Raw genomic sequence first — 68,407 nt, 5'->3', positions numbered from 1 at the left:
CCCACGCCGTCGCCGATCCCTGTGTGACGCCGCCGCTGCTCTCCTCGCCTATAAAAGGAGCGAGGCCGTGATGAGCTCCATCATCAGCCCAAGCACACCGAGCCGTTTCACTTCGCTAGCTAAACCACTTCTCACGAGCCCAGTTCACTCACGAGACGAAGCCCCAACAGTTGAGCCTCTTCCTCGAGCTGTTCCACGCCAAGGTGAGATGGCAGGCAGCTCCCCGGTCGTTACCTCCGCAATACTAATAAAGGCCCAAAACACCCACCAGGCCGTGAGCACCTAATCCAAATCGTTCTATATAAACACCAACCAATGCTGTAAACCCAATATCTCCTTCTGTAAGCATTTAGGCCCTCAAGGTATGTTTCGGTGATTAATGACAACCATTATTGTGACTAATGAGTTTGTGCAGCTTAATAGATCATTATCGCTCATTTGGTCATATGTCAAAAGAGGCCCCAAATTTTCGTTATTCAAAAAGGCGATCTCGGCATTCAACTCAATTATATATCAAGACTAAGGATCTTTCTAGTCCTAAGTGTCATAAGGTTGAGAAGGACACTTAGGTTAGTATAGGTTTTATAGTTTTGTAGTGATCGCACTATTAAGAGGGGTTAAGGCTAAGTAACTTGAGCATGGACATGGTCATTTGAAAATGGATGCACACAATGGTCACTCAGGTTTCTAGAAGTTCAAATAAGTGGTTCTCAACTCATATCTCAATAATATTTGGATTTCATTCAAGACTCAAATCAGAAAAAGGCAAAATCAGAAAAATCCTTAACACCGGTTTAACCGACGATCTCAATTTTCTATACGTCGGTTAAACGAAGTCAGCAGAGTCTGGACAAGTCAATACACCGGTTAAACCGACGTGTTTGAATTTAACGTCGGTGCATTAGTCCAGAGTTAGTTTTTCCAGGGTATTTCAAGCTCTATACACCGGTTAAACCGACGACATGTTTGAGTTAACGTCGGTGCAGTTGTCCAGAGACTTGGTTTTTCAGTTGATCAGTGGACAACTACACTCACCGGTTAAACCGATGATGCGTCGGTTAATCTGCCCAAGTTGTAACGGCTAGTTTTCAGAAGGGGCAGTTTACATTCATCGGTTAAACCGACGATGACTATTGGAGGTACGTCGGATTAACCGGCGCTATGCAGTTTTTCTGGCAGCTTTTTCTCCAACGGCTCTATTCGTGTGAGCTGCCTATATATACCCCTCCAATGGGTCATTTTGCCACTCTTGACACCAGGCAACATCAAAACACTCATACTATAGTCAAGAGCCACTTTGAGCTTCATCATTTCACATACTTGTTCATTCAATCAATCAAGAAGCAAGATTAAGGACTTGAGTAGAGAGAAGCTTGTGTGCATCCGTTCTTGGTGATCGGTTCTTGCTCAAGTGGAGGCCTTAGCTTGTTACTCTTGGTGATTGGCATCACCTAGGCGATCTTGGTGATCGAGGTGTTTCTCGCGGAGCTTACCAAGGATTGTGGGAGCCTGGAGAAGAAGATTGTACGTGGCTTGATCTCCACCACGCCGGGATGGTGAACGGAGACTCTTAGTGAGCGCCCTCGTCTCGGTGACTTGGGAGGCGACAAGACTCTTTGTGAGTGTCACAACGTGGATTAGGGGTGTGTGCCAACACATCGATACCACGGAAAAAAATCCGGTCATCTCTTGTCCACTCTCTTTATTCAAGCATTTTCTTTCATGCAATTTATCCATGTGCTTGATTTAGAGATTATAGCTTTGCTCTACCTTGCTAGGCTTTACTTCTCTTTTTATCTCTCTTAGCTTGTGTAGGTAGCTTAGTTATCCGGTTGGTGAATTGGTGCCTTACTAGCATTGCATAGGTTAAGGTTGCTTTACTTTGTTTTAGAATTTGAAAAAGGCCCAATTCACCCCTCTTCTTGGTCCATCGATCCTTACAATTGGTATCAGAGCCTCGTTGCTCATTTAGGATCATTAGGCTTCACCGTCTAGAGCTATGGCCAAGATGGGTGGTTCACCGCCTCACTTCGAGGGCAAGAACTTTGCTTATTGGAAAGTTCGCATGGCCGCATACCTTGATGCGATTGCCCCCGAAGTGTGGTCGGCAACTAAGACCGGGTTCATCGGAACTCCCATCAACGAACAATTAAAATGGAATGGCAAGGCTAGAAATGCAATTTTCGAAGCCATTAGTGAGGAAGTCTTTGCTAGAGTTAATGGCATGGACTTAGCAAGTGATATTTGGAAGGAGCTCATTGAAATTCATGAAGGTTCCACTGAAGTTCGTGAGCAAAAATATCACTTGTTTAGAGCTAAGTATGATTCTTTTAAAATGCTAGCTCATGAAAATTGCAATGATATGTATTCTCGCTTGAATGTCATTGTCAAGGACATTAATGCACTTGAAATATCCAAAATTGACAGTGCCTCCATCAATCGCAAGATTCTCATGCTCCTCCCGAAGCCCAAGTATAACATTATCAATGCTATGCTTCAAAAGGAGAATCTTGACACAATGGAAGTGGGAGAACTTGTGGGGGAAATTCGCGCTCATGAAATAAGTATTCTTGGTATGTCCGAAGAGCCAACTTCAAGCAAATCAATTGCTCTAAAGACCAAGACAAACAAATCCCGCAAGCTCAAGATGATCAAGCAAGATTCAAGCTCAAGCAATGAAGAAGATGATCATCATGAAAGCTCATCCGATGTTGAAGATGATGGAGAACTTGCTCTCATGATGAGAAAGTTCACACGCTTGAATGACAAGATCAATAAGAAAGGTTTCAACTTTGACTCTAAAAAGGGAATGTTCCGGCCAATGGATGTCAAGAACGAAATTTGCTACAATTGTGGAGAAAAAGGTCACATCCGTCCAAATTGCCCCAAGCCGGACAAAAGAAATAAGGATAACAAGAGCAAGCATCGCCATAATTCAAGCGATGATGAAGAAGAAGAAAGGGAGAACAAAAATAAGAGATTTGGGAAGAAGAAGACCCATGACAAAAAGACTAAGCTCTTCCCAAAGAAGAAAGGGCACACCAAGAAAAGCTTCTTGGTGGAAAAACAAGAGTGGATGACCGATGTCTCATCAAACGAAGATTCAAGTGATGAAGAAGACATCGTCACCATCGCCCTCACCAATGAAGAACCACCACTACCTCCGCCTCCTATGTGCCTCATGGCAAAAGGTAACACCAAGGTATGTGAGGTAGATAGTGAAGATGATAGTGATGAAGAGTTTGATCCTAATGAATTCACTAACCTCATTAATGAGTATACATCCTTCATCAAGAGGGAAAAGGGCAAAGTCAAAATTCTTGAGAGCACTCATGCCAAGTTAGAGCTTGCCCATTCCGACTTGCTTGGTAAGTACAATGACTTGCTCAAAAAGCACAATGAGTCACTTGTACTTGCTAAGCAAGTTGAAGAGAGCCATAAAAAGCTCAAACAAGAGCATAGAGAGTTGGCTCACAAATATCAAGAACTTGAATTTGCCTATGAAGCAATTGACCCAAGTCTTGAGAAATTTGCTCATGAAACTTTTGAAATGGTCAACGCTTCTACTTCATGTGATGACCTACTCATTAATGCTAATGCCACTAATATTGTGCCCGAGCTTGCTCCTTCTAGGGAAAAGGAATTGATGGATCAAGTGGCAAGCCTCAAGAGTAGTGTGGAGAAACTCTCAAGAGGAGAATACATCCACAAGGAGATTCTCTTCAACAATGCCCGTGACTATGGGAAGAGAGGTCTTGGTTCATTTCCGGAGCCAAATATAGCTACTACTCCTTCTCCGGAGATCAAGATTAGCTTCATCAAGGAAGTTGGTTCATATTGCCAACATTGCCAAGTCACTGGGCACCACACTAGGGAGTGCACTTTACCATCACGTCCTCTTCCTAATTTACCCAAAAATTACTCATCAATGTTTCAAAATAACCATTTCCTCTTGAGTAAAGTGAAGGGCAAGTTGAAGGCCAAGTTCATTGGCAAAATTGCTAAGGAGTCAAAGAAGAAGCTCCCCAAGCAACTTTGGGTCCCAAAAGCTCTTGTCACACATGTGCAAGGCCCAAAACTTGTTTGGGTTCCTAAAACTCAAAAGTAAATTCTCATGTGTGTAGGTGAACTACAAAGCCGGTGGAAAACATTAGGTAGTTGATAGCGGTTGCTCTCAACACATGACCGGCAATGATAGCATGTTCACCTCTCTTGAAGACCCCGGTGATCATGAACATGTCACCTATGGTGATAACTCAAGGAGGAAAGTCTTAGATTTTGGAAGAATAGCAATTTCAAAAGATTTATCTATTTCAAATGTCTTGTTTGTAGAAGCACTTAGTTTTAATCTTATTTCTATTGCTCAATTATGTGATCTTGGACTAACGTGTGCCTTTGACAAGAATGGTATTGTAGTAACTCATGAAAAAGATAAGTCATTTGTATTCACGGGGTTTAGGCATGGCAACATCTATTTAGTGGATTTCTCTTCAAAGCAAACAAGCACCATGACATGCCTCTTCACCAAGTCGTCTCTTGGGTGGCTTTAGCATAGAAGAATTGCTCATATTGGCATGAGAAATCTCAAGAAAGCCCACAAGAGAGGGATGATCACCGGCGTGAAGGACGTCACTTTTGACAAGAACAAGTTATGCAAAGCATGTCAAGCTGGGAAGCAAGTTACAACACATCATCCCATCAAGACGATGTTGTCTACCTCCAAGCCGCTCGAGCTACTACACATGGATCTCTTTGGCCCAACTACATACAAGAGCATTGGTGGTAACCTCTATTGCCGAGTAATAGTTGATGATTTTTCACGCTACACTTGGGTCATGTTTCTAGGCGATAAGGGTGAAACTCCGGAGATCTTCAAGACATTTGCAAGAAAAGCTCCAAGGGAGTACAACTCCCCAATTGTGAAGATCCGGAGTGACAACGGCACCGAGTTCAAGAACATGAAGATTGAAGAATGGTGCGATGAAGAGGGAGTCAAGCATGAGTTTTCCGCCACCTACACGCCTCAACAAAATGGAGTGGTGGAAAGAAAGAACAAGACTCTCATTACCCTAACAAGAGCAATGTTGGATGATTATGGCACGTCCGAGAAGTTTTGGGCGGAAGCAATCAACACGGCGTGTCATGCATCCAACCGAGTGTATCCTCACTGACTCCTCAAGAAAACTCCATATGAGCTCATCACCGGGAGGAAATCAAATATATCCTACTTTCGAGTCTTTGGTTGCAAATGCTTCATCTATAAGAAGAAAAGGCTCGGTAAGTTTGAGAGTAGATGTGATGAAGGTTTCTTTTTTGGTTATGCATCAAACTCCAAAACATATAGAGTATTCAATCAAATCTCCGGGTTAGTTGAAGAAACATGTGATGTGGAGTTTGATGAATCTAATGGCTCCCAAGAGGAGGTTGTTGGCTTTGAAAATGTAGGTGATGAAGAGATTGATGAAGCTTTGAAGAATATGTCCATTGGGGATATCAAGCCGGAAGAGGTGCATGAAGGCAATGATCAAGGGGGAGGATCTTCCTCATCTACACCAAGCACCTCCACGGCACCCCAAGTGGATGAAGATCAAGAAAAAGATGATCCACTACCTCAAGAAAATGTGTCAACGCCAACACCCCAAGTCCAAGAATAAGAAGAGCAAAATGGTCCACCACAAGCACAAGTCACCCATGATCCACCCCAATAAGCATCCACGCAAGTACCGCTAGTGAAGCATGGTCGTATCTCCAAGGATTATCCAATTGGTCAAATCATTGGTAGTCCTTCCAAAGGAGTAAGAACTCGCTCTAAGCATGCTTCATTTTGCGAACATCACTCGTTTGTTTCTTGTATTGAACCCACTAGCATAGAGGAAGCGCTTGAGAACTCGGATTGGGTGATGGCCATGCAAGAAGAATTGAACAATTTCACCCGCAATGAAGTTTGGGTCCTCGAAGCTCCTCCGAAAGACAAGAACATCATCGGCACAAAGTGGGTCTTTTGAAACAAGCAAGATGAACATGGGGTGGTGGTACGCAACAAAACAAGATTTGTGGCAAAAGGGTTTTCTCAAGTCGAAGGTTTGGATTTTGGTGAATCTTTTGCTCCGGTCGCAAGACTTGAAGCTATCCGCATCCTTCTTGCTTACTCTTCACATCATAACATTAAGTTATATCAAATGGATGTGAAAAGTGCATTCTTAAATGGCTTTATTAACGAACTTGTTTATGTTGAGCAACCTCCCGGGTTTGAAGATCCGAGGAATCCTAACCATGTTTATAGGTTGCACAAGGCACTCTATGGGCTCAAACAAGCTCCAAGGGCTTGGTATGAGAGGCTTCGTGACTTCCTAATCATGCAAGGCTTCAAGATCGGGAGGGTGGACACCACTTTGTTCACAAAAAATGTCAACGGGGATCTTTTCATTTGTCAAATTTATGTTGACGATATTATCTTTGGCTCAACTAATGATTTATTAAGCCATGAGTTTGCTACCATGATGTCTAGGGAATTCGAGATGTCCATGATTGGCGAATTGACCTTCTTCCTTAGTTTTCAAGTCAAACAAATGAAGGAAGAGACATTCATCTATCAAGAAAAGTATACTAAAGATATCTTGAAGAAGTTCAAGATGGATGAGTGCAAGCCAATCAAGACACCCATGGCAACCAATGGGCATCTCGACTTGGATGTGGACGGTAAACCGGTTGATCAATCTCTCTATCGTTCTATGATAGGGTCTTTGCTTTACCTTACCGCATTTAGGCCCGATATAATGTTTAGTGTGTGCTTGTGTGCCCGCTTTCAAGCTAACCCAAAGGAATCACACCTTTCGGCTGTGAATAGGATCCTTCGGTATCTCAAGCACACTCCTAGCATAGGCTTGTGGTACCCCAAAGGCGCTAGCTTAGATCTATTGGGATATTCGGATTCTGATTTTGCCGGAAGCCGAGTGGATCGCAAGAGTAACTCCGGGGGTTGCCACTTGCTTGGGCGTTCTCTAGTTTCTTGGTTGAGTAAAAAGCAAAATTCCGTGGCTTTGTCCACCGCGGAAGCGGAATATATAGCGGCCGGTGCATGTTGTGCCCAAATCCTATATATGAAGCAAACCCTTTTGGACTTTGGTGTGAAACTAGATATGATACCACTCCTTTGTGACAATGAAAGTGCCGTAAAAATTGCCAAGAATCCGGTTCAACACTCTTGCACAAAGCACATTGATATTCGCCATCACTTCTTGCGTGATCACGAAGCCAAGGGGGACATTTCCCTTCAAGGTGTGAGATCTGAGGAGCAATTGGCGGATATTTTCACAAAATCTTTAGACGAGAGTACTTTTGTTAGGCTAAGGAATGAGCTTAATGTGTTAGATGCGGCAAACGTCATGTAAGTTGCCATGTCATATAGAAAAATGCATACATATAGGACACTTATCTAACCATGGTAAGATAGTGATGAGCAAGGGTGTAGCTAGAGGTGGTGGTCCACTTGTTTTTCTCTAGGCTTGTAGAAAGGCTCATCATGAAGAAGCTTCCCGTGGGCTCAAACTTGACAAGTAGAATTTAAATTCTTGCTATGCATTTCTTGTCATATAGATGTGCACTTCATGTTTACCTTACTTTCGCATGTGGTTGTAGCTTGCATTATCATTGCATGCGTAAGGGTCACAAAGGAGATCACTTGATGAAAATGAGACTTGTTTCATATACAAGATCTTAATTCATGAAAAGTGAAAAGAGTAAAGTGTAAGGTGCGCTATTGTCTAGTGAGCAATGTCATGATGAGTTTGAAGCTTTCCTTCTTCAATATTCCTATAACATGGCTCATACATTTTATTTGGCGTTTTGTCTCTCTTGCGGCTTTTCCTTGTTTTGAAAAGAAAAATTATCTAAGCCAGTAAGCTATCCTATTTGCTTTGAGGGGTAAAGTCGCCTATGCAAGTCCATTAACTTGAGTTTATTTGAATTTTTATAAGTTTATTGGACTTAGCATAGAAAAATGAGCTGAGTGAGGGTTTTTGGCTTCACCGGTTAAACCGACGCTCAATGGATCTCTACCCATCGGTTTAACCGGCGTTACTAAGTTTCAGTTTCAGCTCAGTCAATCCAGGAATTCAACCGGTGTATACAAATTACGGAGCATCGGATCAACCGGTGAACGTATCACAGATCTGACCCAGTAATCAACCGGCATTTGTGTCGTTCAACCGGCGAGTTCATTTATCGGAGCATCAGTTCAACCGGCGTTCAGATGCAGATTTGGTGGAGTCTCTGGTAAACTACACCGACGCAATCAACCGGCGTTCGAACCCTAAGCGTCGGATCAACCGACGATAAGAAAATCCGCGGGGTCCACCTGTCATATATCTCTCTTGCCCCCGCACCGCCGCTACCGTCCTCCGACTCTCCGCCTTCTACCACCCGCGCGCCTTCTGCACAACCACCACCGTCGCCACCTCGCCGCCGCCTGCGCTCCCTCTACATCGCCACCGCGCCGCCGCCACCCGCGCGCCATGCCGCCGCCCGCGCGCCACTGCGCCGCCCGCGCGCCAACGCGCCACCGCCACCGCCTTCTGCGCCGCCCGCACGCCACTGCGCCGCCCACGCGCAACCACCGCCGCCGCCTTTTGCCGCCCTGCACCCACAGCCGTCGCCTGCGCTCCACCATTGCCATCACCAAAATCCTTATCGCGCATCCACGCCCTAGCTCGCAGCGCCGCATCCCTGTCATTCGCTGTTGTCGGGATGGGTCGTGAGAAAAGGAAGGGAAAGGAGATTGTGATCGAGGAACCCGCTCGCAAGCGGACTCGTGCAGCGAGAGAGGCCGAGAGGGCCGAGATGGTGGCCAAGGCTGCCGAGGAGCAGGCATCAGGCCGTGCTTGCCCGTTCGCGATCAGGGATACACCAGCCAAGGGCAGGGGCAGAGGTCGAGGTACGGGCAGAGTCAGAGGTGCCAGGGCCACCAGAGCCACGACTGCGGCAGCAGCAGCAGAGTCAGATCGGTCACTTTTAGCTGCAGAGTCAGATTCAGATACAGAGGCAGAGCAGTCTGAGCAGTCACAGGGGCAGGGCACACAGGAGTCACCGACTCTACGACGTTCTGGCCGCACTCGGCAGACGTCCCCAGCAGGAGACACTTCGCCAGTGACCGAGCGTCGCACTGGACCGAGGACGCGAGGAGGTCACCAGCCACAGGAGCCTCGCAGGTCCGCAGCAGCAGCAGCTCGTCGAGCCGAGGCCCTAGCGGCCGAGCGCGCAGTGTTCCGCATGGACACTGTTGTGCGTCTGGAGCCAGGTGTGCTACTCCAGAACTTGACCAAGGCCAATGCAGCGAAGGTCAAGAGGCTCAGGTGGAGTGTTCAGGAGGAGAACTGGTTCCCCGTGACACGTGACAGCAGAGTCGACCGTAGGTTCTGGACACTTTTTCAGGCCAGTTTCTACGAGACCTACCAGAGGCGGGGCCACAAGATCTTCCCGCACAGAGTACTTGACTGGGTGTCTCTGAGGACAGCCGCAGGGGGAGCAGACGTCAGAGAGCACTTCGCTCACTTCAGGGGCCTGCCCAGGTTACTTCAGATTGAGCGGAACAGATACATCGAGGACTGGGTTAGAGTTTTCTATGCCACAGCTTGGATAGCCCCAGAGCGCAGAGCAGTACACTTTATGTTTGGAGGCCAGGTCTTTGGTCTGTCCAGGGCGACATTAGCAGGGATTCTCGGAGTTGACTTGGTCGATGTCTCTCTGCAAGAGATGGTTTACGGAGATGCAGATCCACCGCGCAGAGCCATGATTGGCGGGATTGCACCTTCTCACGAGGCGATCTCTCAGTGTTTCCGCCAGCCGTTCCCTGCCTCCTACGCCAGAGTTCCCAGCCTGCTGACCCCAGAGGCATACGCAGTACATATGGCACTCCGGAGGACTTTGCTACCGAGGAGTGGCTACCCAGAGGGGTTTACAGGACTGCAGCAGCTCCTGCTTCTACACATCCTCACTCACGAGCCGTTTGACATAGTTGACTTTATCTTGGCTGAGATCGAGGATGTTATCACTGACGGGATGGGTGTTGTGCGACAGTTTCCATATGCTCACTGGATCAGCTACATCTGTTCTATGATCGTGCCAGCTGAGTCACCCGTCAGTGCAGTCTACCGTCAGGACGAGGTTCCCTGGTTCCCAGTCTACCGTCCGACAGCACCACAGGACCGGAGGAGAGGCAGACAGGCCGATAGAGCTGCCATGGCACAGTTGTCACCCGAGGCACAGGCTCGTGTGGCACAGGAGGACGAGGCACTGCTAGCCGCCGAGGCACAGCTTCCCGGAGGAGAGGATGAGATACACTGGTCCGACCTTGAGTCAGACTCCTCCGAGGACGAGGAGTACTTCCCTGCACCAGCCCCAGCTAGTCATGACCATGAGGCAGGGGGGTCCAGAGAGCCAGCCCCAGAGTCAGCCGCTGCTGCTACAGTTTCTGACTCCCAGGTGTCTCAGCCGTCTGAGCTCACCGCACTTCTACAGCAGCTCGTGACTCAGCAGAGAGAGGACCGTCTTGCACAGGAGGAGGCCAGGAGAGCCCATGAGGCTCAGCTTGCAGCTATACAGAGAGAGGCCGCCCGAGAGCGGGCTGCGACCGAGGAGCGTTTTGTCGGGCTTATTGATAGAGTATCTCAGAGGACAGACGCTCAGTTCCAGCAGATGCAGCAGGGCATGATGGCGATGTTCGGGATGATCTCACAGCTTTACTCTCACACCGGACTCACCCCGCAGCAGCCAGGACAGCCAGGCCTTCAGGGTGTTGGAGCACCTCCGCTTGCCGTTACACCAGCTCCAGCCCCTACTGCTCCAGCTACCTCAGCGACCCCGGAGACCATGTTCTCGATGTCCGCACTACTTGGGTCTGCGGGTCGTCCATTTTTCTCACCACTGCCAGTGACTTCACTCTTCCAGGAGTCTCCTTCAGCAGTGCAGACAGTCGCCCTCCCAGTCGTTCCACAGCCACTACCTTCAGGGGGAGGTGGAGAGGGTTCCTTACTTCAGCAGACGACACAGCCGGCAGCTTCAGCACTTACTACTTCAGATATTGACACATCTTCTGCTGAGCCGGTTACTACTTCCACGGACCCTCTTCCAGGCAGTGCCAGCACGAGAGCCTCGACGACAGCTACACCTCCAGTTAGTTCAGCTCCAGCAGGCAGTTCTGACCAGCAGCTCCCATCCGTCATCGAGGATCCACCGTCCGACGACTACGACGACGATGACCCGGACCATTTTCTCGCCATACCGCGATAGCCGGATCAGTAGCTCGCCTTTTTTATGTGCTTTGATGCCAAAGGGGGAGAGGGAGTTGGTGTCAGGGGGAGGGTAGAGTTAGAGAGAGCTCATAGTGATCAGGACTTTGATGTTTTATATCACATTTGATGTTAGGTCATGGATATGTACATTTGTCGCTTGAGTATGCTGTGTTTTGAGACATATCTATGGATTTCGTTTGAGCCGTTGAGTTCTTTGGTTCTCTCTTTCCGAGTTTGCTTGTGTTTATTCTTGCCTTATCTTTCTCGCTCTCTCGTTATTTATGTTTGTGTTGTCATCAATCACCAAAAAGGGGGAGATTGTAAGCATCTAGGCCCTCAAGGTATGTTTCGGTGATTAATGACAACCATTATTGTGACTAATGAGTTTGTGCAGCTTAATAGATCATTATCGCTCATTTGGTCATATGTCAAAAGAGGCCCCAAATTTTCGTTATTCAAAAAGGCGATCTCGGCATTCAACTCAATTATATATCAAGACTAAGGATCTTTCTAGTCCTAAGTGTCATAAGGTTGAGAAGGACACTTAGGTTAGTATAGGTTTTATAGTTTTGTAGTGATCGCACTATTAAGAGGGGTTAAGGCTAAGTAACTTGAGCATGGACATGGTCATTTGAAAATGGATGCACACAATGGTCACTCAGGTTTCTAGAAGTTCAAATAAGTGGTTCTCAACTCATATCTCAATAATATTTGGATTTCATTCAAGACTCAAATCAGAAAAAGGCAAAATCAGAAAAATCCTTAACACCGGTTTAACCGACGATCTCAATTTTCTATACGTCGGTTAAACGAAGTCAGCAGAGTCTGGACAAGTCAATACACCGGTTAAACCGACGTGTTTGAATTTAACGTCGGTGCATTAGTCCAGAGTTGGTTTTTCCAGGGTATTTCAAGCTCTATACACCGGTTAAACCGACGACATGTTTGAGTTAACGTCGGTGCAGTTGTCCAGAGACTTGGTTTTTCAGTTGATCAGTGGACAACTACACTCACCGGTTAAACCGATGATGCGTCTGTGATCTCCTTTTCGAGTCGAACACTGTAAGTTTGCTACTCTCCATAGAAATTACGAGCAAAATCGACTTAACAAGTATTTAGGAAAAGAAAAGAGTTACGAGTCGATCAAGACTTACTCGAAGTTGTAGGGTAGAAATATATAGGGTTTGTAATTTTGCTTATCGAGGGCATTGAACATGTTAACACACGTTGCCTGATATCTCAACCGTATATTGTCCTCGTTGACAACCATGGGATTCATGAAGCCCACCCGATGTTACCATCCTTCAGTTCGGCATCTTTGAAGCTCCGTACTACACGATACAATATAAATTAGATAGTACATAAAGAATATTGCGCTGGTTAATAAATTGTATTAATCTGGAGATTAGTTGATACTTACAGGATCTAGATGGTGATGAGAGACATGTCGAGAGCATCTCGATGGTATATTGCATGCACATCTTCGAAGTTCACCCAGAAGTCATCCTCCCCAGTGAAGAAATCGTGTCGTAATACTTAACTTTAAATATTGCTTCGGGTCGTTTTCCTTCGACATTCGCAGGTACCATCTATGGAATCTATGCATCTGCATGTCTAGATTGATCTCCTTATCTTCGGTGATAAAAGATTTTCCATACTTATATGGAAGACCTGCAACTTGAGGTACTGGAATATCTTCTTGCCCGGCTTCCTGCGCATAGGTAAATCCCGTTTCTTGCATAAATTTCGACGTATGTTTCTCTTTTTATCCGTCTGCACTCGGAGTAGCTCAAAGATTTTTTGTTGTGTGCCAAGCTGAGGAACAGTCTTCCCACATTTCTTCATTTTCTGATGGGCCTTTATCAGCGTGCGACCAAAATTCGAGGGTAGTTTTACCCGTCTCTTGGCAGTGTCGCTCAAGCTGTTGTACGACTTTGCTACCAACATTGCATCTATTGGCACGCTCTTCTCTGGTACTTTAGGTTTCAAATGATCTATCACCTCTTGGCGCGTATGCTCCGCCAGTTCCTCGTTGATCATCTTGTATGCTAATTTCTTCTTAGGGTCTATTTTCTTCACGAAACCTTCCGCTTCTTGGGGGTATAATGATAGCCACGACCTTAAGTATATATAGTGTTGGATAAAATAGAAGTTTCAATTTTAAATTAATCCGAAGATAAATCATGACCATGACAATAATTGCGTACAGAAAACGAATACATCTAAACATGCTCATAATGTAATTTAAGATAAAATATGACGACGACGACGATCAACACCTCCGTGCACTTGACGACGCCGAGTCGCGCCCCACTGACGAGGAGGTAGACGAGCCGTGGTGACGAGGACGTAGAGGACGACGATGTGGAAGCGTTCGAGCATAGCGCTTTCCAAAAAGCTTATTCGACCTCTCCCAGTGCAGGATCGCTGAGGATGAGGTTCCGAAATAGCCGGACTGCTAGGGCCGCCGGAGAACAATCGGCTTTCAGCCGATTTCGAGACCTTTCACGCGCACGTTGCGCGCCCTTACCCGAATTTTGGCGGACCATTCACGCTCACGTTGCGCGCCCGCGCCCTTCGACGGAAACCCGAGCCCGGCCTGGCGAGGCGAGAGCATGGAGAGCATCCAACTATTTAAGTTAAGTTCTCTCCAACTCCACTAGCAAGGTGGGACTAACCTGTTGCCATGCACCTATGCACCAATGGACCTTTAAAATTTTATAGGAACTATTTGGATTTACATAGACTAGGCCTAAATATTCCAACATATAGGCACCGTGGGGCTAGGTTTTCTATTCGTGTTTAGATCGCTTTCCTTAACAGTGAAGATCACAACAAACAGAAAAATATTTCCAACATGGTGGACAAGAGATCGATGCAGCGGCAGCCAGCAGCACTTGTTCGATTCCATGGCCGTCATCCACTCCACCTTAGATTCTTTCTTTCTTTATTTCCGATCCATGAACCAATTAGGCACATGCTTTTGCTTTTTAATCTGCTGCTAGCACAACCTGGGCGGCATAGTACGTGCACTGACAGCGTCTATGTGCCATGCGTGGTAAAGGCAGATCATGCGTCTATATGCTGCTGGGCCTAAAGGTAGAGTAATGATGCGTCTGGGCCTTCGCGCCGTCACAGAATCTATATGGGTCTCACGGTGTATTCGATTACTAGGATCTATAAAGTTTAGAACCATCATATCAAATAGAATTTTATCATTTAAAAATATTAAATAAAGTTTAATTATAAAACTAATTGCAGAACTCTAGAGCTAATTCACGAGACGAATCTAATGAGTTATATTAGACCATGATTAGCGGATGATTACTGTAGCATCACTGTAGCAAATTATGGATTAATTAGGCTCATTAAATTTATCTCGCGAATTAGTACCCTGAAAAAGATTTGTAATTAGACTTTATTTAATACTTCTAAATAATAAAATTCTTTTTGATGTGACGGGTTCTGAAGTTTAGAGGGTAGAAAACGATCGCACCTGGATGAGTCGGACACGGGCCTCAATCCAACCCAGCCCAACCATAGTCTGCTCGATCGATTCCACCAGCACAGTCGTCTCGTCGGTTGCGGAGATTCCCCTCCGTCGTCCGTCCGTCCCTCTCCCCCTCCCCGTACCAGACGCAGGCAGACAAGGCCAGGAGGGACAACCAAGAGCGGCGCCGCCGCCCGGCGACAGACAAGGGAAAAGATGTGGACTCCCGCGATGCGCGCTGCCTAAAAATTTCCTCTCCATGGAGACCGCCTACGCACTATCTCTGGCGCTGCCGGCGACAAGAGAAAGACACCACCTTTATTGAGAGGACAAGAGATCCTATTCCTCATCCTCCTCCTCCGTCTCCGATTGCTTCTGCGTGTGGGCAAGGCGAGGTGAGGTCAGGCCAGGGGAAATCAGCATAGAGAGATTCGCTCGGCCGCCGGGGGTGGCCGGGCGCCACAGACGGGCGGACCATGCAGGCCGCCGCCCCACGGACGATGAAGACCCTGCCTGTCCTAAGGAATCACCTCTGCGACCCCACGCGCCTCGCCGGCGCCGGCGCCCCCTCGTCCTTCCACTCCACGCCCGCCTCCTTCGCCAAGTGGAAGAACAAATGGGACTGTCCCAAGGTCCGTCCTTCTTACTTTCATTTCTCGCCATTTTCTCTCTTGCTCCAGAATCCTCATATAGTTACTTAATTACGAAAAGATAAGGATGCCATAGAGCACGGTTGATTGTTATGAATTGGGGTTTCTTCACTCATCATGTGCCAAATGTGCGCCAAAGCAGCAACTAGTTGAAAACTGGTACATACAACTGTTGCTCACATATGCTTATTCCGCCAGACAAAGTAGTTTGGATTTCCAAACCAAGCATCTGCACAAGATGCTTGCAAACATAACTCAGCATCTCAAGTGGCCAGATTCCAAATCACCAACTACCTGCGTCATGATTGATCATGGTTAGTTGCTTTTACTATGTATATCAACTATTCAACTGTGAACCTCCGCTCTTTACATATCTTCCTTCACTTTACACATTCAACTTGTTATCATCGTGATCTCATTCGCTGTTACCCACTGCTGGGACTCTGTGAAATAACTTAGGATGGCCACATATCATTAACTAATTAAAATTGCTAGGATGATACATACCACTTTATGACACTTTTTCTATACCATGATGCATTCCTTCATAGATATTTCCCCCTGTTAGTCTTTGATAGGATGTTGCATATCATTAGCTAACTAAACTTTTTCTCCTTTTTTTCATTCTGCACAAATAGTCTACAAGCTGACATGAATTTCCTGATGCCAAAATACTATGCAGAGCGAAAAAGGAGCACGAAAGGCATCCAGGGTATGTTTTGACGCCTTCCTCTGTTGAGATTTATCAGCTTTGAACCCTCTGCAATCTGTCATCTTAACAGCTGGACCACAATATAGCAGTTTAAGCATATAACTTGATGTCTTATGTAAGAAAATTACTAGCATTTACAGTACCAATGCTCGATAACTAAAGGACGGTGGGCTATAAGGAATGGGATTAAATGTAGTATTTTATCAACTAGACCTTGGCCTTAGGATTACTCTATGCTCACACAATATACTGGAACATATAGTTAGATTTATGGTTAGCTGGCATACTTGTGGAATATTGATCTATTGAATTCCACATGCTTCGGTATGCTGTAGCTGGAGAGTTTAGTATCTTGATAGTCCTTTCTTGTTGTGTTTGATGTGAACATGACCACCAGTTTCTATGTACATGGGAAATGGGAGGGTGGGGGTGGTGCGACTCCAGTTCCTATAAAGGGAAAATTTTCCTTTTCTACCACAGGTTTTACACATAATGAGCTTGTATAGCTGTCACAATATGATGTTGTCAAAAAAAATGTGAGCGAAACTGGAGCATTGATCTTGGTAGATTTAGGGCCAGTTTGGTAGAGCTCCAAATGATCCTGATTCTCTGTGGGAACTGATTCTCTGATAGAAGTGATTCTGTGGCTGAAGGTGATTCTCTTTGATTCTCTAGCATAAACTTTTAAAATCAGGATGGAGAATCACTTCACAGAATCAGGAGAAGCTACTTTTTTCAGCTCCCAGCCTCTTAGTTCATTTCAGAGAATCACTCCACAGAATCAGCAGAGAATCACTTCTCTCTGAAAAACTGTTTGGCAGAGCTCTTGCTGGATTCAACAGAGAATCAGCTCTGAGAGCTCTGCCAAACTGGCCCTTAGTTGTATACAGCACTACATCGCGCCTTTTATTTTATGGCACTGTAGCATGGACATTTTTTAATTGACTAAAACAAAATTATAATCTTATGGTAATTGCGGAAACAGCTTATTGCTTATGTCGTCAGTGATATCCATATATTTATCTTATGCATTTAGGTGATTCTTCCAATGTTATACAATCGTCTAATCGAACCTAGTCGCCATGGCACCGATAAGGTCCTGATCGGCCGATTAGTTGCGATTAATCGGGCGATAAGTCCGACTAATCGGGGTTTTACCTAGTCGCCTCAGTACCGACTAGGATGACTAATCGCGATTAGTTGGACAACTGAATAACACTGGATTCTTCTGATCAATAACTTGTCAAATCTCAACAGAATTATGAGAGGTATGTTGTTCGGCAAAAACGAGCTGAAGGAAAGAAGGCCCTAAAAGATTATCTTCTGTATGGAAAGTCCTCACCTCATTTACAGGTGAATTTTTCTACTTCATTTTTGTCAATTGAACTGTTTCTTTTTTGGGGTTTGAGTGACTGTTTTCTCTCTTCAAATAGTGTTGGGCAGAACCGCTCTGTCCCGCTAATTTGTCAGAATCAAATCACTCAATTCCTTCTTTACTTCTTAACTATCTTGAACACACACAAGAAAATGAGAGGTCACTCAAAAACTATATTGATCTTGTAGTCTCACACTACAAGCTTACACCATGCAACACACTAGATTGTCACAGCCTAGAACAACTTGCTTGATCTTCACAACCAAGCACTACCACACTCTAGCTTGATCTTCACAATCAAGCACTATATGCTCTATCACTCATGCTCAACACATGAGGGGTACATGTCCTTTTATAGGACTTACAAACCGTCATACAAACAAGAGCACAACTCATCTCTAGCTAATCACTAGCTAGCATACTCACTTTACAACTCATTGACAACTACATAACCTATCCTATTTGACTTTGATCTCTTTAAGGCTAACCCACCCAAAGATAACCAAAGTACAACCTAGAAAACCTAGAAACTTCAAGTTGTCAAATCCAACTTTACTACCTAATGCTAGCTAAGCATTAGCTCAAGGAACAAGTCAATTTCCTTTTGACTTTGACAACTTATGCCCGTAGATGCAGGTAGATGCATCTACACATTTCTTATGACAAGATTATTTCCAACAAATAGCTCATTAAGGCAATAGTTGTGTGCACGTAAGGAAATAAGTTGGCAAAAGAAGGAAAAATCATCATCATTTATGACATCTGAAATCTGTAATTTACTTGTGTTCCCTCCAGGATGGAAGCACAGGAAGCTTTGCTAATTCTCATGAAATCCCACGGTTCAAAACCTTCAGGAAAGGACCTCAGAGTCACTGGTCGTCGAAGGCTCAACAAGGAGTACACAATCACAGAAAGAGTAGGTTATTCAACAAAGCGGATGCATATTTTAGTCCTGACATTTTACTTCCTTGGAATTATTCATGAGTTTTTTTTGTCATTTCTGAATTATTTACTAATGTTTAGCACAGTTATGAGTCTTGAATGATCTGCATGTTACTTTTGTAGCTTCCACATCTTTTTCTCTGCTTTTATACGCATATTGGCTTGTGATCTATTAACACGGAAATGATGCAACAATATACTGCGCAACGCTGCAGTGGCACTGATAACTAGTCATATGCAAGTACATTCTCTGTTTCATGTTGATATGGTAACTTATGATACCGTTTACTAGCAACAGCATGTTTCCATCCCTAAGATAATGATTGTATACCGCGGATTTGTCCTTTTGTCCCTGTAACTCACTTCTTTTTTCTTTGAACGGTCTGCGACTCACTTCTTCTTGTTGTTGGGTACTGGACCATAAGAGGTTGTACTTAGCAAGCACTTCTCTTTTGCAGGTAAAAAGGACAAGGCTAGGTTCTGCAACTTCTTCCATGAAGACCATTATGTGCACCCAGACGAAATCTTTGAAGCCATCTTTGGCACACATCATGGTTTTACCTGGTCCCATGTATCATGGGAGGATTTTCGCTTCAGAGACAGATCCTTCAGATTTAGATGGAGTGGTGGTGAATCACACAGAGAGAGAATTCCAAGTGACAGCGAAGATGAAAGCGAGGACAGCAGGGAAAGAATCAGTGTTGGTTCACATGCCCACAGGGTCATCCTTGGATTACCACCCTGGGGTCCACTAACTTTAGAAGATGTGAAAACTGCGTAAGTTGTCCTGTTGTTATGGTTCTTCAAATTGTTGCTTGTTTTGCTGTTATTGCGGTTTTGTATGTATATAAGATGCACCCCCACACTAGGGTTCACCTGAATTACCCTTGTGGCGTGCAGTTTCCGGGCATCTGCTCTGCGGTGGCACCCTGACAGGCACCTGGGGTCTTCGCAGGTGTGTGTCCAGATCAGTTTTTTCTGGAATTTAACAGCAGAAGTTGGATGTAGTCATTGTGTGCATTCGTTGTCTGTTGGCAAATAAATATGGAAAGGCACAGATAATAACAAGGGTATGCCATATGTTTACCTTGTGTGCGCAGGCTGTGGCCGAGGAGAAGTTTAAGCTCTGCGTGAATGCGTACAATTCACTCTGCAGCGTCCTGAAGGTTGCTTAGTGCCCCCTGCTATTAAACACATGACGAATGCTGCAACTTGTATTATCAATTTTGCAAAGCGCAGGCTGTTGCTTTGTTTCAGTTTTAATTTGAGATGCACACATTTGTGCCAAGAGGCAAGTTCCGACATGGAAGGATGGAGCCACTGTTGTACACTAGTGTCAAACGTAACAACATTTGATTCCTTCATTTGTTTTATCAATTCAGTTATTCAGAAAGAGGGAATAAATGCAACTTGTCAGACGATCTTCATATGGGAATGGGATTGGTAGCTGCAGCACCGTTGTCCATCCTGCGTGTTTTGCTTCTGAAACTGGTGGCTGCTACATCTGGTATTCTGATGTTCAGTTCTTCAGTGTTTGTGATGATTAGGCCGGGAGAAAGCGAGGCTGCTCGATGTGGCCGCCATCATCAGCGATTCAGTGGTCGGTGTGGCCTGGAGTTGCTTTGCACCCTGACATTATTGACACCATCACCTTCTGGCGGTTTTACTCCAAGGGAAGCCCAAAAGCAAAATCTACAGGAAAGAATGAGAAGGATATACATGCCTCGAAACTTGTCACATCGACTGCTGCTGCTGCTGCTGCCGCCTTGCAATTTGCGAACGCAACGCAGTGAAGTGTACACTGAACAGCATCATCTTACTAATCGAGAATGGTACATGGAATTATCTTAACAACGGCACGGCTAGTCCAGCTCCTGCCCACTACATACACGGCAGTACGATACAGGCGGCAGTGAAGTGATAATCTCAAGGGGTTGTCAGTCACCTCATGGAGATCCGAGCTGACGGCAGCTAAATTAAACCACTAGGGTAACTAAACAGAAAGAGCAGCATCTAGAAGCAGAGGATGGCGACGGATGCGGCGACGGAGAAGGCGAAGGTGGCGATGAGGAAGGCGAAGTGGATGGCCCAGCTGCGCTTGAACTTTGCCAGGTAGCTCTCGGGCGGCTCCTGGTAGGGCACCTCGACGTCGGCGGCGGGCACGAGCTCCCCGCCGGACTTGAGCATCCTGAGCCTGTCGGCTGCCAGCGCGAGGGTGAGCTTGTGGCATCGGCGCTGGTAGCGGAAGCCGTTGAGGCAGCGGAGGTGGTGCGCGACGGCGGCGTAGAAGGCGAGATGCGCGAGCGAGAGCAGCCCGGCGGGCGCCCAGAGGTGGCGGCACTGGAGGCGCGCGGGCGGGGAGCCGGCGACGGCGGAGAGGACGAGCGCGAGGAAGAGGAAGAAGGCGAGGAAGAGGCGCCAGAGCTCCTGCTTCTGGGCGTCGGCGGCGCGCTTCTTCTCGACCGTCTTGTCGAAGTGGAGCTGCACCACGGTGCCGAGCGCCTGTGCCGCCGACTCGCGGGTGACCACGTCCACCACGCCCGACCCGGCGCCGGCGCCGGCAATGTAGGCCGCCTCGCCGACGGCCACCGCCTCCCCGACCCGGCCGCCGTAGTGCAGATCCATCGATCTCGCTGTGCGACGCTGCAAATGCAGGGGAGGAAGCAAGGAGAGAATGGTCTGGTCAGGTGAGGCGGGTGTGGGTACGGGCGTGGTGGTAGTTTGGCTGCCGGCGAACAAGTCTGGACCCTGGTGGTGGTGGGGTGAGATGAGATCTCACCATCAGGACAAGATTTTGGTCTGCTTGCCTGCTCTGAACAGCAAATGGAGTAAAAATGAATCCAAGCCTCCTCATGCCTCATCATGTCACGAGGAGTGACCAGAATCTAATCTAATCCGAGTGAAATTAGCATTGGTTTATTCATCGCATCGCATATGGGACAGGACAAATGCAAATGCAAATCAGCAAGCAATCATGCAGACTCGAGAGCAGTAAGCAGTAATACAGGTGGTAAGCTGGCCTGCAGCGGGCACGTGGGGGAGCATCTTCTGTTTCGTGCCATCTCTTGTCCCCATCACGGCTCCCTCCCGCTAAACCCGGGTCAAGACTCGCGCGCCGCATAGGGGGCTCGTATGCAGCTTGTGGAAGCTGCTCGAGCAATACAGCTTTAAAGTCTATTAGGTCTAAATTTAGAGATTAGACCCAAATTAGAGATCTAAATCCAACATTTTAAAAGATTAGATTCAAAATTCTCGGAAATATAAATCAACATTTGAAAATAGCAGATTCAACATTTTCCAGAAATACAAATCAATATTTTAAAAATAAATACTGGCATCAACATTTTTCGCGACCTTTTTTTTCAACATTTCAAAAAAATAAATTTAATATTTTTTAAAAATCTAAATCAACATTTTTTAAAAAATAGATTCTTCCTTCTCCTCTTCTCCTGCGACGGCGGCGGCGCGCGACGGGGAGCAGCAGCAGGCGACAGCGGTGCGCTTGGGGGAAGCAAAAGGCGGCGGGGGAGACGGGCAGCGCAGCGCGCGGCGCAGCAACGGAGGCAGTGGCAGCGCACGACGGAGCTGAGGAGGAAGAGGAGCAGACAGTCTCTAGCTCGTGCACGAATCTTAAAGGATCTGGAAGCCAAGTAAGCCAAATAGGTTTGGCGCGCCGCATACTAGAATTTTTTTTAAAAAAGGGTTAAAAAAAATTTTAAATTCGAAAAAGGGGTGCCGATTTGGAAAATTTCTAAAAATGGGTACTTCCCGCCCATCCAACGGGCGGGAGGCGTGGGGCCGGAGGTTCCCGCCCATCCAACGGGCGGGAGGGGCCTGTTCGCAAATAAGAAAAAAATTTATTCGCGAAGAGGGACCTCCCGCCCAACCAACGGGCGGGAGGTTCCTTTTCGCGAATAAGAAACTTTTCTTATTCGCGAACAGGCCCCTCCCGCAGCGGCAAAGGCATCCCGCCCGCCCAACGGGCGGGATGTGCTCTTTTTCTTATTTTTGGTCGAATTTATATTTTATAAACTATTTAAAATTCATATTTTTTTCAAATACAAGAATTATTTGCCATACTCTTTTGTATACATATAAATTTTTTTAAAAAAATCAATAACAATATTACTCTGCTTCTCATTACTCATGCAGATCGATTTGATCCACGCACGGAGGTCGAAGCTGCATTTGCATCTCAGATCACGTTGTTTGACCGTGGAGTACGTGTAACGGAGGCACAGTACAAAGAGAGCTTTCATCGGATTCATGGTAATTTGACGCGAGCGTGCACTGGCGTGTTGCAGCAGAGATGATGAGGGGGCCTCCAGTTCATCTCATGCGTCCGCCCACGTATACACAGCTGGCCCATCGACCTCTGCAGCATCGCACGCAGCGTCCAGCGGTACTGCCGCCAGTTCGAGCTGTAAGTCCTTTATAATTATCATTTCGATCAACTTTGATTTACATGACTAATTTCGTATAATTTACACAACTTTGATTTACACGAGAGTATGGTGAATAAAAATTTTGTATTTGAAAAAATATGAATTTTAAATAGTTTATAAAATATAAATTCGAATAAAAAATAAGAAAAGGGCACATCCCGCCCGTTGGGCGGGCGGGATGCATTTGCCGCCGCGGGAGGGGCCTGTTCGCGAATAAGAAAAGTTTCTTATTCGCGAAAAGGGACCTCCCGCCCGTTGGTTGGGCGGGAGGTCCCTCTTCGCGAATAAATTTTTTTTCTTATTTGCGAACAGGCCCCTCCCGCCCGTTGGATGGGCGGGAACCTCCGGCCCCACGCCTCCCGCCCGTTGGATGGGCGGGAAGTACCCATTTTTAGAAATTTTCCAAATCAGCACCCCTTTTTCGAATTTAAAATTTTTTTTAACCTTTTTTTTAAAAAAATTCCCGCATACTACTACCCTACGGCCCATGGCCGGGGGGGGGGAATCCGAAGCCCGGCCCGACAATCCTAGGCCCGGAAAGTTGGGTCTGGGCCGAACCATCAAATTGACTTGTCGTCGTTCCGGCACAGCGTTTTGCTGACTGTGCTAGCATGGATACTGGTGGTGTCTGCCAACTGAAAAACTGACAAATTAAAGACAGAGAGCTGAAACTGAAGTGTCTATGTGTTGCAACCTTTTGCATTGATTAGGTAGCTGATCGTGGTAACCCACCTCTAGTCTAGGCGATTTTTTCCTCTGAGCAGCATCACCAGTACAGCAAGGAGATATATAGGAGTATATATAAAGTATACTATACTAGAGGATCAAGTACTAGGTCATCAAGCTAGGAAGGAAGATGATGACGATAATACATGATGTATGCATGTCGTCCTCCGATGATCACCGAGATCGATCATCGGGTTGCTGATGAGTTTGCTGCTGCTGGCGCGTCAAAGCTGCGGCTGGTTATTGTGGGCAGCAGGTCGCCGACCTTGGCGTCGGCCTCGGTGGCGACCTTGGCCTCGCGTCCCTTGCCCCAGAGCACGGTGTAGAGCCCCGCGACGATGAGCACCGCGCCGAGCGCCGTGCCGAGGTGCAGCCTCTCGCCGAGGATTAGCGAGCTGAGCACGGCCACCACCAGCAGCATGAGCGGGTTGAAGACAGAGGCGAAGAGAGGGCCGCGCCGCTCCACGCACCAGAAGAGCACCACCAGCATGACGCCCGAGGCGAGGACGCCCGAGTAGACGGCGGAGAGGAGCCTGACGTCGAAGCGGAGGCGCCACTGCGCGACGTCCCTGTCGAAGCACAGCGCGAAGGCGGAGGACTGCAGCGTCGTCATCAAGCACATGAGCGCCGTGCTGGAGTAGGGGAAGGGGTACTCCCTCCCGAGCTTGGCCTGGATGATGAGCCACAGCGCGTAGAAGAAGCAGCTGAGCGTGCACAGCAGCGAACCCATGGCGTAGTTGGTGGCCGCCGGCGTCTGCTGCTGATGGGCCGCCACCAGGTTCACGTGGCTGTGCCAGGGCGTGATGTCCACGCCCTTGTAGAAGGTGAGCAGCATCGCCCCTCCGATGCCAAGGAAGGTGCCGGCGACCTTGGCCTGCCCCGACAGGCTGCGGATGGCCAGCCTCTCGTAGCGGAAGAGGAGGGCCAGGATGAAGGTCACGGCCGGGAGGAGGTTGGTGGTGGCGGTGGCGAACGTCGCGCTCGTCAGCTTCATGCCGGCGATGTACAGGTTCTGCGCCACCGAGCCCCTGCATTTATTTTAAGTTAATTTGGCGTGTCCATCTATCACTGCATTGCATGCCCCAATCTCCCGCTGATTGCATTGTCTGTGCTGTGTGCAACGGAAGATATCTGATCTGGGCCCAACTGCCACCAAACAAACAATCTACGGGTGGTTGCATCGCAGTTTGCAGCGCAGCACCCGACGACCAAGTGGCCATGGATGCATGCATGGTATTATTACTTACTACTGCAGTATTATTATTATTATTATTACTACTACATAGTATAGTAGTAGTAAGCCAAAAGATTATTAATAATTACCCGGTGAGGCCGCACATAAAAGACAGCACCAGCACTCTCCGCGTCAGCTCTGTTCGGTTCTTCCTGAAAAATATTATTCATATATTAGAATTACAAAAGGAAAAAAAAAGCATCAGGCCATCGGTGCCTGCATACATGAGCAGTGCGAGCTGAGTCTTGCGTGCGCATGTGTAGTTAGCTAGTGTGTACAAGCAAGCAAGGAACTTACGGATGCATGTGTTCTAAGACAGAAAGTAAAACAGCCTGAGCTCAACAAATATCAGCCTGCCTAGTCACTAATTAACAAGTCTCCTGAAACTGTTTGCTCGTTTTGCCCCACGAAAAAGAGGGGTCAATAAGAGGCTGTGAGATTAATAAGATGCAGAAAAGAAGGACGGAGGCATGCATGGCTAGTCTGTGTAACTAACGAGGAGAGAAAGTAGCAAGCGAGGAGATCACCGATCCACCTCTCAATGAAATATGCGAGCGGCGCGATGAAGGCAGAGGCAAACATGTAGCGGTAGGCTACCAGCACTCTCAGATCCATGCCGTCGCTAACTGCCAGCTTGTAGAAGATGTTGAGGCCAGCGAAGACCACCTGAAACGACACCATCCCCACCACGGGAAGCAAATCACCAGAGCCGGCCATGGCCCGCCGCCACCGCCGCCGGGATGGATCGGAGAGCGAGGTGAGGGAGAGAATTAATTATTGGAAGGAAGGGGAGAGCACCGGGGTTCGGTTGGTTAGGGCCGAGAGAGAGAGAGGGAGGGGGAGAGCGAGAGCGAGAGAGGCGGGGCAACTGGAAGTAGCCTTGGGGTCGTTGCATGCAAATGAAAGGGAATGTATGTAATTTAATAAATAAACTACTCCTCCTCCCATCCGGCTAGCTAACAACGTAACTAAATGCCGGTGCCATCTTTAATTCTGTTCACCTTAATTCGATCCATTGCATTGTTCAGAAAGAAAGCAAATTAAGGAATCTTCCAATTTTGATTTCCCATTAGTGCGACTTTAAATATTTATTTCTTCTTAATTAATCAAAAGGATGGTCTAGATTTCTTTTACAAGAAAAGATCAGCGTTGTCCTTTTTTTTTGATCGTAAGATCACCGTTGTCAGTTGTACTGAGATGGAGATGGAGGAATCGGGAGAATAAAAAAGAAGCCGGTCCAACAGGCATGAAGATATGGGTGGGCCTCAGCAAAGCTCAGAGGGCCAAAACAACAAACACGCCTCGGCCCTCTCGTTCTCGGCGGTAGGCTCCCTTCCTTTCCTAATTCCTTGCGGCGACGACCTGGCGAGTGGCGCCGCCCGCCAGTTCTTCGTCGGGCGACGAGACGAGCATCGGACAGGGGTATGCCCGCCCCTTTCCTCCCCTTCCCGTCCTTCTGCTCCAAATCGAACACCCAAGCCCTAACTATGGTGTTTGCATTCGGATTTGACCATGATTTTACCCACTAGCTTCGATTTTTTCTTTACAAAAATTATTGAGTCTTGGGGCACAGTTGCCTCGGGGAAGGAAGCATTTGTCCACGGAGTATTTTCTTAGGGATTCCATTCTCTTAGACTCACTGGATGATTTGCGGTCGCTGGTCTCCTCTCGAGAGCAGTGCTGCCCGCGACCGCGACCAGATCGGCCTCCGACCATCCACTGTTTTGCTCTGTTTTTTTATAAGATCCCACTGCGTTACTAGCTGTTCGATCAACCGTAGATTTTTGCCTGCCTAGACCTTTTAGTGATTTGGTGACTGCTGATGGGATCTTGGTATTCATTATAGCAATTCCCGGGGTTTGATTTCGTCACTTCTCGTTTAAATCGGTGGAAATGGTTTGCTATATGTTTCTCAGTCGAAGCAGATATGGATATTGATTGAATAGATTTTTTGATTTGTGGCTCCTCTCCGATGCAGGATGAGTGAGGAGGACAAGACTGCTGCTGCTGAGCAGCCGAAGCGAGCCCCTAAGCTCAATGAAAGGATCCTCTCTTCTTTGTCCAGGAGATCCGTAGCTGCTCATCCATGGCATGATCTTGAGATTGGTGCGCGTCTGAACTATCCTTTTCTAGTGTTCGCGTTCCCAGCACCTTCATCAAGTAAGCATATGCTAAATGAATTTGGTTATGCAGGTCCTGGGGCTCCTGCTGTCTTCAATGTTGTAAGTATCATCATTGCCCTCTAAATGCTTGACAAGTTAGATGCTTGCTGTTGTGGGTAGTTGAAATTTCAGGAACCTGTGAGAGAGGGAAGGGGAGGACGGTTTGTGCTGCTATAGTGCTGTTTTGTAGTGCTTTCTGACCACTCATGCCTTGCTCGCATCAATAGCTAGGCCCAGAGTCACCTAAGGAATTTGTCCCCCTCTCGGACGAGGCAATATTGGATTTCTAGCCTTCAAAAAATGGAGGAATGGTTCATCTAACATCACCCCAACCCTTGTTTGCACCTAGAAGTGACATTCCGGTAAAATTCCCATCAATAGCTAGGCCCAAAGTCAGCTAAGGAATTTGCCCCCCTCTTGGAAGAGGCAATATTGGGTTTCTAGCCTACAAAAAGGAGTGTTTCCTCTAACATCACCCCAAGCCCTTGTTTAATTGTTTAATTGCACATTTTTGCATTGCCAACATTTGATGCTCCCACATAGTGTACACGAATCTGTTTGACAATAATTTGATTGCTGGTAAAAAAAATGCTTCGTGTTGTTATGATTACGATGTTTAACAATGCTATTTAGTTCCAGAGAATGACTAGACATCTATACATCACCATGCAGGTCGTTGAGATCACAAAGGGAAGCAAAGTTAAATATGAGCTTGACAAGAAAACTGGACTCATAAAGGTATATTTTCTGTTCTCGAAGTTGTTTGCATTTTAATCATCACTTTCTTTCTCAAGAGGTGTATGGCTTAATTTCTACTTCTTGTACTTGGGCAATGAATGACAAGCATCCACGGATCCACCGTAAATTTGAACTTTTATTACTGTGCTACAAATAATTTGTCAGGCTTATTAAGTCTTCCACTTATGAAATGTGAGAGTTTATTTTGCATTTTTCCTGACATCATATTATAATTTACCTTTGTGCTACAACCTGACAGGTTGATCGAGTCCTGTACTCATCAGTTGTATACCCTCACAATTACGGTTTCATTCCGAGGACACTTTGTGAAGACAACGACCCGATGGATGTTTTGGTCCTGATGCAGGTTAGTTAATCTTCCTTTTCCACTTGTTCCGTGTCATGCACTCATGTGGAGACATTTGGGAGGAATGTACAGTGTTTGGTATTACCATGTCCTCTTTCTAAGGACAAAAAGTTTGTTTGTCCTCTGGTTTTCATATTCTCAGACTGCTCAGCTGCTCTTTTAATCGTGTCATTTCTAGTTATTTGTAACTGAATTGTATGATACCATATAAGGAGCGCCATGATCCTGTGATGACTATTATTCTTTTTATATTATTATTGTGCCAAGCATGGAAAAGTTACATAGATTATGGCATGCAAAATTAAGACGTTATGATTGTGTATCTTATCTCTTACAGGAGCCTGTTATTCCTGGTTCATTCCTCCGGGCAAGAGCAATTGGCCTTATGCCTATGATTGACCAGGTATTTCATGTTACATTCTATTTGAGGTAAATGGAAAATGAATAACTTTTCAAGTTTTTTGTTTCTATAAATATGGATATCTGTTGGGTGTTGTCAGGGTGAAAAGGATGACAAGATAATTGCTGTCTGTGCTGATGATCCTGAATACCGTCACTACAATGACATCAGTGAGCTGTCTCCTCACCGCCTGCAAGAGATCAAGCGCTTCTTTGAAGATTGTATCCTGTATAATTCATCTACTGCTTTCTTACTGCATGCTTTAGTATATTTTGCACGGTCACATTCATAGGTACAAGCTTCCTTAGCAGTATCTTTCAGACAAGAAAAATGAGAACAAAGAGGTTGCTGTTGATGCATTCTTGCCTGCAACCACCGCTCGAGATGCCATTCAGTACTCCATGTAAGCTCAGTTGGACATTAAATCTTAGCTGCTGTTACAAAAGTGCATTTTTTTTTTGCTTGTCGAGTATGAAAATGCTTTGTAACTTTCAGTAACACATATTTCTTGATTTGATTGCAGGGATCTGTATGCACAATATATTTTGCAAAGCTTGAGGCAGTAGATCGCCAGCAACTATTTATTGTGGTGTCTTTGATTGTGTTCAACCATTACAATTGAGTTGAGAACGATGTCGCGAGCTGTGATTGCCTTCTGCTTTTCCCTGGACTTGTACTACTTTGTCGTTAAATTATGAATAAACGAAGTTCATACATTTACCGTGTCCACCCAAGCCAGGTAGCCATATGCAGGATGTCTAATGTTGCCGTTGTTTTTTCTGTTATGGATCGCTAGCTTTGTTTGTTGCTGCAGGGATTTGTGTGCGCAGTATATTATGTGTCTTCATTATTGCGGCGAGCCCGACACTGGTGGTCGTCTTTTGAACCATGCGTGTGGTTGGAGATGAACAAGTCCACCTTCAAGAACCAGCCAACAGCACGATGAGATCTTCGCCGATTGAGATGCCATGGGTTACCTTGGATGGCTTGAGTTCTTGTTTAAAGTGAGGCGGATTAGTGGCAGTAGTGGTAGTCTGGCAGTAGCGGCGATCGCCGGGAAGGACGTCTGGTCCGCCAGGGCCACGGTCATGTTCTACATTGAGGTCATCGTGCCTTTGGCCTTCCATTTTATCGTTGCTACTAGCACCGTTATATCTCTACTACTAAAAAGCGGTTAGGGTTAAGGTTGTAACAGTCGTAATTTATCGGTCAAAACTGAGACATGCCGTACGTATGTCTCGGGGTTGCATTGTGCCAACAGATCAAGCAAGAGATCCAAGCAGGGTATCAGTTGCATGTGCACGCGAGCATGGCAGATCTGTTGTCAACAAGTCAGTCTCTTGCTTCAACCGAGCAAGGGATCAACATGGCAGACACATTGATCCCTTGCATTGCACGCTGGACATCATATATAGCTCAGTCTTTCTCGGCATGGGGGGGCGGAATCACAAGAGCAGAAAAAGTTTGCCGTGTAACACTCAACATTACTTCCGTACCGAGCATTATATTATCTCACTCAAAAATAGATATTTCACCGGTCCAGCTACATGAAGCAATCACATTTGGTATTACAGGGTGGTATACAACATCAGTGCAGGCTTCTTTGAATGCTTCTATTTTCCGCAAACACCTTGCGGATTTATAATCAAAAAAGTAAATGGATCCATCTGACGAGCCGGATGCAAGCTCTCTTCCACTTAGAGAAAAATTGCACTTTATCGGGAAACCCCATACTCCATGTCCTTCAAACCGCATATACTTGTTCAGCTTGAAGGGCGGCCTTGCTGAAAAAATCGCAATGTAGTTCCCGTTGGATTGCGCAACAAAAGAAGCTTCATGCGGGTGGTATCTTACACATGGGCATGTGAATGCTTCAGTATAAACCTGTGAATACAATGGTGATTTATGTCAGCTTCCACACTGCAGGTAGGATCCAGTTCCTATTATTGAACAATATATTCCCTGGGCTAACCAGTCATTTCACTATCTGATTTGACATCAGTCATTATGGGCCTGTACCTTTTTTGTTCACAGAGAACAATGCACCTTCACTATTTCTCAATCATTGTATCAGAGTGTGCAGAATATGTTTGTCCATGCTCCAGTCCCAGTGTTGCAGCATGTCAGAATATGTTCTCATGAATATGCTGAATCTCTATATTCAAGCTCTATGTATCAATGCAGAGTATCCAAGTGAAAATTGCATAGATGACTGCTATTCTTTAATTTATGGGGGAAAAAACTAACTGGGTTTTCAAACAAAGGATTTATTTTATACCTTTTTTTTAACATGTTGTACACACACATTGATGCAGGCACCCTCTAAAGAGTAATATAATTATAAACCTATTACCTGGTTAGATAAAGGAACTTGTCGCAGGACATCCCAGACAATTATAGTGTTCTCACTAATATTGCTTCTGGTTGTGTCCGTTGAAGAGATAAACTGTCTCCCATCAGCACTGAATTCGATGTCAAGGATGGTCCCAAGACTTCTATGAAATTCTTTTGTTACCAGACCACTTCGAATATCCCATAGCCTAAGAGAACCCTTGGACCCACCAGATAGGAAGAGATTGGGGTTACTTGGGTTGAACTTGATAACCTCCACAGCTTGATCTTCCTTCAATACTTTGATTACCTTTCCCTCCACAACATCAATTAACTGTAAGGAACAATCAAGCCCTCCAGAAAGCAAAGAGAGGCCATGAGGGGACCACCTCACATCCTTTACAGCAGCAGTGTGATGCTTCAAAACACGAGCAGTAGTATTCCCTTTGTCCCATACGTTCCATACATGGACTGTATGATCCATTCCAGCAGAAGTGAGTAGATGTGCTGCACCCCCAAAAAGAAAAAATGAGCATCTTCTCACTTGGTCAAATTTATTATCAATAAAAACTATGCAAAATCATCCTAGGATTAGTGTATGTCTAAAAGTAATATCTCAATCAACCTACCAACAAAGTTTGAAGCTGGTGATTTCACCAACTATCAACTCATCTCATTAATTGATACTTACTATCAGATCGCCGCGTGCGTCACACTGTTAGTTAATAGTGGAGCATAAGGACAGAAAAAGGAACTGAACTTATATCTTTTGAGTTAAGCAACAAGGAACCAAGACATCTATTTCGAAAAAACAAGTTTGTTCATGGTTCCTGTTAATAATAACACACCGATAATTATTGCAGTTTCTGTGGGTTCTGTGGTTGTAGAATGAGCTCTTATATTGATGCTCTACCACGTATAATCTCCTTCCCTTGTTATTCTTTAAGTAAACATCAAGTTACAAATGAATGTAGATATCAACACAGCTTAACATTTCAAAAGAAGTCAAATTTACTAACAATTTTTTATTGGCCACTTATCTGTCCCACCCATGTCAAACTTCCTCAGATAATTTCTCCTGTTTGTTGTCCAAGACTACTAGACTAGACAAAGTAATGCAGTAAGATTTCAATCAGGACCTATTATCACTGTAAAGAAATAAACAAACCAATGACTGGTATGTCATAAAAGTATGGATGAAAGAAGCAAGGATAAATTCACATCGAGGATTTTATTTTATGTTAAGATCATTCTATTTGGAATTTTTTGATTCCATAGAGATATTTGCCAAATATGATATTTCATAAGCATCCCCAGTCAGTATTAAATTAGCAAGGGACATGAATTGTAAGAACTTCCACAACAGTACAAAATCCAATATGAAGAGCAAGGGGTTAGTAGAGGTGACATATCTTGGCTCACACAAGATTAGAATTGCATAATGGTCATTTAATCCTATGGCCTTCTTAGTGAACAACATTACCATGCACCAATGCATTTCACAGCATCATTATCTGTATAGTTAGTTTACTTGGCTCAATGCTAATCTACTATGACTAGTAGCAAGATTATAGAGAACATTGAGGATGCCACCTGAAAACTTGTCAAATATGTTAGCCCAGAAGTACATGATCATTTGGTGAAAGACCCTGTGCAACTTCTAATGCTTCTGTTTTCTTGAAGCATTTTTTTTAAAACAAGGGTCTCATGCCTGAAATTTACAGATAATATTTTGCCAATTTATATCACTAATGTTGGTAAAAAAAAATCAATACCAGGGCAGCAGTGCAGCGCAGCACAGCGCCTGCTTTGTTTCCTCGTTATTATAACAGTTCTCCCCATTTCCCCCATGTTGGTTACCCCCATTTTCTTGACTATAACCGACTTATTGTATACCTGTTTGCATACCCCAATTTGCAATGGCTTGTGTGATAACCATTGCACAATGTCTCCATTTTCCTGATATCCCAATACACAACTCCAGGTCCAATACCATACTCATGTTGATAATGTAAGTCAAACAGAACAGCAAAGAGGCAGTATCATGTAAGCACAATTACTGACCATGAGTTGGCGACCAATCTATACAATTTATTGCCTTTGTGTGACCCTTCAAAGAAACCGAGAGCTTCGAAGGCAAACTTTTGCTAGATCCAGGCTTTGGTTGGCATCGCAAGGAATGCAAAATGCCAGCTCGCAGATTTGAATCAGTGATGGAGCCAACTGCAACAAGATGTTACAGTGAAGATTAAAACAGGGCTGTTCAAGCAACATAACCAAAGAAAAACCTGAAGTATAGAAGCATCACTCTTATAAACTAGTTCCTCATGAAATTATCATGATAACAGAAAAAGTGGAGTCTTGAGACGAAGCATTTTGGCTTTCTCGCACAGTAATGGGTAACACAAGCTTTTTCTTAGCCTTTATCCAAGATCTGAACAATTCCTCCAAAAATTTCAAACCATTTGAGACATCTAATAATGCAAAAGACTAAATTCATTCTGGAATGCAATGCGTTATTGTCAAATCAATTTATGTCAAAACCAATCACACAAAAATATTCTAAACTCAACGAGCGGTTTGGTGAAGCTGCGCACATGAGTGTATTTCCCATGTGAGAATTAGAATCCCAGGACGAATTTTACTAGGATAAATCAGTGTAGACGTATGGAAAGCAATTTTCGCTTCCAACCAGCTGCGAAGAGGGCCAAAATGTTCACCTGAGCAATCGACCTCTGCTGTTGTCTGCGGAGGAAGGATCGATGCGGCGTCCACGGATGCTCGAGATGCAGCAAGGAGGGCGCGCTCCCTCTTGGAGACGTACCTGCCGCTGGCTTGAGATGTCAGCGGCGGCGCTGCGTTGGGCAGGGGCGGCTGCGGGAAGGACGGGGGTGGAGGGAGGTATGGTTGGTATTCCCACCGCGGCCGCTTCACGGGAGATGGTGCGAAGGAGGTGAGCGCGGTGGCGACTGGCGGGGAGGAGAGCGGCTCGTCGTCGTCCTCGTCGGAGGGAGCGCCGTACGCAGCGGAGAGGAGATCCATCGGCAATCGGAGGTTCGAGACCTTGTTCTTGGACCGACCCAACCTGAACGGCTGAACACCACTAGGGACTGGGCGACCGGCCTTTAACAGGAGAAATTTTGATTTTTGACACCCCCTTTAACGAATTTTGATGCCTTTTATATGTTGATCTTTTCAGCCACTCCCTTTTAAGTTTAAGTCACGTAGTACTTCCGTCGACAAACAATTTTTATGATCCATTCTAGATAAAAATCAACGAAGCAAGGGTAATTAATATTAGCTAATTAATTATGATAGCATGGCACTCTAGTTCATTTTATTAACTTTATACATCGTTCCAATAACCTAAAATATATATAACATCTAATGAAAATTGAATTTACAGTAGTTTTGTAAGACTATATTTATTATAGTTAATTTGGTATTTAATTTTTATAGGTAATTATATATATTATTATCGTATGGGTATTTTGTGATACTCAACTCTTCGTTTGCATGTATATAAGTAATCTAATATCTCGATGAGACCAACATTATATTATTTCATAAAATGAAAAAAAGGACAATTGGGGAGCCACGATGCTTATATTATCCCTATTTGCATTCCTTGCACAATGTAAATGTCTCATTATCACCCTCACCTTTGAATTTATTGTCGATGCACATATATGTTATTATATTTTAATAATAAAAACTATTCCACTTCCATAGGGCTTCCTAGGGAGACGGTGGGGGCTGCTTGAGGTTATGTAACATGGTTTTTTGCCATCTCTAGCTATGAAGACCTTGGTGCAAGGAATAGGGAGCATGAAGCGTGTATGCTAATGGCAACGCCTACTTGATGATCAAGTTTGACTTTGGTAGCACATATTTTGGGATCATGTCTTTTAAAGTTAATTTGTACTCCGTGGCGATATTACTATACTGCTCTATAAAGCGAGGCTCGGTAATTATCCTCACTTTTGGATCGTGCTAATAATTTGTGTGCCACATGTTTTCCTTTCTGATATTTTTTCTTCCATGTAAAATTTTATTTTTTAGATAATTATAAGTTTTCTATGCACAACTTTTTTAAAAACAGATCTTACGTCGTAAGGACAATATTGTTAAGCTAACTTCTAAAGTAAACAGTCACACACTAGAGAGCATGCTGATGCGCGCTCACCGACAATAAATTTTGCCTTTCTTTGCCCCTGACCTAGTGCTTGGATGTAGATGAGCAAGAAAACAAGAAAGGTTGCACAAGAATCACTTTGATAAAAAATATATACTTATTGTTATTGGATTTTTTTTATGATTTTTAGTATTTTCCATTAGAATATTTAATAATATTGGTAAGACTATGACTATTGCCATTTTGAAACCAAATGTTCTAATAAAAAATTCAGAAAATGACCGAAGAAATCAATAACATTGAGGACGTAGCTCTTAGCGAAAGCAAAGGGTCGTGTTTCACTAGAAAAGGTTTCCCTGATAACATTATCCTGAAAGATTCTAGAAACAAGTTTTCTAAAAACTTCTTGAAATATAGGTTTTGTGGTAAACTTATTGTGAAATAAAAACTAGAAAACCATTTTAAAATAAACATTTAAGAAAACAGGGGGGAGGGAAGCTATAGTAAAATTATTAGAAAAGAAAAACTTGGAATAAGCTGTGTGAGCTAGGGAAAGCCAAGTAAGATGGGTGGCACACGGCATGACTTGTCAATGGCCAATGGAGTAGTACGTCTAGTGGCGAGTGGAGTGTGGAGCCAAGCCAGCATCTATATCTCCTATCTTTGCTTTAATTTGTCAGCACTCACTTGTTGATCACCGGTGGCATGCAATAAGACATGATGTTCGTTCATATAGGAATAAGAGAGAAATTGATTAATCAGTACACTTGAGAATAGATACTAGTATAGTAGTGTGTTTACACATGCATGCATGCCATAGTCGCGTCTTAGACTCTTGCGTGGAGCTCGGCCAGTACAAGCATGCATGCATATGGTTGGTAGTGGTACTATCAGTAGTAGTATTACATGCATGCATGGTAAACCTATGGATATACTGCATATAATTCAGCAGCAGCAGATCAGATCGGAGCAGCAGCAGGTGGCCGGCTATACACGAGGAATACATGCATAGAAGAAGCAACAACTAGGGATATGCTGATTGATGGTTAGGAGCTGCTCGTAGGAAGCAAGCAACAACACGAAGAACAACTAACTATGAGCTCGACCGACCAACCGACCAGCTAGTAGCAGGCCAGGCAGGCACGCACGCCAGCACGAAGCGTGTGTTGGAAAGGGTATAGATCATATTCCGCTGGCTTTGAAGAGCCTCATGAGCCCGAAGGTGACTCCCATGGCGGCCCAGCCTCCGACCACCACCCGCGCGCACGACCTCGCCACGGGGGCGCGCCCCAGGACGGCGCCGACGCAGCCGAAGGCGGCCAGCGTGGCGGTGGCGAGCGCGATGACCACGCCGATCCGCAGCCTGTAGTCGCGGATGAAGCCCGCCGCCAGCAGCGGCACGAGCGCGCCGACGGAGAAGGCGAGCGCGGACGCGGCGGCGGCCTGCACGGGGCTGGGGAGCGCCTTCTCCTCGTCGCCGCCGCGCTTGCCGTCGCGGTCGAGCTGCGCCAGCTCGACGTCGCGCTGGGAGCACACGGACACGAACTCGCCGATGGCCATGCTGCACGCGCCCGCCAGGAGGCCCGCGAACCCCGAGATGACCATGGCGCGCGCGTCCGCCTTGACGGCGCCCACGCCCAGCATCAGCGACGCCGTGGACACCAGGCCGTCGTTGGCTCCCAGCACGGCGGCGCGCAGCCAGTTGGCGCGCTGCGACAGGTCGTCGTCGTCGTCCACGCCGCACGGGAGGGCACGCCGCGGGTTCTCGGCGTCCACGACGGCGGCCAGCTTGCTAACGTTGCCGTCCATGTTCATGGCCATGGAATGGAATTGAACTTGTAGCTAGGAGGAGGAGGAGGGAGTGATCGAAGGCTAGTAGGTAATAGCTAGCGGCAGTAGTGTGCCGGACACACGCTAGCTCGTGCCGCGTTTTATAGAAGAAAGAAGCAGAGGGATGAAGATGGTCTCGATCGATCGATCGTTGCTGCCTAGTATATTGTTTTGTTGCGTGCGGCCAATGCACTCGCTCGTAGTGGGGGATCCACTGCATGCATCTTTAATGAAAAGCTACAACCGTCTTTTTTCCCCCCCAGCTAGCTCTTCTCTGACCTCTGGTATCGCTCTCTCATCGGTGTGCCAAGCACACTCACTAATAATAAAGCAAGCAGGCCTTTTGCAGCTGGTTGTGGTTGCCGATTGTATATGTGCGCAATCCACGACGACGACCACGGAGTGCAAAAATAAAGCTGCGTACATCGATCATAGAGGGAGCAGCAGCAGACAATTCCGTCCGATCCATCGCCTGATGAATGAAGCTAAGATGAACCACATCTGGCAACTGTCTGTCTGTTGCGCCACGAAAACTGCAGCAGGCATGCATTTTAATTTGTTCTTTCCTCAATCTTAAAATGGCTAGCTAGCTAGCTAGTGTCACTGCCATGCACCTTGCAGCAAGTTTCTATAACGAGGCCGGGTTACTCACTCGCCTGGCTCTCATCATATATATCTGCAGCAGGTAGCTAGCAGCCACGAACTATACCAGGAAAACCCCTACCCCGGCCCAGTGTGTCTGCCTTCATTCTTCAGTATAGTGTGATAATGGCCGGTGATCATAAAATACGGTTAGAAACAAAAAAACCATCATTAATTTGCAGATGACAAGCTAATAACGACGAACGAACTCTCTGAGACCCTGAATTATATGTATCTGTGATGTGCTATACTAGTCATGTTTGTACGCGTGCCATATAAGGAACACACCAAGTATAGCTAGTAACGGTTCTCCTTTTTTTTTCCTTTTGGAAAAGAAGCAGGCTGCAATGCCACGAAACATCTCGTCGACCGCCATCTAGCTTGCTAGCTACCCCTACTAGTCGAATGGAGTACTTGTAAGGGTGCACTAGCAAGCTATAGCTGGAGAGACGTCAAGAACTGAAGAATCAAACCAATGCAATTAAGAATGGCCAAAAAGCTTGTCGTCTGCATATATGCGTGCATGTGTTCCTCCATTTATGTCCGTCAATGGTCCGATCCTACCAAATTAGCTAGCTGTCTAGTCATCTCAGGCTCTCCGCTCTGATGATCAGCGGCCAAGCATGCAGTCCTCGCTAGCTTCTAATTTGTATTAGTCGTGTGCGTGCTTGGAATTTTACCATGGATTTGGAATGGCATATATATCTATGCATCATTAGCCATGCATGCATGCGCACATCAACTGTATCGTTGTGGCTTGTCAAGATAGAATCCACCAGCTGGCAGCAGATGCGTACCAAGAAAAATGAGAAGAAGCTAAGCAGCAATACCTAATAATTATAATCATGCAAGCATCCCTCTCGCGGTCGCGGTTACTGTTTCCTTTTTGTTTCTTTGGAATCCAAAAATGAAAAGAAAAACGAGGGAAAGAGACAGGAAGCTTTTTTTTCTTCTTCTTTTAATTTATTTTCTTTTCTTTTGGAGGGAAGATGACAAGGGACAGCATCGACGATCGATCTCACGCCTTTTGCATTGCTTTGCTTTGGTAACACAACAAATGAAGCCGCAGACGACCCAAACCACGGAGTACTTGCCGTGATCGATGGATTGCGAGAAGAAGAAGAAGAAGAAGAAAAAAAGTAGGTCAAAAATTTAGGTCCGGGCAGCGATGATACGATCTCCATGATGGATGATCGGATCCATGGTGCAGCAGGTGAAGGCCAGCAGCAGCGAGATGCATATGCATGATCGAGGTGAGGTGAGGTGACGGCCGGCCGGGGAATTATTCGCGTGGGTGCCTGCTGTCGGGGCGGCCGGCCGGGCGCCGGGGACGGATCGAGCTACTACTAGTGAGTGAGTGCTGAATCGGCAGGCACCCGGCCGGCCTACTGCTGGGCCTGGGCGCTGGCCTCGTCAACCAAACCAACCAATAAGTTGGATCAGGTGGCCATCGATCATATCTGAGAGCAGCAGCTGGTACGGTAGCTGCTAGCTGCTGCTGCTGGGGAGAAGAAAGCTAATTAAGTGTAAATAAATCAGGAGGAGCAATTGCTTAGCAGTAGTAAACAAATGGAGGGAGTGCGCGATAAGCATGCGCTCCACACGAAAGCCACCACCCTAATCATTCTTTATCTTATCGCCTCCACCTCTTTTCCATTTCTCTATTCACCGATCTGTTGCTGCCCACGCACCCGGCTGCATGCCCTCGCTTTTAGAGTTATTTGCTGCTACTCCCAGCTTTTACTCGATCTGCCAGTGGACCGCCGGCCTCGTCGCTGTCTTCTTCCTCCGGCCCTTCCTGCTTGTGTCCTCCTCTCCTCTTGAGGATGCGCATGCATGGCTAGGCTAGCCTACTTGACTCCTACTCACCATTGCATTCTATATTACCATTGGGAATTCCAAGCAGTCAGTCATACAGCGCATGCTTTTTTAGCAGACGAAAGAAGGTTCAGAAATAAAAAGAGGAGGTGGTCTCTGACAGCATCACATTAGTTATTCCCTGTATGCAGCATTCAGTTCGATTCTTGTTCTTTCAAATATTCCTTCTCCGGCGAAGCGGTGGCCGATGGATGATGGTCACCGACTCCGATGGTGCTGTCTCCGACAGATGGATGGTTTGCTTCTTCTTCATTCAGGTGATTGATGACTTCAGAAAGGAGAGAGAAAACGGCGCACCGTTCCGACCAGTGGGTCCCACCCACGCAGCTGGGGCCGGAGCCCCCCGAGGAACCAACGCGGCAGACAGCTGGGTCCTCGGCCACATTCTTGCCCCACTTTGCCAGCCCAAGTGAGCTGCACGCCACCACCTACTCTCTCAATGGCATCCATGGCCCACGGGCCTGGGTCCCACATGTAAGGATATTTATTGGCATCTGTGTCACTGACATCTTGGCACACCGAGGGTGACGGACCCACATCCGAAGACTTCCCTCTCCCTTCTCCTCCTCCTCGCTCCTCGGTCTCATCTGTTTGTTCCCCTTCCCCACCACCAAACCCCCCACCCATCCGCCATGGCTGCCGGCTCCGGCTCCGGCTCCGACCCCGCCGCCGACTCGCAGCCCCCGCCGCCGATCCACCACCTGCCGCCCGACGCCCTCCACAACGTGCTGCTCCGCCTCCAGCTGCGCGACGCCGTCGTCTGCCGCCCCGTCTCGCGCCTCTTCCACGACACCCTCTCCGCGCAGTTCCTCGCGCTGCTCCCCACCCTGCGCCTCCTCCTCCTCCGCCACCCGCGCCCCGAAGGCGGAGGATGCCTCCACGCCTTCGACCCCGCGCGCCGCCACTGGCTCCGCCTCCCCTTCGCCCACTTCCTCCCCTACCACTCCTTCTCCCCCGTCGCCTCCTCCACCTCCCTCCTCTACCTCTGGGTCGAGACCTCCACATCGACCTCGCTCCCGCCGCCCCTCCCCTCCACATCCTCCTCCACCTCGCCCGCGCACCCGCCCAAATCGCTCGCCGTCTGCAACCCCTTCGCGGGTACCTACCGCCTCCTGCCCCCGCTCGGATCCGCGTGGGCGCGCCACGGCACCGTCCTCGCCGGCCCCGCCGGCACGGTGCTCGTCCTCACCGAGCTCGCCGCGCTCTCCTACACACCGTCCGGATCCGGCAAGTGGATGAAGCATCCTCTCTCGCTGCCGTCCAAGCCGCGGAGCCCCATACTGGCCTCCGCCGCAGCAGCCGTCTTCGCCCTCTGCGACGTCGGCACTCCGTGGCGCAACCAGTGGAAACTCTTCTCCTGCCCGCTTGCAATGCTCACCGGCGGCTGGGCGCCCGTCGAGCGCGCCGCATGGGGAGACGTCTTCGAGATCCTCAAACGCCCCCGCCTCCTTGCCGGGGCCGGCGGCCGCCGAGTCCTTATGATCGGCGGCCTCAGGTCCTCCTTCGCCATGGATGCGCCGTGCTCCACGGTGCTCATCCTCCGCCTAGATCTGGCCACAATGGAGTGGGATGAAGCCGGGCGCATGCCGCCCAACATGTACAGGTGCTTCACTGGCCTCTGCGAGGCTGCTTCACAGGGCAACGCAATGCCCACTGCAGCTGCCGGTGGCAACAACAAGGTGAAGGTGTTTGGAGGTGATGGGAAGGTGTGGTTCGCTGGAAAGCGGGTACGTGGGAAGCTTGCAATGTGGGAGGAGGATGAGACCGGGGGCAGCGGTGGCAAGTGGGACTGGGTGGATGGTGTTCCTGGGTACGGCGATGGTGTGTACCGTGGATTTGTGTTCGATGGTGGGTTCACAGCGATTCCTTGATGCTGATGGAAACTGTATCCTAGTCTGGTGCGTGACTAAATGAGCTCAAGTTAAAGATTTTCATTTGATATGGGACATCTATCTGTTGCATGCATGGGAACTGATATGCCCCCACATTTCATTTACAATGTTTAGCATGATCAAAACTTCTAATTGTTGTACTTGATTAATGGAAAATGAACCTTAAGTTGTTTGTTTTGGACATTGAAATGCTGTAGAGCGATCCTCATTTCCTTGATGAATTGTTTCTTGATTAAGTCGGAATTTGTAGTGTTCAGATACCATTCTGCTTGCTCATATGCAAGGTGGGAACATTATCATAATACCTTTACGTCAGTGCTGTTCATTGGAGGTTTGCTTCGGATTGTAATTCGGTCAACCAGCTGCCTTTAAGTAACCAAACTGATCAGCATTGTGATTTACTGGGTGTTGGTGCCTTGGTGGTGTTGATACTTGTTCTAGGGTTTGCAATGGTCTTAGCCTACCAGTGTACCACTTCCATCGCACAACATAGAGTACTGTCAATCTGTCATACACAATTCATAAGTCCTTGCCTGCTAATTCGCCTGGATTGGATGGTTATCTTGTTTAGTACTCAATTGCGATTACCTGTTATTTGATCACTAGGCCTTTGATTACCTCTCAGTAAACAAGATGTAGGCACTATAGCTGTTATTTTGATAGTCATTACATGAGTTGTGCATGAGTTGGGGAACCATAGGGTAACTAGTGTCTGGATGTAGCGGTGTCCTAGTTAGCACTAAAGTTATTGATGTAATTGGGCTGGCCAAATCATGACCTTATCTACCTCTATTGTCGACCATGTATAGATTTTAGAAGGGATATTAACAAATTTGCCACTTTTTAATATGGTCATTGTCACGATTGTGTCACTGATATGTTGGGGCTGCTTCTGTCTATGACAGTGGTTCAGGGTGGCAAATACTATGCACTTGCAGTGCCCCCCCATTAAACATTATTTCTGGTCCACCTTTTGGCACTAGCTAGCTAGTATTGTTTGTTACCTCAATATCGCATCATTAGTCTCTTGAATTTTATAAAATAACTGATGGTACTATCATGTTATTATCAGCCTATTTCCACTCAGAATTTGAGAAAGAAGATTGTTAAAAGTCTTGAAGAGCCATTTGCTTGAAGTTGGGATGTTCTCTTGGAGACGTTGTAGTGCATCCTATGGGCTACCATGTGCACCAGTGCTCCAATTCTGCATGAAACAATGAACACGCGTCAACTATAGCCAATGTTATTAAAGTAAATTATAAGATTATATCTTTGTGTCTTAGGGATGTATTACTGGTAATTTTAAGCCTATGTGCTGATACTTTAGTCACCAATTAATAGATCAAAAGCTAACATATTTTTTTTAAAAAAACATGTTCTACAAACTTGTGTGTACAGACAGGTATTTGTATTTGATGTTTTTGGATGCCTGTGTGCTGATCTTAGCTAACACAATATCGAAAATTGCTAACATATTGACAACTGTTAATGGTAATTATTGTCAGCCCTGATTGTCATGAAGTTTGTTATAAGCTGCTTAATGAATCATTAGCTTGAAAATTTGTCTGTGAAGCGTATATTTGTTATAGCACATATTTATGCTTCGTGATAATATATGATCCATAATTCCATATAACCATATAAGTGGTGGAAGCAGTTGAAACTTCACATGCCTATCTTAAGCAACCTATATGCAGTTTACCGTAATAGAAATTTACAGATTCTGAGCTTGAAAAATTCACACTTTAATGGCTGAGGGAGTTGAAACTTCACATGGTTGTCGAAACAGTTTAGTTGCATTTCATACTTTGGCATTCTACTAGAATTCTTTGATTGATTATGAATTTGAAAATTGCATAGCAACACCTCTTTAGGGCTCCTATGCTATCATGTTGCCAATTGATATATGTCTATAGTTCCATGATATTGGTATTGAGCCAAATATCATCACATTTGGTGGAACTGTGAGAAACACTGAGGATTAGGCTGGAAGCACTTAACTCTACACTATTTCTCCTGGTTGCTGTCAGTTTATTTTTCTGGTGTCTCTGAAATCGATGTATAAATCTCCTCCAGATCTGGAAAAGATGCCTCAGTTGCTAATTCAGTAGAAATTCTTGAATTTTGGTTGCATGGAGTTTTCGAGGACCTAGAGAAATTGCTGACGGTGGGGCATCTCAGAAAGCTGTCCTGCCAACAGCTCAGTTCATAGTTGCAAGAGTCTTCTGCATTTTTTTTTTATCTCAGAAGTTCAATTTGTTGGGGCAATCGTTAGTATGGAGTGTGAAAGTCCTCACAGACATCTCTTGCCTGGATGATGGTCGACTATCTAAAAACTGGTCACGATTGGAGCAGATCTCTAATCTCTTTGATCTGTCATCTTTTTCTTTGCATGTATGGCTTTCTTCCCTTATTTTTAGTGGTGTGTCGCTTGCTCACTGGTCAGCATGTTGCATGAATACTGCGGTTGTTGTTGCATGGACATGCCCCACTCCTATCGCTCTCGGCCTTCACCTATCCATGTATCTGCTAATATGAAATAGTAGCGCTATGTAAGCCCTGCTGCATTAGTTGATAGAAAAAGCCTTGCAGCAAGCTCTTATGTCAGCAAAAAACATTTCAAAGTCACTGCTGTGTTGCAGTAAGCTTTCCCATGTCAGCTTACAATTTTCAATAGGTTGATTTACCTGCGTTGCTTGATGCTCGTGATGAATGGAAGTGTAGCCTGAAGCATGGGAAAGCTGGACTTATAAAAATAACCAATATTACCATTCGCTCGTGATGTCCTGTCATCTCAGTCAGTAACCTTGAGCGTTGTATCGTTTGTGGCTTATGTTTATGAACCGGGCGTCAAATGAATGATGTGTGCGATTTATGTTATGAACTGGGTGTCAACTGAATGATTTTATGCCTGGTGCCTGAAGATGTCTGTTTATGCCCATTGCTAAACAGACCAATGAGCGACCAAGCACTTCCTTTGCGATTGCTTGGCATGTGTTTATTTTTTCATAAAAAAAAAATGAAGTGAAGGCCCAGTATGCTGTATTGTCTATAGAGTAGTTTTATTTTGACTTGACTGGGTTGGAAACAAAAGGAGCTTATAGATACTAACCCATTGAGAATTTCGTATGTGCTGGCGCCATTGCCTGAGCTTTTGTCTGCCACTCTACGCATGTGCGTGCGTTGTTTGTGCATAATCTTTGGCTGGCATGACGTTATTATCAATAAAAAGAATGGATTTCTGATCTGGAAGCACTAGTGGTATAGTAGAATCTCTACAATTGCATGCATTCTGGCCTTGTTTTGATATTTGGTAAGCACTAGGCGGCTCCACAATCATTTCAAGATCGAAGCAGGGAGTACGTCCTGTATTGGCCACGAGTTGAAGGTGATGCCGCACGTCATACTAATCTAAATGGAAATGACTCGGCACGGGATTCTTTCTGATCAGCATGCAGCTGCTGATGTCTGATTTGCCCACTTGATCCCGTCTTCCTCTCCCCAATCCCCCATTGCCATTGGTGGCTCTGCATCAGCTTATTTGGTACATGGGTACCTGCCCATTACAAGTACTTTTGACTTTTGAGAGAGCCTTGACTGACTCTTCTCCCCCTTCTCAGCTTTGATCTCTTTCAGCTGGTTGCTGCATGCTACTCTCTCCTTCACAGCTTGGTTTAGTTAGTTTGGCAGTGACATTTTTGTGAGCTAGATGCCGGCCGGCCCTCTCTCTTTTCCCCTCGGCGGCGGCGGCGGCGGTGGTGGTGGCAACAAAGCTAGATGCCGGCCCCCGCATTGGTTCTCAAGAGACAAAAGATCGAGGCACACACCAGCGTTAGCGACGACACAAAATGGCCTGCGCCAAATAAACCAGAGTGGAGCGCAAGCAATGTGTTCCAACTCGATCGACTCAAACCAAAGGTGCTTGCAGTTGTTTAAGAGCTAGGACTCTGTCGTTGCGCTCTCTCTCTCTCTCTCTCTCTCTCTCTCGTGCTTGCAGCACAGTGGTTAGCTTTAACCATGCATTTCCTTTTCGTCGATGGCCTTGAGAAGAAATAAACAATTATTATTAAGTGATCGAGTAGCTTTGTAAATGGGATTGGGAGCCGTCGGTGGCACGACGTCGTCGCTTGCTCTGATTAACATTGCCAAACCACTCTCTCTCACACTAGCTAGCCGATCAACAACTTGCCGCTTGCTTGTAATCAATGAATCAATCAATTTGCCGCTCTTAATAACCTCTTTTTCTTATTGTATGTAATACGGGCATAAACAACACTTGAGGGAGTCGTCCTCCAGTCCACTAGGGGTCTAGGGCTAAAAAACAAGTAATGGCATCGAGGTTGCTAGCCAAGTGACGATGCAGGTCGGCCCGACCTGACCTGACGACAAGAGACAGACAACAATTCAGTGGGTGGATACGTGTTTAAATATAGATTAATTATAAAAATTAATTGCATAAATAAATACTAATTTATGAGACGAATCTATCAAATCTAATTAATCCATCATTAGCATATATTTACTGTACCATAATATTACCAAATTATGGATTGATTAGGTTTATTGAATTTGTCTCGTGAATTAGACTCTATCTGTGCAGTTAATTTTATAATTAAATTATATTTAATACTCTAAATTCGTGTCCAAACATAGTAACCGCGAGGTTTAATTAGAGTCATACAAACAGCCCGTCGGTTCAGCTTCTCCAGCATGGCCTACCTGTAGCGGCCAGTGATCCGGTCTCGTCTCTGATTGCATGCAATGTCCTGTCCATCTCTTCAGCTTGGCAGATCGAAAGCTGAAAGTGGGCGAGGTCAAGCGCGGAATCTTGCATTGGGTCCAGCAGTCGCTTGGTGGAATCTCCGGATCCTGTCGCTCGGAATCTCCAGAGAGAAGAGAACACCGCGTACGGTGCAAGTGATTTTGGCCTCTGGCTGTCCTGTCTTCCGCCGGAACAACTGACACGGACGGCCGGCACCGGCAGGTTAATTAATTTGGTCATTTGGTGACGCGCGGAGTAGCTAGGTTAAAATCTCCGGCGGCGCACAAGGCTTTACCTCATGTCCTGAATCATCACTATAGCTAGTACACTAATCCTTCGCTCTGCGTGCTAAGTTATTATCGGTGACTTGGAGCAAAACCTAAGAAAAACACATCTACTACTCCCCCACCTTATCACACTTTATATGGGAAAAAAGGGAAAAACAAGACCTAGGATATGTTTGTTTCAGCAGCTTTTGTTTCAGCTTTCACAATCCGGCTTTTAGAATCCCACAAGCTGGTTCTCTCTGGGTTTTATCAGCTTTTGCCAATTATTAAAGCTGTGGGGATTCAAGCAGATTAAACTTTGTACTACCTAGTAGCTTTATAATCATATAAACATTGATCCAAACATTATCCATGACGATATCAGCCTACTCTTTAGCATAGCTTCTTAAATGGCTTCACAAAGTATTTCAATCGAAACTGTACCAAACGGATATTTTTGGACCGGCTTCAGGCATAAAGCCATCCATGAAGCTTATTTCAGCTTTCTTTAGCGGGGTGGAGCCATAAAACGTGATTTCGATCGGCTTTCACGGAAGTAACTGTTTCGCCAAACGTTTTTGAAAATAGCTTCAGCTTAATTAGAGAAGCTAAAGCCATACGGCCGGGATAAGTAAAGAAAATGAAAACGCTAACGTCACGAGGGAGAGCAGAATAATGACAAACCTACACCACCGCGGTAATGAAAGCGGGTCCCACCGATTCTCGTTGTCCGTCCAATCTCCGGTAGTCGCGGAAAGGCAAAAAAGAAAAGGTGCTCTCAACACCGGCCGTCGACCCCACGCCCGATCCCCCAGCGCCGCCGCATCTGCTCCGTCCATCCTCCGCCTCTCCGGCTAGCCGGAAAGTCGTTTTCGAATTGGATGAGGACCCCACGCCGCCGCCGGTGCAGCGGATCCGCCACGAGCCAGAACAACAGGCGCCAAAACCAAATCAATTCCTTTCCTTGCTACGACACACCCACAGCACGGCACGGCACAGGGGGCTCTGCTCAGCTCCTCTGCTCTCCTCTCCTCGTCTCCGCCTTTTGGATTGGACCCTGCATCGCCGGCCGGGCCGGCGACGTCACCGGCAAGTACCAAACTGCCCCCACCGCTCGCCTCTCTATAAATACGGGGCCGCCGGCTTCCGCCACAAGATTCTGCCGCAACCGCCAAAAAGATCCCCTCGGAATCCCCCGCCGGCCCATTCCGCCGTCGCCATCGGACTCTCTCCCTCCGTCTCTCTCTCTCTCTCTCTGTCTCGTCGCCGCCGCCGCATCCTCCGCCCCTAAACCCTAGCCCTTGCTGCCGGACGTCGCTATGACCGAGCCGTAGGCGGCACCTCGGCGCCGCGGGACACGATGGAGGACGATGACATCGAGGAGGGCGTGGGCGAGAGCTCATGGCCTTCCGCCGCCGCCGCCGACCGGGGAGGCTCCTCGGGCGGCGGCGGCGGCGGGTACACTGACATCCGGAAGGAGATCTTCGACCGTCTCATGGCGAAGGGAGTCGAGGAGGTCGTCTCAGACCCGTCGGCCTTCCGCGAACAGCTCCACCGGCACTTCGAGCGGCTGCCGGCGAGGTCAGCGTCATGTCATCTCTCTCTCTCTCTCTCTCTCTCTCTCTCTCTTATTCTCTCTCTCTTCTCTCCTGCATGCTTCTCTGCTTGGTTCGTTGACTTCCATTTCCTGGCAATTAGCAGCTATTCCATCGATTTGGACGTCGAGAAGCCGGAGGACGTGCTGCTGCACCGCAGGATTCTCGACGAGTGCGCTAACAACCCTAACAAGCGCCCCATCTTCCATGTCCGCTTTTTGAGGGTGAGCACTGCTCCATCGTGTCTCGAGTTCGTCTTCTCACTGAAAACCGAAAGCGCGCCAACACAGACTAAGAGACGTTATTTGTTCTGCCTCTATATGAACAGTGCATTCACGGCCCCCTGGATTCAGAAGACAAACCACAGGGCCCCTCCACGAGTGAAAACGGTAATAGTGGGGGCTCTCTTACCTCCACTTTGAGGTACACGCTAAAACCCACGCACTTTGCAACATGCGGTTAAATCTTGCAGATGCTACCATTGGTGGTGCAAGTGAACTCAGCCTGTTGCTGTTTCGATGTGCTTTTTGAAGGAAACAAATTGTACCTCGTATGAGTATTTCACAGTGTTATATCTTGCTTGCTAAAAGGTTTATATGCTTATATACACTGCACAGAGAAGCTGAATTTAGGGGATCTGAACCATGTGAAAGGATGATGGAGGACCTGAGTTTGGAGAGAAGAAAATTTGTGGATGACTCTGACGCCAGTTCTGCGAGGTATTTCTCTACTTCAGAGTTATTACACATAGCCCCGGACCTGTATCAGTCAACGACTCATCCTGATTTTTCTTGTTAAGTTCAGCCATATGGCTCGATCTGAAACATCCAATACACCTCGCTCTATCATAATTTCACCCAGAAAATGCTCATGCTTCTCTTTTGATCAATAGAGCTTGAAAGACTCTGAAGGCAGAACTCCTGCGTTTGGTTTAAAAAATAGGACTATATGCCTGATTGGTCTGAATTTCATTAATATTTTACCATGCTTTCGTTTCCTGTGAATAGAGGGGTCTGCAATCATAGGTCAATGGGAAGAGTTATTGCTGGGAGCTTCTTCTTTGATGTGAAAGATACCTTTTGTAGTCACCATCAGTGCAGTGTTCAGGCTAGCTGTGTCATGTTCTGATTGCTAAATTTGGTTGATCATGAGCACAAACTTCTAGGTTATAAATTATCAATTAGGCATATTCCTGTAAAATGATTGGTCCTCGCCCGCTTTTATATTTTACTACTTTGTGCTATTTCCCACCAGTTTGGCCAGTGCTGTATTTCGAACTTCCCTTTGGAAATCATTCTCTTAAATTGCTCGAGATATGTGTTTGTATTGTTTGGTTCATGACACTGCCAGAATTGACATTCAAATATCCACAGGAGGGACACAGGGTTTCGCCGTATTCATGAAATTATTTTTTCTACCATTGACAAGACAAAGCTCCTCGCTGAGGTAAGACTTAGAACACCAATCCATGTTCTATGTGGTTTCTGTTTAGGCTTCAGATGAATGACCTTCCATATTACTTAGGTGCAAATTTTGTTCGCGCTGTTGTTTTGTAGTTATCTGCTTTGCTGTCTGCAGTTGGACTGAACATTCGTGAAGCTCATGTTTTCTCAACAACCGATGGCTTTTGTCTGGATGTATTTGTGGTTGACGGCTGGGATACAGAGGTAAACATAGACCATGATCGTGTAGTGCTAGCTTGTTTGTTGATATATTTTTGGAGCATGTTCCTGTTTGGATTTTTGAAACTTACAGTGGAATGTTCTTTCTATGGTGACAAAACAGATTTTGAATTATGCAAATAATTGTCTATATTGTCAAGCGGCAGATAATACAAACTATGCGTAACATCCCTAGCTAATCTCAACAAGATTTATATGCGACATCAGAACAAGGCATCCTATTCCTATCAACTTTGTTCTCAGAAGGTGCAAAAGGGGAGGAGTACCTCTTATATAGCTAATAGTTTATAGAATATGTAAATATTTATGTTAACTTATGAAGTTATGAAATTGAGGGTTTCGTGCTACCATAATATCGACTTGGGATTCCCTCTTTGCTGGGTAGAGCACCCAATTTTTTTTTGACCATGTGCTTGATAATTGACATATTAAATTAGCTATTAGGCATCTTGTTTATGAATCTGTCGATTTTATTAATGAGTCAGGCATCAGTGCTTTATGTTAAATACTTCTGTTTGCACGGAATTATTGAGTGAAAACTCTGTGTAATGCTGATTGCAGGAGACGGATGGTTTGCTACAGAAACTCAAGGAGACAGCAGCACACAGTCATGTATGCTGCTTTCTTTCTCCACTAGTTTTGCATGGATAGTTAAAATTTGTTGGTGCCTTCCTCGTTACGATGTGTCCACATGCTTGTAAATTACCTTGTCAAGTCAATACAGTGTTTCTATACTTCTACCCAGCTTTATAAGACAAAAGAATGAACCTGTTAGCTTAATATTTTCCTTACAGACTTGAATCCCATGTGTTATGTAGGCCTCATTATTGAACCCAACAAATTCTGCAGCCACGGAAAGAATACTAGAGCTGCAAGAGAAGATTGGTGATTCGAATGTCGACAGGAGTTTGCTGCAGATTAGGGAGAAGATTGCATCTGGATCTTCCGGAGACTTGTAAGAACAAAGTAACACTTTGCAAAGAGTACTATGATATATGAAGCCAATTGTTTGGAGCAATATCAGCAACTGAACTGCCAGTGTTTTTTCATTCCCTTTGTATGCATTACATATTAAGGAAATGGTTTGATATGGGGACACCCTGAATAAACATAAGCAAGAAACTGGCTTAATCATGAACTCTAGAGACATCTAGCTGCATCTTTTTTAAAAAAATTGACTATATATACACGGCAAGACCTCAAGATAGTTCAGCAATCAAGAGGTTGTGTCTGTTTTCTTGTCTGCAGATTCCGAGGAACTTATCATGGTATGGATGTTGCAATAAAGTTTCTTAAAGCTGAACATGTTAATGACTCTTCAAAAGTGGAGTTTTTACAAGAAATAATGATTCTAAAGTAAGCATTCATACTAAATAATTTCGGTACGTACTAACATACTGAATCATTTAATTCCAGATAATTCTAACAGCCTATGTTGTGCCCAGGAGTGTTAATCATGATAATGTCGTTCGGTTCTACGGGGCATGCACAAAGCAGAGCAAGTATGTCATTGTAACAGGTGATGGTCATGTTGCCTCTAATCTTAATTTCTGCTATTTGGATGGGTGTCAGCGTCATTGCTATCTTGAATTTTTATTTTTTTTAATGAAACAGATTTATTATATTGATACTGAACTTGACTCTATTAGATGTATCTTGTTGTACTATTTTAACTTGTAAAATGTGTAATTAGAGTGTTCTGCTAACTGCATGCTTGACTAGCAGTAGAGAAATTTGATTATGTTATCTTCCGTTGTAGATAGCCGTTGTGCAAATCATCTTTGGCTATATTACAAGTAGAAACTTGCACTATTACTAAATATAAATTCTGTTTACATTCTCATATATGAAACATCATGTGATAATTTTCTTTTTTATATGTTTCAAGTAGCCTGATTCTGGATGATGACAATAATTTGGTTGACGAACAGTTTGGCCATGTGCACTGCTGCTTCTCTGTTCCTGTATCATCCTATCATGCTGGTGTAGGTGGCGATCGTTCTTTTGCACAGTTGCTAATTATATTAGAAATTTGGTGACATGTTGGAATCCATCAAAAGAGGTTCTAAGAATTAGCAGCTTAAACTTGCATGAAGCCACTCACCTAACTAAATTTCAGTTGTTCTTAAACATAGAGGTCATTTCTGTAGTTCTTATCTGCCAACTGTCCAACTCCAAGTGCTTTTGCCGCTGCCATGTTTTTAATCCCAAAGAAGCCCATGTGCCATGACTATGCTTATTTAATTAGTTTTTGAGCCAGTTAGACAACTGGATGTAATTTCATTTGTCTAGAGTTTTATTATCAGACAATTCATTTATCCTGTCAGCTGACATTCATGGGATTATATATCGGTTCTGCTATTGGTTATGTCCCTTTCAGAGTATATGCCTGGAGGTAATTTATATGACTTTCTTCACAAGCAAAAAAACAATTTGGATCTCACAATGGTTCTTAGGATTGCTATCGGCATCTCAAAGGGGATGGATTATTTGCACCAAAATAACATTGTCCATAGAGACTTGAAGACTACCAATTTGCTGATGGGATCTGATCATGTATGTATATTATTTTGAATTCATGTAGTTACTAGTTCATGGTTCATCAAACATTGACAACTGGTCTGTGAAAATAGGTTGTGAAGATTGCAGACTTTGGAGTCTCAAGGCATCCATCTCAAGATGGAGATATGACTGCTGAAACTGGTACCTACAGATGGATGGCGCCTGAGGTGTGTTGATTCCTTCTAGTATGCTCATGAGAAGCTCATCTTACCAGACACAGAAACATTGCTGTATGGACGTGTTCACTGTTATGTTTTCACGTGTTGACATATTCCCCCATTGAGATGTACAAGTTATAGGTGTTGAGGACGATTACTTTTTAAGTTTTAATTGTTGCACCTTTGTCGTCCGAACAACAGTATGCAAAAGCTATCTTTCCGAAAACAGTTCTTTCTGTGCAAGTAGGGACAGTTTGTATGTGCATCCTGCTTATAAGAGTTGCATGTCTTACCAGGTAATAAACCATAAGCCCTATGATCACAGGGCAGATGTCTTCAGCTTTGCTGTTGTTCTGTGGGAGCTGGTCACTTCAAAGGTAAGTCATGGTGCCATGTCCAGCTTTGACTCGTCTTGAGTTATATGAGCAACTACCTAGCCTTATTTGTGCTGTACCTGTAGATCCCATACGAAAATCTGACACCCTTGCAAGCTGCACTTGGAGTGAGGCAGGTAATTTCATAGTGACCCAGGCCGGCTGCTAGCTAGTGGTAGATGCACAAGGATGAAGGGTCACAATAATAGACTAAGCTTTATTTGCTCCTTGTTTATACAATATCAGGGGATGCGGTTGGAGATCCCCCCACGGGTGCATCCGCAACTGTCTAAAATGATTCAGCAGTGCTGGGATGAAAATCCCAACGTGCGTCCCTCCTTCGCTGAGATCACCGCAGAACTGGAAGACATGTTACAACATCTGCAGGTAACATTCTTCTCCCCTATGTTGTTAGTAGCTACGCTGGGCAACGGCGAGAAATGGTTTGTGCACTGATGGTGGCATGATGAAAATCTGAATATTTTTCAGGCCTCCAAGGGAACCAACCGTCATTCGAAAGCAAAGTTGCACAAGAAAGTACAGAGGTAGATAGAATAACGAGGTTCTCAGTAACCTTGTCAAGAATAGCTTAGAGGAGCTTAATTAGTATCATCGCCCATATTATGAGGCTACTACGTTACGGTTAGTTGCTACGAAGATGCTGCTAGCATAGAATGTTTTGTGTGTGTGTGTGTATATGTATATGTGGGGTGCTTGTCTGTTGCTCCCAAATACATTAGTACGCATACAGTGAGAACCGCCGCCAATACAGCATGAAAAGACAGACAAAGACATATCCATGTATATATAAGATGGCTTGCAAGCAGCATAGAAGTGCTGTAGTGTTTGTCTACTTGTTTCCCATTTCTACATGAAAAAATATTTGTTTTGACTGTTTTGCATGAACCATGGTTCCTGGATCTTCAACTATCCTTCTTGGAAAATTTCTTTCCATTTCCCTTTCAAAAAAAAACCTTCGGTTTCTAAAACTGGAAGTGAAGAGATTTATGAGTCATTGCATTCTTGGGCCCGTCTGTTTGCTCTTCGAGTTTTTTTAAAAAAGGGCTAAAAAAATTAAAATTCTAAAAAGGGGTGCCAGTTGGGAATAATTTGAAAAATGGGACATCCCGCCCATCCAGAGGGAATAAGAAAGTTTCTTGTTCGCGAAGAGGTCCCTGAGGCAGGGATCGGGCGGCGGGATGTTGACGGCCCTATTTTTTTGTTATTTTTTGTTGGAATTTATGATTTACAATCTATTTAAAATTTGGACTATTTTCAAATACAATATTGATTAGCCATGCTCTTTTGTATACATATAAAATTTTAATTTAATTTTACGAAGAAGATTGCTCTATCTAAAACTCGTATGAATATGGTTAAACGATAACGTTTTGCGACGTAGAATCTAAATATTACGATAGTACGATAGATCAACCAATTAAAAAAAATATTATAATACAAAAATAGTTTAAATATAAAAAGTCCACCAAATCAGGAGTATCTACCCCGCATGTCCCGGATCTCGCGCTCTCTTGGTCCTCCCCCCTAGTCCTAGCACGTCGGCGTATGTGGTCCTCCGAGTACGTAAATGCATCTGGAGCACGGTGAGGACGAGGCGGAGGAGGTGCAGGCGTGAACGGGTCATCCTGGGACTGTGCACTTGGAGCGTCGTACGTCTGGGATGGACCAATGATGTCAGGCTCGGCGCCGCCGCCCACCAGCTTCGACCAAGTGGCGGAGCCGCCCTCCCAGTCGTCCCAGTCCGGCACACCGAATGGACCACCGTATGCAGGAGCTCCCGTCGACCATGCATGCTGAGCATAGCCCTAAGAGTACGGTGCAGCTGGTGCAGCTGGCATCGAACGTGACGGGAGAGACGTTCCTGGAGCATAGGCGCCAAACGTCTGAGACTTCATTCTTGCAGGAGGAGATCCCATTGCCGTCGAGTGCATGACTATAAAAAGAAACGAAATTAATCGTGTAAATCAAAGGTGATCGAAATGGCAATTATAAAGGACTTACAGCTTGAACTAGCGGCAGTACCGCTGGACGCTGCGTGCGGTGCTGCAGAGGTCGACGGACCAGCTGTGTACACATGGGCGGACGCATGAGATGAACTGGAGGCCCCCACGTCATCTCTGCCGCGACACGTCAGTGCACGTAACGCTCGCGCCAAGTTGTCTTGAATCTTACGCAAGCTGTTCTTGTATTGTGCCTCCGGTACACGTACTCCACGTTCAAGCAACGTGATCTGAGATGTAGCTTCGACCTCCGCGAAGTTGATCAGATCAATCTGCATTCGTAATGGGATGCGGAGTAATATTGTTATCGATCTTTTATAAAAATAAAATTTAATAATTCAAGTTGCGAAAGACGTACGGCGCCACGCTGCTCCTGATCACGGTACGAGGGATACGTGTCCGAGATGGTCGGCTGGTGCTGATGCTCCGCATCATCAATACGTGAAAGAGTGACTTACGGACGCGTGCGAAGGAGGTACCAGCGGAGGTATGCGGCGTATGACGCCTCCGTGAGTGGCTGCCCCTCGTCCCACACATCATCACGTGCATCAAGCCACCCTTCTACGTACTCCTGCATCTTGACGACCCAGTTGACCTCGTTGGCATGATAACCCCTGCGCGAATATCTGTTGCAAACATTTGAAGGATAATATTGCTTTATGATAACGAATATATAATTAATACAAAACGAGTTATCACAAACTTACTCGTGTACGTTGCGCGGCACGGCCTGGAACGCTCGAGGTAGGAGAGGAAAGTGCTGTCGTCGCCCGAACTGCCTCATCACACGCTCGACGCAGTACGACTCGACAAGAATATCGAACACTAGGTTCGCCTTTGTCAGCCAGTACTCCTCGTCACGCGTGCAGAGGGAAGACAACCCGTGCGGCGCACGTGTCTGAATAGCCGCAGCGGTGTACGGTGTCCAGATGACATCCTGTGGCCGCATCCGATCAAATTCGGACACGAACTGAGGGTATGCTTTTCGGACCTGCCGATGTGCCCAGCTCATCTGCAAAATTACACAACTGCATCGGTACTCCTCATATACAGAAACGTACAACAGTAAATTAAAGAGCTTAAAAGAACTTACCCGTCGATCGGTCCAAAGCGAACCCATCGTGGGGCTATCCTCGTCCCACATCCCATACATCTCGGGCGGATAAGGCTCCTCGTTGATTAGGGGACGTGCTGTGGCGAATCGCTCGTACGACCATAGATGCAGCAGAAGTGGGCAGCCTGTGATGACGGCGGTCCTCTCCGTCTTCAAACAGGCTTGGCAAAGGTCTCGTTACGTGGCAGCAAGCACTGCCGATCCCCAGCTCCACCCAGGTACCTGGCCCGGCTCCGCATCCGCAATCGCGCGCGCGTATTGCATGAGCACCTTGTCCACATAATTGCCGGTAGAGTTGCAGAAAAGAGTCCAGCCGAACAACCACAACAGATATGCCTCCAGTATCGCGACACCTCGTACTGCCCAGCCAGAGGGTGCAGATCCTGAGCCTGAAATATATTTGTTCAAAACTTAGAGGTAGTCACATATGATTCAATTAAATTAATTTAAAAAATAATTGGACGTACCCTAAATTGTATTACCCAACTCTTGGCGGGGCCGGGCAAATCAGGTACGTTCACAACAAGTGGCGGGTTCGCTGGAGCAAACCGCTCCTGCAACTCCGCCCTCCAGAAAGGTGGCACGGCAACCGGGCCAACAGCTTCACCCGCAACGGGAAGCCCGAGCAGATACGACACGTCCTGCAACGTGGGGGCCATCTCCCCGCACGGCAAGTGGAACGTGTGCGTCTCCGGACGCCACCTGTCCGCCAACGCTGCAAGTAGAGAGCGGTCCAGCTGCATCTGCTTCTTGGCGCCACCGTCTTGGCCGTCGCCGACCTGAAGTATACGTGCGAGTGGCAACAAACCAGCCTCACGTAACCTGTATATTTTGCATTGTGATTACAATTACCGTACAAGCTATACATTAGTTTCGTTAAAAAATATAAAGTATCACCTGTCAAGCCAGCGGTCGTCCATATGCAACAACTCCTTTGCTACACGAGGGCGCAACTCATGAAGCTCCTGCCCCTCCACCGCTACCATGTACGACCTGTGCCGTTCGTCGATGTGCGCGTCAAGGAGCTCCGGTGTCTGCGCCATATCTGCATGAAAAATATACGTACCGTAAGACATATTCCTACAAACAATTGAAAATAATAAAAACTATTTATAATAGAACTAACCTAACAAATATTTCTAAAAGCTATTAAAAATACTAAAAACTATTCAAAATATAACTACCCTAAAAATATATTTGAAAACTATTGAAATTATAAATACTATTCAAAATATAACTACCCTAAGAAATTTATCTAAAACTATTGAAAATACTACTAATAAATATTTCTAAAAGCTATTAAAAATACTGAGAACTATTCAAAATATTACTACCCGAAGAAATATATCTAAAAACTATTAAAATTATAAAAACTATTCGAAATATAACTACCCTAAGAAATATATCTAAAAACAATTGAAAATACTAAAAACTATTTATAATAGAACTACCCTAAGAAATATTTCTAAAAGCTATTAAAAATACTGAAACCTATTTGAAATATAACTACCCTAAGAAATATATATGAAAACTATTGCAATTATAAAAACTATTCAAAATATAACTACCCTAAGAAATATATCTAAAAACTATTAAAAATACTCAAAACTATTTAAAATAGAACTACCCTAACAAATATTTGTAAAAGCTATTGAAAATACTGAAAACTATTCTACGTATAACTACCCTAACAAATATTCGTAAAAAATAATTAATAATTATACGATTATAATACCTCCAAACTGACGTGTGGACAGAGCTTCGCCGCTTCCTCTCCTTCTTTTCTTTTTTGTTGATTTTTGATGAATATTATGAGAATTAGGGATGGGTGGGGGGCTTAAATAGTGGGGGGTGACATCCCGCCCGTTGGAAGGGCGGGATGCCCCTCAGGGCAACCTCCCGCCCGTTGGGGGGGGCGGGATGCTCTTTGGAACCTCCCGCCCTCCCAACGAGCGGGAGGCCCCTCGGAAGACACCCTGCCCGTTGGAACGGCGGGACGTCGCGTAACTTTCGCGAAGAGGCCCCTGCGAAAAAATTTTCGACCCCCCACCGACCCCCCGCCCGTTGGATGGGCGGGATGTCTCATCCCACCCGTTTATTGGGCGGGAGGCACCCATTTTTCGAAATGTTCTCAGCCGCGACCCCTTTTTCGAATTTAAATTTTTTTAACCCTTTTTTAAAAAAATTCTTGCTCTTCTACTACACTTTTGTGTACAAATGGACCATGGGCCTTTGCGGATTCGCCAGTCACACCCGATTTTAGAAGCAAATCCGAGTGTATTTTATATGTGCGGTAGGATCAAATTATACACATATGATAGACGTCATAAGTGAATATATCAAAAGATAAGGTTCGAAATGTAAACCTTATGTAAATAAGAGAGTAAATAATATTATTACACTTCGAATAAAATAGACTCGAAGGTCTTAAGCGTTTCACCGGAATCCTAAACGAGACCTGCAACAAAGCTTCTTTCACAGGCAATTGATCGGTGAACGCACGACTAGAACTCCTTGAAGTCGTTATAGTGTTCCACTTTTACGTTTTCTTCTTTATAGCAGTTAGGCAAGGGTGAGTATTCTTATAGTTGGTACTCAACAAGTGGGGGAAGAATGCAAGACCATCAAGGAAAGGCTAAAGACTTATAGCGGTTAGCGTTTTTAGTTGGTCAAATTTTATTAGCAAGCACCTATTAACTACCCACTTAAGCATAATGCAAACAGCATCGTAGCAAAACCAAGGAACCATAAATTAATTAGTCTTCAAGTTCAATTATCATGTGAGAGTCCAAATCCCACGTAACCATAAGCACGGCTGATATATCAGTTTTCATTTTGCAGAGGTTGTACACTTTCACCACACATCGTGCTCCCCTGAGTCACCCGGGTTTGCAAAACCCTTAAACACTTCTGACGTGAGTGGCGAGTGGTTCACTACGAAGTCTTTACAAACACATATAGAAAACTAGATAGCCCACTAGAGTTTCGGTAGCGCACGAACCATAACCCTTCCTAATGGTCACCACCTTAGCAAATGCTACTACCCCAAGAGGACCGGACTATACCCCAATCACCGACCTCCTTTTTGCCCTTTCGGTATGACTACCAGTTAACTACACGTCTAATTAATCAGGTAAGGTCAGAGCCATGTGACATTGTGGTTGTACGGTTTTCTTTCATGGTTCTCCATGTTCCATTTAAACAAAGTGATCTTGCAAATTATCCAGGTATAACAATAGAATAAAGTCATAATTAACATTCTCAAAAGTTTGTGATAACACCATATCCCAAACTTAAATAACTAAGCATTTCTACCTAAAAAGATAACTAAAACCAGGTGTTCAAGACTTGGGTGAAATGACTAGGTCAATCCTTAATAGGTATCCCATCAAGTTTACGCAATTCGACAAATAAAGCAAAGTGTATTATCATGTTATTATTGGAATAAAAATAGAATATGTAGGGGAAATCCACTTGCCTTCCTCGTCAAATTGCTGGTTCTCTTCCTCGTACTGCTGCTCTTGTCTTTCCTCGAACGTCACATCGTCTACACGATCACACAAGAAAAAATATACATAAAATAAGAAACAATACAAACAGAGAAAGATAAGGTGATAAGTTTATAGAGCCTGCTGCAAGGATCGCGTGAGTGCAAAAATCGCCGAAAACATAGTTAAAACGAAGAAGATATGGCTTAAACATGATTCCAGAGACTTAACTGCAAAGAAACTAAACTTTCAGGGGCTAAACTTAAAAAACCGAGGGCTAAAACCTAATAAAACTTAAAACATAGGGGCTAGACTAGAAAATAGAGAGGTTAGGATGGCGTGTAAAAAATAGAAAACAGGGGCTAAAATAGAAAAGAAAGGATTGTTTTGTAAATACTTTTGAATTCTCGAAAATAGAGGGGTCTTTTTAAAAGAGACAAGAGTTGACTGGTAGGAGGGATTGACTCGGGCTGGAACTAATCTGATCCGTCGGATCAAGATCGGACGGTGGGAGTGGCTCGGGTGCGGCTCGGCTGGGATGGCTCGGGTGGGCGGCTAACGCCATGGCTCGTTCTGGTGGCTCGGGACGGCAGGCTCGGGCGGCGTTGGGTGGCTAGCGGTGAGCCGAGGCAGCGGCGAGTTATCGGAGTTCACCGAATCCGATGCTTCCGGATTCGGTCTTGCACGGGGAAAAGTCGAGAAGAGAGAGGGAAGTGTAACATTCCAGGTTAACCTTTAGAAAGTTTGTTTAACGAAAATCGTGAATTTCAAAAACTTTTGCGAATTATCTTGGTTTGGAGGGATTGATGAATTTTATTTGATTGGATTTCGAATTGCTTGATTCAAATTGTGTGGAATTTGAATTTGAAAGGGGCAATCAAATTCAAATCCAAAAACCTATTCTCTAACACCCCTAATGGGCCACCAGCCCACCGGCCAACCCAAGCCCAGCTGCCCTCTTCCCCTTTTCCCTTTCTTTCCCCGCACGCGAACCAGCCCGCACGACCGGCCCAGCCCACCGTCGCGATCTGTCGCGACGCTTCGTCTTCACTTTCGCCCGGGGCAGCTGACAAGCAGGTCCCACCCGTCAGCTTTCCCCTTCCTCCCGATCGCACCTCTTCGCCGCGTCGCCCGCTCCGCGCCAGGGCACTCCAACCGCCGCGCCTCCCTTTTCCTCTTTCCTTCCCCGCCGCGGCCCCGCACCCTCGCGTCATCCGCCCGCCCCGCGCGCCGCTCCGCTCCACGACAACCGGCGTAACCGCCCGCCCGCGCGTGCGCTCCCTTTCCCCCGCACCCTGACCGCCCGTGCCGTGAACCCTAACCCTAGCCACGCTGCCTCCACGCCGCGATGCCGCCACGCGTCCCGGCGCAGATGCCAAAAAGCCCCGGCCGCAGCCGCACACGAGCCCCGGCGCCGCGTATAAGAACCCTAGCCGCGCTCCTAAACCCTAGCCACCCGTGTCTCTTCTCCATTCCGCCGCCGCCGCACGAGAGGAAGAGAGAGGAGAGGAGGAGGAGGAGAAGAGCTCGAGGAGGAGGACACCGACGCCACCACCGGAGCTTCACCAGGCCGGCGCCCCGTACGACGACCTCGACGCTGCCGCTCACCCTGCACGGCTTCGACCCACCGGCTCCGACCCGCCACCGCACCAGGCCTTTCTCCCTTCAGCCCCGCCAGTGAGCATCACTGCCGCCATCCCTTTTTCTTCCCCCTGCTGCCGGCGATGCCGATGAGCCCTCCGTAGCCCGGCCATAGGACCCCCTTTCCCTTCCGGCCGCCGTGCCGTTCTTGTGCAGGGACCCGTCGCGCCGCCCATCGACCCGCAGCCGCCGTCGCCCTTCCGCCGCCGCGTCGTGCTGCGGGCTCGGGATGCCGGTGCTCCGCGCACGGCACGGCCACGCCGCGGCCCTGGGAAGCCAGGCCCGCGCGCGTGCGTGCGCACCTGCGCCGCGAGGCCGAGCCTTGCCCCTACCTCGCCGCGCCGCCGCTGGCCTCACCTTCACCGTGCCACGCGCACGCACGCCCCCGCACAAACCAACACGGCCGTGCCTGCACTGACTTCTAGCCGCACCCCAGCCTTGCCTCGCCACGACCCCGCCACGGCCTTGCCGTGCGCGGTGACCACACACCGACGCCGCGACGTCGCGTTCGCGTCGCGGCCGACCCTTTGGGGATTTTCCCCGAACGCCTCGCGCGCGTCTGTTCGCACTCCCACAGCACCCGCAGGCACCGCACGCTCACCCCCGCCGTGGCCGACGCGTGGGACCAAGCCGTCAGCGAGAGGAGGTGGAGCAGATGCAGCCCAAGAAGCGTGGAGGAGAAGGCCGCGAGCCCACTGCGGCCCAGGGATCATCGCGAGCCGACCCAAGACGAGCCAGCCAGCCCGAGGACCGAGCCGGCCTGCTAAGCCGCAGGCCGAGCTGACCCGCGAGCCTAAGCCGAACCTGTTGGGCCGTGAGCCGGCCCAGCTCCACTTTAGGCCCAGAACTTGTCCGAGTCCTTTTCTTTTTCCTTTTCCGGCCTGACCCGAGGGGCCCACCGATCAGCCTCAGGGCGAGGCTGACCGTGGGACCCGTTGACCGTGGACCCCCCTTGACCTTTGACCGTTGATCGTTGACCGGTCAACGCTGACGTCAGCAGGGCCCACTGCTGACGTCAGCAGACCCGGACCCCCTGATGATGTCATGCTGACATCAACATGCCACGTGGCACGCCCTGGATGCTGTCACGTGTCCCTGCTGTCTGATTTTCTTTCCCGAAATCCTTTTATTAATTTCAGAAATAGGTTTTTCCTTAGAAAATTTATAATAAATCGACCGGGCCTCCGAAAATTATGAAACCAGTTCCATAATTCTTCTAAAATCATAAGCCACCCGTTAGAGTAGGTTTTGTGGTGCTTTGGATCTTATTTGTAGAGTTTTGTGTATTTTTGCACTTTGGTCCATACTCTTACTCGTATTTACGAATAGGACCCGACCACGAGGAGTTGACCGACGGCCAGGACTACCCGGAGGCCCAGGAGGACTTCGAAGAGATGCCAGGTTCACGCCCATCTACGATTTGAATTCCTATTAGGCACACCCTACGGAGTACCTATGGCAGGTACAGTTTTGGTTACGAGGATGAGGTGTTGGGGGCACCCGTTAAGGATGCAGTCGCGGACCACCGCGGTGGATACGCTTTTGACGAAGATGCCCGCTTCGGCAATTAAGGACCGGGTGAGAGTAACTATGATTTGTGGGAATCTGTTAAGCGTGCACACCACTTACCCATTATGAGGGTGGGTCCGGTCCGGGGTTAGCAAGTGCGGTACCAAGCCGGTGGGAGGATCAAGTATCAGTGCAGGGGGAGGAGGTGCTAACCTCACGATCCCCAAGACTCAAGGGAGGCTTCACAGTCCCGGGGCGACCTCCCGAGGGAGGATGCGCCCAAGACCCGGGAAAACCGGATGGTGCCGTGGCTCCTAGTTCCGTTTCTGTAGACCGGTGTTTCGTATATTAGTCGGCTGATCTCCAGCTAGTGTCGATTCGAGTGGGTCGAGGTGTACAACCCCTGCAGGGTGAAAACTATACGTATAGCCGTGTCCTCGGTTATGGACATCCCTACTCCTCTGTTGCTCTTATTAGTTAGTGTTACTCATGATTTCTACCTCCCTCTAGAATAACTTCCTGCCAGGAGGCAGTTGAGATGCGAGGAGAGGGAGTTCTCGCATCGACTCGGTGGTTTAGGAAGGTGTGTGTGGCAGAACCAACCTGAATTATACCGGCTCAAGTACGCGAGTCCACTCCAGAGGGCTCCAACGTGCTTCAAACGGTGTAATCCCTTGGCCTGTCGGGTAACGTCCCGATAAACCACCGATACACAGGATCAAATAAGGTTACCTCACACGAAGGTGAGTCCAGAGATACAATCACCATTACATTTTACATCATAGAGAAAATTACATTACAAGGGTTTCCAAAAGAGATACAAAGTTTTAAATTCAGAGAAAATATTACAAATTGTTAAAACTATGGTTTTTAGCAGCGGAAAACATACGCGATGATTACAACTCGTCGATAAGACGGATGTCATGCTAAGCCCGAGCACGACATCGCTCGATATCACCAGTGCTGGCCGGGGACGGGTCCCATTCCACGGACCAACCTTCTGAAAGAGCACAGGGCCAGGGCAAGGGAAGAGTAGGGTCTTCAAGACATTACCTGCAAAACATATATCTAGCAAGGCTGAGTATACTAATACTCAGCAAGGCTTACCCGGGATTGGGTATACTTAGCCCATAACTAGACTTATGAGAGCTCATAATGGTTCTGGGTTTAGTTTCAGCTGAAAAGCATCAAAGAGTAGATCCTTAACTTCAAGTTTTAGCTTTCAGATTCTAGTTAATTATCCATTCTAGGTAAGCACCTATAACTAAGCAAGCATGGTATAATTTTTGGTCAAGCATCATCTTTGATAACCATAATGTTGCTCTTGTTACTCTATGTGATAAAGGGATTAAGCAGTCTCAATCTTCGTGAGAGGCGGACGATTCTGAATCGAATTTTCAACCTTGCAAGGTAAACCTAACTCACACGCTTGGAACACCACCGGGCCGTTCCGAAGCAACCGTTTACCTTTCATTCCGACTCGTGGATCAGATCCACCACAGGCGACTGCAGGAACATACGCACACCCAATGTGTGCAGGACATACGTCTGTAGCGCGACTACAAAACCCGTATTCCTGGTTGCCCTTGCAACACGTATTTCCTCAGTCGAACATGAGTAACCAAAAGAAGCAAATCGAGTGGTGGGAGGTATGTCCACTTCTCGGGCCGATTGGCTACTAGGCTTACCGCTTACCATATTTCGCGGCATGTGGTTAGTACTTTCAAATGCTTAACCACCGCTAACACACCCCGCGGCCTTATCCAATTCAACAACACAGACGGGGTATCACCTCAACTATGATACCTCACAAAACTCCCGTCCGGCATCCTTATAGTGATAACAGGAATGTAAACATTACAACTCCTATATCGCGCGAGTGACAGGAAATCACCCGACTTTTACCGGCCCTATTAGCGGAGCATCTATCCGTTAAGGACTCGGGAGCATTACATTGGATTCCTGGAATTTATGCATCTAGGGTTTCACTTCAATTCCTAGACTTAATGTAAGATATAATATGAATAGATGTAGATTGCAGTGTAAATAAAGTAGTGGGATATGTCCGGGGCTTGCCTTTACTGGTGGGGCTGGGGTTAGTCAAGTTAATAACGTCCGAAACTTTGGTTCGGGTCTTCAGAGAATTCCCTGACGAAGTTCTCGGGATCTTCAGAACAACCTCCTTCTGGTTCCGGGATTAGCTGATAATTTCCGTCGGCGGGAGAGATGAGTCTACATGATATGCAAGATGAAGTTCAATGGATGCACACACTTTCATCTTAATTCATGGTAAATTTGCAATCCAAAAGCTAACACTCAAGCACTTATGGTATAAGAAACCTAAGTTTTGAATCATAAGCATTGACTCATGATTAAAACATTAGTTTAATTGAAGATAAAAAATTAAGCATTCAAGTTTAAATTTAATTCAAATTGAATGTGAACTCTAGATAATTAGGGTTATAAAGTTTTGAAAACTTAAATATAGATCAATTACATATTTAAAGATTTTGACCAAAAGATTTAATTAGATAAGCTTTACTGAAAAGATTTAGTTGATTGTATTATAAATAAATTGAATTAATCCAAGATAAATATTAAAACATCAATTAGAATTAAATTCAAATTTAGATTTGAATTTAAACTTTTTGAGTAAAGAATGTTATAAGATTTTGAATATTTAAAACAAATAGATTACTTTATAATTCATGATTAAGAGATTTAATTGATTAAAGTTTAAAAGGTATGCTTAGCAAATTTTTGCTTAAGATAATTCAAGATGGTTATCTTAAAAGAAATTATATTATATTATGAGTTTAGATTTGAAGATTTTATATCACTTTATATGTCCTATAGAAATTTGTATATCAAAAATTATGATCACAAAGTTAACCTTATAGGGTAAAGATTGGAATTACGGATAAGACATTACATGTTTATGTCTTAGATTCAATACAGATTCAAAACTATTTGGTTTCAAGTCAAACTCATTTAATGGAAGTTATAGAGTTCAAAACCTAATTTCAAACAAAACTGGTTTTGCAATTTTTTGGATTTTTCTACAATTCTCTACTGAATTTACAAGTCAAAAATACTACCCACATGAAATAACAAACATCCACTCACTTCCATTCTAAATACAGTACAAACCATCCGTTTTCACAGCATGGTCATAAAACAAAAATGATAGAATTTGAAATGAAGATTCACATGCAACTGGTTTTATATTTTTTTGAATTTTCTACGATTTTCTAGGAGTTTTCCAAGTTCAGCACATTGGAAAGGTTGAAAGGGCTGAAAACTTCTGTTTAGACCCTTGGAAAGAACCAAACTTTCGCAGATAGGCCCTCCTGCCATTGCCGGCCGGGGCAAGCTCTGTTCCATCACGAATTCCGGCGATGGAGTGGTTAAACCGCTAGGGAAAAGGGGTGGGGAGGAAGAGGGGACTACGACGCACCCGATTGAGGGCTTGGCCGAGCTTGGGGAGGCCGGAAAGATGGTCGCCGGCGTGGAGCAGTATGGTGGCGGCGGGGCGGCTCTGGTTGCAGTACTCCGGCGAGGGGAACGGCGCAAAGGGGGTGGGGATTAGCTTCAAGAGGGCTTGGGGGTGCTATTTATAGGGAAAGAAGGGGAAGGGAGGGGCGCTCGGCCGGGGAACGACGGCAGCGGCTCAGGTGAGCTGCACTGGTTGCTCGGGCGGGCGGCGGTCCGTGCGTGGCAGCACAGGAATGGGCGGGGGAGAGAAGGGATAAGCGCGGGGAAGAGATAAGGCGGCGCCTGGAGTGGAGAGGGGGCGAGGGGGGCTGCTCTGACGGCCGGAATTAAAGAAGGACGGCGGCAGCGTGCTGATACAGAGAAACAGAGGAAGCAGCCAGAGGTAGAAGATGAGTGGGAGAGCGCCAAGGACCTGTTTGCAATTTGCAAAAACTTCAAGGGCCTGAAAGTAAAACTAAATTTCCCACTGATACAGGGCTCTAATGGAGAAATGACCAAAATGAAAGTTGTACAACTTTTCAAGCTCTACAACTTTGCTTTAGGGTTTGATTTCAAAAACTCAAAGTATGCATCTTTATTTTGAAACTTTAGACAAATTTTAAGTTTTATAAGATTTTATCCTTACTACCTATTTACACACATAATTTTGGGCCTTAATGCAAGTTTTCAGAACTGTCATGATTACTTGCATTCTTATAATTTGGCCCTTAGTAAATTTTGAAAATTACTTTTGTAACTCATGCATTTTGCACAAAAGGACTCATGTTTTTATAAAATTACACATACGGTCTTAATGCTACAAATACATCCATTCTTATACAAATCAACACATGCATTACATCTTATACATATCATGGTACAATTTGACACCTGGGGTGTCTCAGCCCTCCCCCCTAAAAAGAATCTCGTCCCGAGATTCGAAGGCGGAAAGAATCAAACGATTAAGTTTGGGGATTGGCTTGAAGGAAGTTTGGGAAATTTTGCTGAAGATAAGATTCTGTTTCCCAAGTTGCTTCTTCTTCGGTGTGGTGATCCCATAAGATCTTGTACATTTTAACTGTCTTTCTTCTGGTGGCTCTTTCCTTAGTATCCAAAATTTGAATAGGTTGCTCGGTGTAAGACAGATCAGGCTCAATCTCAATGGCGGTGGTCTCAATGACCTCTGTAGGTACTTTAATACACTTCTTGAGTTGAGAAACATGAAAAACATCGTGAATGGCAGCCAATTGAGATGGAAGACGGATTTTGTAAGCCACTGGGCCACAGACTTTAAGAATCTCAAAGGGTCCAACATACCGTGGTGCTAACTTTCCTTTTATGCCGAAACGCTGAACACCTTTGGTAGGAGATACTCGGAGATAGACAAAATCTCCTACTTGGAACTGCAAAGGTTTCCTTCTTTTATCTGCATAACTTTTCTGTCTAGACTGAGCTATTTTGAGATTGGCTTGAATAACCTTGACCTTATCTTCGGCTTCTACAACCAGATCAGGTCCGAAGATGTGGCGTTCACCGGTCTGAGACCAATTCAGAGGAGTTCGACATCTGCGACCGTATAACGCCTCAAATGGAGCCATCTGAATACTAGATTGATAACTGTTGTTGTAAGAGAACTCGGCCAAGGCAAGACATTTGTCCCAGCTTGTACCATAATGTATAACACAAGATCGGAGCATGTCTTCAAGAATTTGGTTGACTCGCTCAGTCTGTCCATCAGTCTGGGGATGATATGCAGAGCTTCGAATTAGTTTAGTTCCAAGAGCTGACTGCAACTGTTCCCAGAAGCGTGCAATGAATTGGGGCCCTCGATCAGAAATAATGGTCTTAGGGATACCATGCAACCGGACGATTTGATCTAGATAGACTTCGGCATACTTCTTGGTGGTGTAGATAGTACGCACGGGAATAAAATGAGCAGTTTTAGTAAGTCTATCTATAATTACCCATATGGAGTCATGCTTCTGAGGGGTATTGGGAAGACCCACAATGAAATCCATACTGATGTCTTCCCATTTCCATGACGGAATGGGTAATGGCTGAAGTGTACCAGATGCTTTGAGATGACTGGCTTTAACTCTCTGGCACGTATCGCATTCGGATACATATTTGGCAATTTCTCTTTTCATTCTGGTCCACCAAAAATTTTGTCGAAGATCTTGATACATTTTGGTACTACCAGGATGAATAGAGAATTTGGACAGATGTGCCTCATCAAGGATTTGCTTGCGAAGTTGATGATCTTTAGGTACAACAATTCGATTGTTGAACCATAAAGTTCCTTGATGATCAGTGTGAAAACACTTATATTTAGCTTCCCCCTGAGATAACTTTGATTTAATAATTTTGATACCCTCATTATGTAGTTGAGATTTGATAATTTTATCTCGAAGGGTATTCTCAATGGATAAGTGATTCAGACTACCTTGAGGAATGATTTCTAAATTGAGTTTCCTCATCTGATTGCAGAGAGTGTCACTGATAGCCTCAACGGATAAGCAATGAC

General features: G+C 45.9%; 8 protein-coding genes across 11 annotated transcripts; 4 read left to right on the top strand and 4 right to left on the bottom strand.

Annotated features, from left to right (window-relative positions):
- Positions 1–14,851: 14,851 nt before the first annotated feature.
- On the top strand, positions 14,852–19,909 carry LOC112901397. Of its 3 annotated transcripts, none has more exons than XM_025970304.1 (7): positions 14,852–15,410; positions 16,111–16,140; positions 17,398–17,493; positions 18,311–18,431; positions 18,916–19,234; positions 19,358–19,412; positions 19,558–19,909. In XM_025970304.1, exons 1-7 carry the CDS (start codon positions 15,255–15,257, stop codon positions 19,630–19,632), a joined length of 852 nt encoding a protein of 283 aa, XP_025826089.1. In that variant the 5' UTR covers positions 14,852–15,254; the 3' UTR covers positions 19,633–19,909. The 3 variants fall into 3 exon arrangements, with proteins under 3 accessions (XP_025826089.1, XP_025826091.1, XP_025826092.1); XM_025970306.1 differs by having other exon boundaries at positions 15,292–15,410; positions 16,067–16,140; XM_025970307.1 differs by lacking the exon at positions 14,852–15,410 and adding an exon at positions 15,455–15,742.
- A 338-nt stretch (positions 19,910–20,247) lies between these two features.
- On the bottom strand, positions 20,248–21,269 carry LOC112901398. The gene has a single exon (XM_025970308.1). The coding sequence runs from the start codon at positions 21,080–21,082 to the stop codon at positions 20,471–20,473; it is 612 nt and encodes a 203-aa protein (XP_025826093.1). The 5' UTR covers positions 21,083–21,269; the 3' UTR covers positions 20,248–20,470.
- A 2,546-nt stretch (positions 21,270–23,815) lies between these two features.
- Positions 23,816–25,579, bottom strand: LOC112900920 (WAT1-related protein At1g68170-like). The gene is made up of 3 exons (XM_025969691.1): positions 25,398–25,579; positions 24,952–25,014; positions 23,816–24,656 (listed from the first exon to the last, which is right to left on the bottom strand). The coding sequence occupies exons 1-3, from the start codon at positions 25,577–25,579 to the stop codon at positions 23,816–23,818; spliced, it is 1,086 nt and encodes a 361-aa protein (XP_025825476.1).
- A 551-nt stretch (positions 25,580–26,130) lies between these two features.
- LOC112900070 (soluble inorganic pyrophosphatase) lies at positions 26,131–29,245 on the top strand. Its single transcript, XM_025968798.1, has 9 exons — positions 26,131–26,284; positions 26,841–26,968; positions 27,056–27,084; positions 27,697–27,762; positions 28,022–28,129; positions 28,467–28,532; positions 28,630–28,750; positions 28,851–28,932; positions 29,053–29,245. Exons 2-9 carry the CDS (start codon positions 26,842–26,844, stop codon positions 29,093–29,095), a joined length of 642 nt encoding a protein of 213 aa, XP_025824583.1. The 5' UTR covers positions 26,131–26,284; position 26,841; the 3' UTR covers positions 29,096–29,245.
- Positions 29,246–29,984: 739 nt separating this feature from the next.
- LOC112900069 (WD repeat-containing protein 25) lies at positions 29,985–33,975 on the bottom strand. The gene is made up of 4 exons (XM_025968797.1): positions 33,581–33,975; positions 32,925–33,083; positions 30,883–31,367; positions 29,985–30,413 (listed from the first exon to the last, which is right to left on the bottom strand). Exons 1-4 carry the CDS (start codon positions 33,900–33,902, stop codon positions 30,042–30,044), a joined length of 1,338 nt encoding a protein of 445 aa, XP_025824582.1. The 5' UTR covers positions 33,903–33,975; the 3' UTR covers positions 29,985–30,041.
- A 1,738-nt stretch (positions 33,976–35,713) lies between these two features.
- LOC112900117 (vacuolar iron transporter homolog 5-like) lies at positions 35,714–36,921 on the bottom strand. Its single transcript, XM_025968859.1, has one exon. It carries the CDS (start codon positions 36,814–36,816, stop codon positions 36,178–36,180), a length of 639 nt encoding a protein of 212 aa, XP_025824644.1. The 5' UTR covers positions 36,817–36,921; the 3' UTR covers positions 35,714–36,177.
- Positions 36,922–39,867: 2,946 nt separating this feature from the next.
- On the top strand, positions 39,868–42,598 carry LOC112901694 (SKP1-interacting partner 15). Its single transcript, XM_025970655.1, has 2 exons — positions 39,868–41,243; positions 42,310–42,598. The coding sequence occupies exon 1, from the start codon at positions 39,978–39,980 to the stop codon at positions 41,214–41,216; it is 1,239 nt and encodes a 412-aa protein (XP_025826440.1). The 5' UTR covers positions 39,868–39,977; the 3' UTR covers positions 41,217–41,243; positions 42,310–42,598.
- A 4,409-nt stretch (positions 42,599–47,007) lies between these two features.
- LOC112900330 (serine/threonine-protein kinase STY8-like) lies at positions 47,008–53,489 on the top strand. 2 transcript variants are annotated; one of them, XM_025969149.1, is made up of 17 exons: positions 47,008–47,846; positions 47,967–48,084; positions 48,189–48,283; positions 48,478–48,579; positions 49,234–49,306; positions 49,417–49,527; positions 50,104–50,154; positions 50,361–50,497; positions 50,791–50,898; positions 50,988–51,061; positions 51,870–51,937; positions 52,021–52,098; positions 52,176–52,271; positions 52,559–52,639; positions 52,723–52,773; positions 52,883–53,023; positions 53,126–53,489. In XM_025969149.1, the coding sequence occupies exons 1-17, from the start codon at positions 47,626–47,628 to the stop codon at positions 53,183–53,185; spliced, it is 1,665 nt and encodes a 554-aa protein (XP_025824934.1). In that variant the 5' UTR covers positions 47,008–47,625; the 3' UTR covers positions 53,186–53,489. The 2 variants fall into 2 exon arrangements, with proteins under 2 accessions (XP_025824934.1, XP_025824933.1); XM_025969148.1 differs by having other exon boundaries at positions 51,923–52,098.
- The last annotated feature ends 14,918 nt before the right edge of the window (positions 53,490–68,407 follow it).

The sequence above is a fragment of the Panicum hallii genome, chromosome 7 (genome assembly GCF_002211085.1).
Source record: "Panicum hallii strain FIL2 chromosome 7, PHallii_v3.1, whole genome shotgun sequence".
Classification (NCBI taxonomy): Eukaryota; Viridiplantae; Streptophyta; class Magnoliopsida; order Poales; family Poaceae; genus Panicum; species Panicum hallii.
This window is presented reverse-complemented; position numbering and strand designations above follow the sequence as displayed.

Coding starts and splice junctions, on each gene's coding strand:
- LOC112900070 (XM_025968798.1), top strand. CDS start 26,842: ATGAGTGAGGAGGACAAGACTGCTGCTGCTGAGCAGCCGAAGCGAGCC. Junction 28,751..28,850: donor CAAGCGCTTCTTTGAAGATT/GTATCCTGTATA, acceptor AGTATCTTTCAG/ACAAGAAAAATGAGAACAAA. Junction 28,933..29,052: donor GATGCCATTCAGTACTCCAT/GTAAGCTCAGTT, acceptor ATTTGATTGCAG/GGATCTGTATGCACAATATA.
- LOC112900920 (XM_025969691.1), bottom strand. CDS start 25,579: ATGGCCGGCTCTGGTGATTTGCTTCCCGTGGTGGGGATGGTGTCGTTT. Junction 25,015..25,397: donor CTCGCATATTTCATTGAGAG/GTGGATCGGTGA, acceptor AATATTTTTCAG/GAAGAACCGAACAGAGCTGA. Junction 24,657..24,951: donor TTTATGTGCGGCCTCACCGG/GTAATTATTAAT, acceptor AAATAAATGCAG/GGGCTCGGTGGCGCAGAACC.
- LOC112900069 (XM_025968797.1), bottom strand. CDS start 33,902: ATGGATCTCCTCTCCGCTGCGTACGGCGCTCCCTCCGACGAGGACGAC. Junction 33,084..33,580: donor AGCAGAGGTCGATTGCTCAG/GTGAACATTTTG, acceptor ATCTTGTTGCAG/TTGGCTCCATCACTGATTCA. Junction 30,414..30,882: donor AAGTTCCTTTATCTAACCAG/GTAATAGGTTTA, acceptor TTGTATTCACAG/GTTTATACTGAAGCATTCAC.
- LOC112901398 (XM_025970308.1), bottom strand. CDS start 21,082: ATGGATCTGCACTACGGCGGCCGGGTCGGGGAGGCGGTGGCCGTCGGC.
- LOC112901397 (XM_025970304.1), top strand. CDS start 15,255: ATGCAGGCCGCCGCCCCACGGACGATGAAGACCCTGCCTGTCCTAAGG. Junction 19,235..19,357: donor TTAGAAGATGTGAAAACTGC/GTAAGTTGTCCT, acceptor TGTGGCGTGCAG/TTTCCGGGCATCTGCTCTGC. Junction 19,413..19,557: donor GGCACCTGGGGTCTTCGCAG/GTGTGTGTCCAG, acceptor TTGTGTGCGCAG/GCTGTGGCCGAGGAGAAGTT.
- LOC112900330 (XM_025969148.1), top strand. CDS start 47,626: ATGGAGGACGATGACATCGAGGAGGGCGTGGGCGAGAGCTCATGGCCT. Junction 50,155..50,360: donor AGACAGCAGCACACAGTCAT/GTATGCTGCTTT, acceptor TGTGTTATGTAG/GCCTCATTATTGAACCCAAC. Junction 50,498..50,790: donor TCTGGATCTTCCGGAGACTT/GTAAGAACAAAG, acceptor TCTTGTCTGCAG/ATTCCGAGGAACTTATCATG.
- LOC112901694 (XM_025970655.1), top strand. CDS start 39,978: ATGGCTGCCGGCTCCGGCTCCGGCTCCGACCCCGCCGCCGACTCGCAG.
- LOC112900117 (XM_025968859.1), bottom strand. CDS start 36,816: ATGGCCATGAACATGGACGGCAACGTTAGCAAGCTGGCCGCCGTCGTG.